Source organism: Typha latifolia, chromosome 5 (assembly GCF_019914945.1).
Source record: "Typha latifolia isolate L0001 chromosome 5, TyphaL0001v2, whole genome shotgun sequence".
In the NCBI taxonomy this organism is placed as follows: Eukaryota; Viridiplantae; Streptophyta; class Magnoliopsida; order Poales; family Typhaceae; genus Typha; species Typha latifolia.
This window is the reverse complement of record NC_133090.1, coordinates 6,138,430-6,210,518: the sequence shown is the minus strand read 5'-3', so window position 1 is coordinate 6,210,518 and position 72,089 is coordinate 6,138,430. Positions and strand designations below refer to the sequence as shown.

At 37.2% G+C, this 72,089-nt stretch overlaps 4 protein-coding genes across 6 annotated transcripts; 2 read left to right on the top strand and 2 right to left on the bottom strand.

Annotated features, from left to right (window-relative positions):
- Positions 1–11,834: 11,834 nt before the first annotated feature.
- LOC140788515 (hypersensitive-induced response protein 4) lies at positions 11,835–17,922 on the bottom strand. Its single transcript, XM_073137781.1, has 5 exons — positions 17,619–17,922; positions 15,914–16,034; positions 15,745–15,836; positions 14,989–15,085; positions 11,835–12,393 (listed from the first exon to the last, which is right to left on the bottom strand). The coding sequence occupies exons 1-5, from the start codon at positions 17,811–17,813 to the stop codon at positions 12,023–12,025; spliced, it is 876 nt and encodes a 291-aa protein (XP_072993882.1). The 5' UTR covers positions 17,814–17,922; the 3' UTR covers positions 11,835–12,022.
- Positions 17,923–22,531: 4,609 nt separating this feature from the next.
- LOC140789227 (pentatricopeptide repeat-containing protein At5g66520-like) lies at positions 22,532–26,047 on the top strand. 2 transcript variants are annotated; one of them, XM_073138832.1, is made up of 3 exons: positions 22,532–24,287; positions 25,042–25,200; positions 25,598–26,047. In XM_073138832.1, exon 1 carries the CDS (start codon positions 22,554–22,556, stop codon positions 24,180–24,182), a length of 1,629 nt encoding a protein of 542 aa, XP_072994933.1. In that variant the 5' UTR covers positions 22,532–22,553; the 3' UTR covers positions 24,183–24,287; positions 25,042–25,200; positions 25,598–26,047. The 2 variants fall into 2 exon arrangements, with proteins under 2 accessions (XP_072994933.1, XP_072994932.1); XM_073138831.1 differs by having other exon boundaries at positions 22,532–24,500.
- An 18,243-nt stretch (positions 26,048–44,290) lies between these two features.
- Positions 44,291–49,129, top strand: LOC140789013 (zinc finger CCCH domain-containing protein 17-like). The gene is made up of 10 exons (XM_073138588.1): positions 44,291–44,371; positions 44,476–44,927; positions 45,011–45,106; positions 45,188–45,277; positions 45,394–45,495; positions 45,618–45,764; positions 47,259–47,378; positions 47,467–47,526; positions 48,674–48,771; positions 48,847–49,129. The coding sequence occupies exons 1-10, from the start codon at positions 44,347–44,349 to the stop codon at positions 48,986–48,988; spliced, it is 1,332 nt and encodes a 443-aa protein (XP_072994689.1). The 5' UTR covers positions 44,291–44,346; the 3' UTR covers positions 48,989–49,129.
- Positions 49,130–51,593: 2,464 nt separating this feature from the next.
- On the bottom strand, positions 51,594–67,419 carry LOC140789651 (protein cornichon homolog 1-like). Of its 2 annotated transcripts, none has more exons than XR_012109228.1 (5): positions 67,148–67,419; positions 64,562–64,743; positions 52,054–52,176; positions 51,891–51,972; positions 51,594–51,821 (listed from the first exon to the last, which is right to left on the bottom strand). XR_012109228.1 is itself a non-coding variant. In XM_073139431.1 (5 exons), the coding sequence occupies exons 1-4, from the start codon at positions 67,211–67,213 to the stop codon at positions 51,942–51,944; spliced, it is 402 nt and encodes a 133-aa protein (XP_072995532.1). In that variant the 5' UTR covers positions 67,214–67,417; the 3' UTR covers positions 51,594–51,821; positions 51,895–51,941. The 2 variants fall into 2 exon arrangements, 1 of the variants encoding a protein (XP_072995532.1); XM_073139431.1 differs by having other exon boundaries at positions 51,895–51,972; positions 67,148–67,417.
- Between the last annotated feature and the right edge of the window lie 4,670 nt (positions 67,420–72,089).

Below are 72,089 nucleotides of genomic sequence, written 5' to 3'. Positions count from 1 at the left end.
AACGGCCCACTCTCTCCCTATTCTTTTTTGCCTTATGTAGCACCTCGTCCTACCTTACACCACCATTATTCTATCTCCACCAAACCTAGCTGAGTTCCACCACACCCATTACTCAACCCCCATTTAGAGGTGGCAACCGGGTCGGGTTAAGCGGGTTTGGGTCGGGTCAAATTCAGGTCGGGTCAACTTTATCTTGACACGAACATGACTCAATTAGTAAACGAGTTGCATTTGGTAAACACGAACACGACCCGATTAATAAACAGGTAACACAACCCGACCCGCCTAACCCGTTTAATAAACGGGTCGGGTTAACACGACACGCTAACACGACCTGTCTAACCCGTATACTTAAACATGTCATGTTAACCCGACACATTAACTCGACCCATCTAACCCGTTTAATATAAATCTTATATAAAATTCAATATTTTCTGATTTATCCTATATAAATAATGTATTATACATACAAATAACTTATTACCACTTAGAACTTATACATAATTAAAATTACAATCCTAACACATATATGTTCATCTCATTAGGCCAAACATGTGTCACATGTCCCACCGAAATATCAATCCATTTCCTTTGCTTGCTCTTCTTCCTAAATTTCAAAATAATAACAATAATAAAATACTTGCTCTTCTTCCTCTACCTTCCCCTTTTTTAGAAGATGATAACCATGAAGAGGAGCTCGGGTATCCGGTGGCGTGAGGAGTTCGGGTGTAGGGGTGTAAATGAGCCGAGCTTGATCGAGCCTGACTCTAATCAAGCTTGGATTGAAATTAATTTCGAGCCTGTCTTTGTGATCAAGCTTGAATTGAAATAATTTCAATCCGAGCCAATTTCGAGCTTAAACGAGCTGCTCAATTATCAATTTCAAGCCTTATTAATTTCAAACCATTTTCGAGCCTAAGCAAGCTTGAATTAATTTAGGCTTGAATCAAGCTTGAAATAAAATATAATTTAACTATAAAGATATAAATATTACAAAAATATAAATTACAAGCAATAAAGATAAATGGGTTAGAAAACTACAAGCAACCAAAATATAAATTACAAGTAATAAAGATAATTGTGTCAAAAAACTACAAGCAACAAAACTATAAATTACAAATAATAAAGATAATTGTGTCAGAAAATAATGGCTGAAACTCTGAATGGGTGAAAGGGTTTTGATCTGATGGTTCATTTTAGTTTGATATTATTCATATTATATATATATATATATATATATATTCAAGCCTTATCGAGTCGACTCGATCGAGCCTGCTCGGGATCAAGCTTGGCTCGAATTTAATTTTGAGCCTAGCTTTAATGATCAAGCTCGACTCAACATATTTTCGAGTTGAGCTTGATCGAGCATTATCGAGCCAAGCTCGAGCCGACTCGATTATTTTGACATCCCTATTCGGGTGTCCGGCGGCGCGAGGAGACTCAACGGCATGAGTGAGGGGGGATCGACTATGTGAGGACCCAATGGAGTGAGGGGGATCGGCGGCGTGAGTGAAGGGGGTGGGCGGTGTGAGGACCCAACGACGTGACTTAGAGGGATCGACGGCATGAGTGAAGGGGATCAGCGGTGTGAGGACCCAATGGAGTGAGGGGGATCGGCGGCGTGAGGACCCAACGGAGTGAGGGGGGATTGGCGGCGTGAGTGAAGGGGATGGGTGGCGTGAGGACCCAACAACATGAGTGAGAGGGGAGATCCGACGTGAGAAGCTTTGGCGTGAGTGAAGGGGGAGATACGGCGTGAGGACCTCGGGCGGCGTGAGAAGCTCGGGCGGCGTGAGAAGCTCGGGCGCCGAGCGATATGAGCGAGAAGCTCCGTTAGCGTGAGGAGGCGATGTTACTCGATGTGAAGAGTGAGGAAGGAAGGGGCGACGACAAAGTGGGCTGCGGGCATGGGTAAGGGAAGGGGCGACGACGCCTCTTTTCTAGTGTGAGGAGTTGAGTTTGGGTCTTAGGGTATTATGGGTATTAGGGTTAGAAATTAGAATATATATATATATATATATATATATATATATATATGTGGCGGGTTGGCGGGTTGACCCGACCCGACCCATTTACTTAAACGAGTTAAACGGGTCAAGCAGGTCAGAGGTATAAAACTCGAGCATGACCCGATTAATAATCGGGTTAGGCAGGTTGACCGCTTATGACCCGAACCTGATTAACCTAAACCCAAACCCGATTAACAGCTGGGTTATCATGTTGGATTATCGGGTCGGGTCAAGTTCATTTTAGATACTTGTATCTCAAATGAACTTTTCTTTATGGTAGACATCAACTTCCACATGGCAATGCCGATTTCAACCATAATTCATTACTATTGTAAATCGCATTACCAAGTAGATCATTAAATACTATATTTCACACATATTTAATGTTAAATTCAATATATATTTTGCTAAATATAATTCGTTATTCATTTAGGAATTTGTTTACTATATTTTATATATGGACATAAGGAATTACCAAAAAGAAAATTAAACAAAAATGCGAATTAGGAACCTCAAATATTTTCTATTTTGATATACATTCTTTCAACTTTGACCCTGATGGCATTAATGGTAAAGGCCAAAAAAAAAAAAAAAAACATAAATGCCTATACTTATATTAGTATTCTGGTATATTGACATTCCTCTCTTTTTTTTTTCCATTACAAAATAAATGTATAAAGATCATAGGAGACAACTTTTGAATGAAAAAAGTAAGGAAGAACTAATGGAAAACTAATAAAATAAGTATTAAGAGATCTTTAATAGTTTATAGGATCTATGTATTAAAAAAACTTTAGCAAAATATATAAAAATGAATGATAGGTCAAAAGATCTAAGTATAATTATCCGTATAATTTATTTATTAAAATCTTATCTAAGATTTAACAATGCTTCTGCCCAAATATTATTGTATAGCATAATTTTGATTCAAGTCAACATGTTTTAAATGAGATTAAATTTGATCCAGCCTGATATAGTTACTATCTGGACACTATATTATATGCAGTTGTTCAAGAACTTTAATATTCGATCTGACCAAATATAATTTGTTATCCATTTGAGAATCTATTTACTATATTTTATATAGGGACAAATTTACTTATACTCTTAACTATTTTCTATTTTCATATACATTCTCTCTAACTTTGACCCAGTTGATGACATTAATGGTAAAGGCAAAAAATAAACATAAACGCCTCTCTACTTATATTAGTATTTTTATTGTTATATTGACATTCTGTTAGGTTTTTATTGTTAGTAATTATGTACAAAATATTCTAAGTATTTTTATATAGTAAATGAGCATTTATACAAGCTTAGAAAGTATTTGTTTTGAAGAATTGCAAGATTAATGGAGAAAAGTTTACAAGTTCACATCGCGTTCACACCGCGTTCACAGCGCGTTCACAGGGCGTTCACACAGACAAAGAGCAGCGTTCTCAAGCGTGTTCGAACGCGAGCGCACGCGTTTGCACAGACAGTAACTAGCGTTCATAAATGCGTTCGAACGCGAGCGCACGCGTTCGCACAGACAATAATTAGCGTTCACAAGCGCGTGTGAACGCGAGCGCAAGCGTTCGCACAGACAAAGAGTGTTGTTTCTACGCGCGTTCGATCACAGTCATGGCCCGTTCGAACGCACCCGGGTCGCGTTTGAACGCACCTACGAAGTTTGCAATTTTTGGACTTTTGTGAGTTTGGATAAGACTTGGATTTGGCTATATCTTGGAGATCTTATATGTGTATTGTGATGCCCTAACTCTACGGTGGTTGGTGAAGCAATTTTGAAGGAAACTTCTTGAGGTTACATTGTTTTTTCAACGAACAAGGTCCGACACTTCTACAAGGTTTAAAACTTTCGTCTTAAGGGCTATCTAGACGAAAGATCAATCTCGAGGGCTACTAAGGTTGGATATTAATCACGAGAAATAGTGAATTGTGGGTTCTAGCGAACAAGACTGAGAAGAACAAAGTCGTGAGGATCGACGGGTTGTTTTGTAAGTCAGTCTTGTAACTACCATTATTCTAGTGATTGATTTTGATCCGAGTTTGGATCCGTGGTTTTTTTCCGTTTGGGTTTTTTCACGTTAAAATCTTGGTGTTCATCTCTGCTTTTGCTTTTTAATATTTCTTTCAATTTTTACTTAAGCAAATGAGTGATATCATTGTCTAGGGTTTAGATACATACTGTGTCTGGGTGTTCTTTCACATTTCTTTTCACGAGAGGCAATTTTTGAACAAGAAAAGTAAGGAAGAATTAACTAAAAACTAATAAAATGAGTATTAAGAGATTTTCAATTGTTTACGAGTCTATGTATAAAATTTTTCTTAGCAAAATATATTAAAATAAATGATAGTTTAGAGGATCCAAGTGGAATTATTTTTTTTTACTTTGTTTATCAAAATCCTACCTAAGATCAACCAATGATTCTGCCGAAATATTATTCTATATTATAACTTTGATTCAATTCAATCTTGAATTTGTATCAAGGTTGTTTCAAATGTGATTAAATTTGATCCCGAATTTAAATTTTATGTCCTACATATATATCACTTGATAGATCTGCGCAAACACAAACAAATTTATAGTCATATGCTAGATTGAAACTAATATTGCCATAGTTATCAAGATTGGACTAGACATTGATACTATCATAGATTGGGTCACCAGATTATTCGATCCAATTGCTAACTTTTAAAAAATATTTAATAATATATATTTTTCTAAATATTATAAAAATTAAAAAATCATCAAAATTAGTGTAATTGTATGTATATCGCTCAAAACCTATATATTTATATAGAGATCGGCATAGTTACTTTTTAGATTAAGTTATTTAATATAAAAAATAAAAGTAAGAGAAATATTTAAAAATTAAAATAATGACATTCTTATCTTTTTTTACGGTTAAATTATTTAAATTTTAATGGTGGTTCTTTCTAAGAGATATTAATGCTAATTCAAGTTTAAATTAAGTTTAATATTGATTTGTAGTATGCATAGATAAACAAGTTTATCTTTATTAAAGTCAAACTCAAACTTATAGAGGTTGAATTAGATCAATGGTCATTTTTTATAGTTGAGTTGTGGTCCCATGTATGAGTGTAGCCGAGCTTGTTCGGTCGTATCTCTAATTAATGAAAATAATTTCAAGCTTAGATTTATAATCAAGCTTGAATCAAATTTATTTTAATTCAAAGCCAGTTGGGAACTAATTTCAAGCAAATTTTAGAATATAACGAAAGTATAGTATAATATAGAAAGTATTACTCATATATTATATATATAATAAAAATAATAATTATTCTAGCCTACTTAATCGAGTCGGCTCATAACCAAGCTTAGCTCAAATATTTTCGAGCCTATTTTGAAGATCAAATTGGTGCAGCTCATTTTCAGATTGAGCTTAATAGAGCGATCCGAGCTCTAGCCAACTTGATTATTTTGATTGCACTCGTCACGTGTGGTGGTAGAAGCATATCAAATATTATTAAATTCATTTTGGTTTTTGTATTTAAGTTTTATTGGATCATGTGAATATTACAATTACTTTTATTATTATTTAATTGTGTATATTCATATGTTAATGCAGATCAGGCGAAGTAGATGAATATGATATTTATTCATAATAGTTAAACTTTTATTCTATGTTTGTGGTTAGACGTATTTAATGTTTGTGATTGGCTAAAGCATATGACCCACATACAAGAACATTCAGAATAGAAGATGATTTCATTCCTATTAATTTGTGGGATATTCATTGCCTTGCTTACCTGCTACAAGCAAGAAGATAGAAATTGTAGAAAAATGACCAAATAAAATTTTGCATAGTCTTTATATGGACTCAACTAAAGGAAATATTATTCTTAGTCATTTGACTAAATGTATTGAAGAAAATAATGTTGCTGATGAACATTTTATTCGTCGATTTATGTTAATAATGATTGGTACAATATTGGCACCAAATGTAAAAAATGAGGTGCGACCTTATTTTTTAAACCTTTTGGAAGATATTTCATGTATTCAAACTCTCAATTGGGGTGATTTTACGCTTGAGTATTTATTTAATAGCTTGACACTGTACAAATCCTAAGGAAGCAAATATTTAAGAGGAAACTTGGCATTACTTCAGGTATTATTTTTGCTTTGATAGTTTTCATATATAATATACTTGACATCTTTTGACTAAATTAAAATTTTTAAATACAGTATTGGTATTTATAACATATAAGAGCTATTGGAGATGAGTTTAAATATAGTAGTCATAAGTATCCACTAATGGCGCATTGGGATGATAATGAAATTCTAAAGAGAGATTGGTATGATGGAAAATATGGGCGAGGCAAAGGAGAGGTATTCAAATTAATTTTTTTTCTTATGATTATCTTCTTTTTTTCTTACTTGTTTTCTCACTTTAGAGCAGATAGTGATACATTTAACACATCAATCTTTTGAGGAAGATATATGACTTAAACATGAGGAACACAAAACTAATCGAGAAGTAAAAAGCTTTACTTATTAGCAAATATGTTTTGTATGCAATTTATGTGGTTAAATTTATTTTATCTAATATTATTTTTCCTAAAATATTATTGTAGGATAAGAACATAATAGATACTTGTGATGGTGATGATATTATAATTGAGATTCTCAATTATGCGACCAACATATCGAAGGCAGATAGTAGTGAAGTTAAAAGGAGCAATTTGGAGAAGAGATGTGCATCCCATGAAGATCGATTCAAGTAAGTAACCAAAATGGAACCGCAGCAACAAAATGATCTTTTGGTATAATTTTCATACTTATGGAATAATTTTTTTTTGATATATCTAATCATTATTGTTAATAAATATTATTTATTTACTATAAAGTGCTCTAGATAATGTTGTAAAATATCTATCAAGCTTAGAGCAGTCTATGCAACAGCATAACATAAATATATATAACAGAATATCTAATATGGAGGAAGATGTAAATGTTAGTATAATATACTCATCACATCAGCATGATTATTCTCTATTTTTATGGTATGAAAATTTATATATTTGAATGTAGGAAATACTTCGAAGATTGAATGCAAAAGAAGAGAAATATATTTGTCAAAAATATGTTCATGAAAAAGATGCAGATAATGTCAATAATAGTTGCGAGCAGGTTATGAAGTTTTCATCACACAACACTGTCACCAAATACTTGATAATCAATTCGAGATTGACAATCACACCACAATAAATTTGTTAAATGATTTTTTGTATCGACTTGGTATTAAAAAAAGAACTTAACATCTTCTTTTTTGTAACGCCCCCACCCGACACGGGCACATGCACGCCCACGCGCCCACACGGCACATGCGACGCACGCGACAGGTCGGGTAGGGCCCGTCATGCACAGATACTCTCTTGTGCCCACACAATCATGACATCATTAAATAGTACTTGCTAACATATCCATGCTCACATAATTCAACATCAAATAAAACATACTATCAACCAAAGAAATCTGTTAACATGTGAATATCCAAGTCCACAATAATATACACTAGACCACTAATTAATCTAGTAGGACCCACATAGGCCACAACAAACCATCAAGGTACAACTAAATAACTGATACAAGAGTACACTATATTCTAACCTGTATTATACCAATTATCGTCTATACAATGAAATACAAATATAAAATAATGGTATAACTCAATATCTGATTAAACTATCTTCTATACCATCTTGCGTCTATAACTCACATCATCTTTCTAAAATATCTTATCGGAATATCTCGAGTCGGTATCACATACCATATTATCCGTGAGGGTTAGAAAAAAAATAAGGAGAGTTATGAGCAAAAGGCTCAGTGAATAGACATTATTCTGAATCAGTAATACCAAACAGAGAGTAAATCATGTACTAGATAATATGAATCAGAAAGCAGCATGATGCCATGTATGAACATGTATATATGTATCCTCAATGACATATATATGAATAAAATCAATTCTCATGAATGAGCATATTATATCCTCAACCAAAAATATATCACATGATGAAATTACTATATAACATCACCGAATATAACAACATATCATGTATATCAATTATGATCGAATGATACTTGTCACATCAATGATGATGCATGATGCATGCCAATCAATAGATATCCATATATGTCATAGCCAAATATAATCCACATATCTCTCACTATCACAATCATCCGTCTCAACTATGAATATCATCCACCATACTGGACTACAGTACCCGGCCCTAAACTCGATACACATCATGTCACAAGCTCAAAATCATACCCTGTCATATGCTAAGGATATCTCTATAGATAAATCATACCCTTCCAGATCTCTCCCTCTCTCTCTCTCCCTTTCCTAGGCCAATACATAGTCTTCCAAGTACAGCAAAGGAGAATAACTCCCATGGATCGAGATCAAAGGGAGGAGAAAGGAGCGGAGAGAGAGAGAGAGAGAGATCTGGAAGGAGTTGATTTGGGAGAGAAATTACTATGACTTTAATAGTGGCATGCTTGATTTGGGGAGAAAACTAAAAACAGAGTATGGGGTAAAGAATAATTAGCATGACACCTAAAGAAATATCTCTCCTTATCAGATTTATGGTGTGAAAGCCAACGAGAAGTTGGCCAACACATAATCAAAAGTTTTGATCTCAAATACTCGTCGATAATTTTCAGAAGTCTAAAAACACAAAAAAGTAGCCTTACCAGAATATTGTGGGATCCGCTTCGACGATGCACCGGCGCCGTGGCTTCGGTTGAGATCGAAAGAAAATGGGAGAGAAAACGACATGCAAAGAGAGGATTTCGAAAGCAGAGAGAGAGAGAGAGAGAGAGAATGGGAGGGAGAGCGAAAAACACACTTAGCAGAGAAACCAACCGTTCATTAAAATTTTATTTTAAAATAAATACCTATTGAACCGGTCATCCTTCTTAATTCGTTTACATTCCCATTATACCATCATAAATTCTGACCGTTGGATCTCCAATTAAGATACCTACTCCTAGAAAATGGAAGAAACGCTCAAAATAATAAGCCAAAATTAATCAAAATTAATTTAACAAAAAATCCAAATTTATCACAAGCCGCAACAAGCCTCTAAAATATATGTACCCAACATATCTGATAGAAGATAAATACCTACGCGGAGGCAACATGACTAAAATATTAAATTAAAATAACAATCTAGCTAGTCTTCGTCTGCTTCTCAATGACCTCGATTACGAAAAAATATTTCACCAAATAGTGGTAAGCATAAAGCCTGGCATGTATACGCCTCTATAATATAAGAATAGTATGATACAAAATACAATAATATAAAGGGTCAAATGCATTTTACCCTCTTTTACTTATTCTGAAAATCACTTTATCCCCTTATACTTTAAAAAGTCTTAAACCAATTTATGCATTTATAATTAAAGTGAGATTGTTAGTTTTTCTATTAAATTTAACCGAGTACCATGACTATTTTGATAATTTTGCTGCATTATATCAAAATATGCATGTGTTTTCAAACAAACACGATAGAAATATTTTCATCATTTTGACACAATTCAGTTAAGTTTAAAGGAGAACCTAAGGTTTCACTTTAGTCATAAGTATAGGGACTAGTTTGAGATATTTTAAAGTACAATGAGGTAAAATAATTTTGAGCATAAATACATGAGAGTAAAATACATTTAACCCTAATATAAATCATGCTTAAATGATAATATATTAAACTTAAATATTTAATAACAAGGATTCATCGATAAAATAAGTTCATAACTTATAGCAACATACTCTCCCGAGAGTCTCAAGTTTATGGCAATTAGCAATATTACATGTTCCCCCAAAGCCTCCATATTATAGTAAATAATAATATCATGCAAAATTTGCATATAACACCTTATCTTTTAATGAAAGTGTGGTTTACACCCTATATTTTTACTATTTACAAATTGAGCCCTATAATTTAGTGAATATGTGCAAAAAATACCATGTTATTAGATCTATTAGTTAAACTTAACCAAACATCTAGGTTAAATTAACTATACATAATTATCCTCAACCAAGTCATAATAAGAGTATTTTAGTCATTTTAGAAATAAGAGAATTTTAGTTATTTTAGAAATAAAAACTTTCTACTTAACGAATAATCTAATGGTGTTAGTTCAGATCTAATTCATGATGTTTTCTACACATATTCTCTAAACTATAAGGCTAGATTGGCAAATTGAAAAAATTTAGTATCGTAAGCCCTCACAAAGCCCCTAATCAATAAGGAGGGATAGACATCTAGTAGTAATGTCGCTCCTACATGCTTAGCAACGCTATATATGACATAATATTTGTGGCTTCAGACTAAGGAACTCGGCTAAGAAAAACATCCTAACACTACATCATCGGGTACTAATAAAGCTATAAACCCTCACAATCATCATTTTAAAATCAGCAAGTGTCTAACCTCCATACTTCGTAGTAAACACGCCTGCTCAAACCCGATATACAATTTACCTAATTGTCCTCCCATGACTAACAATCTCAGGCGTGGACAAATATATATATATATATATAAACACTCTGCCCCTAACCCTAATTGAGTGAGTACAAGGATATTGTCGAAATTGGATCTAACTATTTAGTGATACGTGTACGTGATGTAATGTTCAATACACATGACATGATAATCATAGCTAATGCGCATACAATGTGCAAAGCATTTATTTAGTTCTCATGAAACAGTAAGGCATAAATGCTAATAAATAACGCATGAACATACTACCGTATCAAAATACTAGTATCATCACATTATATTTATATTATCCTTAGATTACAAAGGAGTTACTTATCATAAATCGTTCATAGTTATTTACTTCCCTCTACGTCATGAATACCCTACCCATATAATAATAGATCTAGTCGAGATATTGACTATGACATTCTATTTGCAGGTGGTGATCTTGTCAATTGTGTGAACACCCCTATTTGCCGAAGCTTGAGCTCTACGGAAGGTATTGAAGCGTGCCAAAATTTTGAGAATTTAAAATTTGATTGTTGAGCCTGACTCTCAACATCTCACCCATTCTCTTAACCATTGGAGGTGGCGATTGGAATGTAAGGAATATTCTGAACGATATACATCAACTTAAAGTTACTTTGCTTAGCAACTTCACTCTTAAAACATATTTTTAGAGAAACTAACTTTACTGCCAACTGATTAGCGAATCACACTAGATTAACCTCTTCTCCTTTTTCTGGAATGACTCATGTATCCTTGAGTTTACATCCATTTTATGCCAAGATGCTGTTGGTATAATCGTGGGTTATTACTTTAGACTCCATGCCTTCTGATTAATAAATTCTAATTAACTAGAAAAAAAAAAATGACAGCCTCATTTTCTAGCCAACTTCTCGTTTAGACCAGAACGATGATTTATTAAATATAATTTAAAAATAAAGTATTGATGATGACATTTTTTTTTCAAATATATATGGCTTGGTTACTGAGCTGCCCTAGGTCATATGTTATAAGAACTGTCTCATCTTTCTAGCTAAACTTTGTGTATCTTAGAAAAAGATACTTATTTTCTAACTAAACTTCTTTGTGCATCTTAGGAAAGACACTCATTTTCGAATTAATCTATTTTTGCATCCATTGTTTAGGCAATTGTGGTCTAAATAGTTTGATGACAAAATATATCTGCAAATATTAGAATTCAAACTTATAAGAAATCCTTAATCACCTCAATATTTTGTTGGAACAAATACATTGAGCATCCTTAATCACCTCAGCTCTAAAGAGAATACATTCTTCGAATCTTGAGAATGGAAGGAAACTTTACTATATTATTATTATATATACAGTATCAAGTGTTCCCGTAGTAAGTCTTCCAAGCAAGTATAGCACACAAACAAGCATCAACTTCTCACCAGTACAAACATTATCTCGAAAATCACAAGCTCAGGAGAATGAGCCAATGCAGCATTTACTGATGTAAGAAGAGCTACAAACATTTACTGATCTATCAGATTGCTGCTAGATGCTTCCATCATGCCATTACGGATTTGGTCAGTAATATCCCTTACATGACCAGGGCCGTGAGGGATGAACACAGTGGTATTCTTGGATGAATTGCCAAGTTCTTTGATTGTGTCGAAGTACTGTGTGACCATTATCAAATCCATGACCTCCCTCGATGTGGTGCCAGACACACTGTGAGAGAAGTTCAAGATGTTCTCTTTTAAGCCATCGGTGATTGCCTGGCGCTGCTTGGCCACACCAACACCACCAAGATATTTTGCCTCTGCCTCTGCTTCAGCTTTCTTCACCAGAAGAACCTTCTCTGCTTCTCCTTTGTATACACTGGCAAGCTGAAGCCTCTGGGCTGCGGACAATAAGCAAAGATAGGAAACAGAGAACATACAGAAGTTATATCTCATGGAGTTACATAGAACAACAGTTTCAATTATGGAGTTACATAGAACAACAGTTTCCATTAGACTCTCAACTATTGAATTTATTCTATCAGATGGTTAACTTTTATGCACTTAGTTTACATCTGTGTTTTTTGTTATTCTCATATCTTGTCATAGAAAAATCAATATGTACTTGATGCATTAACTTGAATGGTACTTGAGCTTGATTGTAGTTTTATAAGTAACAATAAAATACGAGAAAAGATCCTTCAATGTGCACAACTCTTTTTTCTTTTAATTAATCTACCTGCCTTTTTTTCCCCACTTGTTTATATTATATTAACTCTGCTATATTTGAATGTAAGCATCTATGCAAACACCTGCTACATATGCGCCACCCAGCAGCACACGTCAAGCACCTACCTCAGATAACATTTTATTATAATGCTCTGTGGTCACTGAAATGCAGGTCTTTACTCTGTTTTCAATATGATTGTATGTAAATATGTAACCGGTTTAGTAACCTTATATATAGTTAGGACACAAACACTCAGAGAGACTGCAGAGTCCAATGCTTTTGTATTAACAAGTCCTAAATCAGAAAACCATTAAGAACATACACGGATTCCGGAAAGAAAATCATATTAGAAATGAATCAATTTGAAAAGCAAGCTACTATGACATATATACATTTTCTTGAGGACCTACTTTAACTTAAAGTTCTTAGAACACATCAACAAAAATTTCCAATCATAAATACGTGCCAATGCATTATACATAGCATCATATAAGGAAACTGAATTTTTACCATTAACCATGTATGCCATTTAGCTCCGTTCACTTGAGGAATAACTTTTTTTTTAATTCTGAAAAATAATTCCTTATTCCGAAAATAACAACTAAATATCATAGTAATCTTCTAAAATAAACACATTATTTATCAAAATTACATCTTATACCACATACTAACCCAATTACTAATTTATTGTTGATATCTATTCCATCAACCTATTTTATATTAAATCAAATGACATTATGATAATTTTATAAAAAATAAATACATTTTTCTCATATATTTTTTTATTTTATATCACATCAAAAATAATTATTACACTCTTATTCCAGAATACAAGTAAATATAATAATAATTATCCTTGAAATAAAGATATCATTTTGATAAAAACAAAGAGGAATACATATTCTAGAAATGATATTATTTCTAAAGTAAACGAGATCTTAAGATACACGATAGACACTTAGGCTTGTTTGTTTGCTTTGAGTTTAGAAACTCTCACTGAACTGGTTCAGAGACCCCTAAACTAGTTCAGTAATTAAACATTTTTCTATTTTTTTCATATCTAATCAAATTTACTCTTCAAAAAATCAAGGATAAGAAATGAGACTAACTAATCGAGTTCAGAACTTAAGTCTCAAACCAAATGAGGCCTTATTTCCTCTTTTATTGCATCTATCACTCGCACACTTTTCTATCAATGTTCAGATTGAATAAATTGAAGTCCCTTCCATTTTTGGTTGACTACTAACAAGGCATGCCAGGATAAACAGACTAAACACTATGTCCCTCATATTTCATATCTTCATTTTTAACTTATATTAGTTTATCTATATTATGACAGGCTCATATCTTTTATCCAACTCCATGCTACATAGTTCACCAAGGAAATCGTCTCCTACATAAGATAGTCCTGGACGAATAAATGGCTATGATGGTTTACTCAGGAAAAGTTGGTCGGTTGCTTCTACCTCCTTAGCTCAATGTTCTCAAACAAATACAATTGAGAACTACCATCTCTTACAGTAATGACCAAAAACGACAAAAAGAAAAGAAAAAAGAAAAAGAAAACCAAGGATATCAAGGAACTAAAAAGCACATATTGTTTTTTAAAATTAAATTTTTCCGACTTTTCCTTTTACCAACAAAATTCTGACTTTTTGCCCTCAAATCGGAAGTCCTTGGGAAGTAAAAATCATTAAACCCTTCTTTTAATGTCCATCCATGAGCCTAACATAACCATAAGGTCATGCCCATGACTGGTCGCAATTAGCATGCCACCTTCCTAAAGCAGGCCAAATACTTGTCTATCAAGCGCGTTAATCAATACAATTGCAACAATGAGATAATTATCTAGAATAAAATTATCTTGCAAACTATTTAATAGCCATGATTAGACCAATGATCTATAGTTAATAAAAGAATAATAGCCAATTTTTAAATTCCATCAAAAGCATGTAGTTACAAAATTTAAATGTATTATAACTTCATAAAGCATATTTATTAGAAAGTATCATATCTCTATTCGGAGATATAATGTTATGCCAATAACGAAGTTGATTTCACAAAATTATCATATGCCTATATGTACATTTGGGTTGTAGAATAAGGGAGGTAGTTTGATAGAAATTGTTGAGGGAGAGAAATTAAAAGATATTGCGAGGAAGAAGAGGTGTAAAATGTTAAACTAAAATGCAAGATAATGCCATGATCGCATCAGAAAATCTATACCACATAAAAATGCCATTAACTTCTCAATGAAGGTACTTACCTGCATTTATCTCATTCATTGCTCTACGCACTGAGGCATCTGGAATTATATCGACCATGAGTATCTGCTCGATGTTATAGCCATATTCTCCCATAACCTAATTCATTGTTTTCCCATTAGATGAAGAACAATGAAGTACTAAACTAATACTGACGCAGCTAATAAATAATTCATAGCTAATATTACAGAGAACAGCAGAAGAAAGAAGTGAACAAAGAGTAACCTATAAGGGGTCACAGAAAGATACTGAGCATATTACCATACAAAGTCTTTTTCTAAAGACAGTAATTTGGTTGATTTATAACAAGCTCATTTGGAGCAGATAACAGATTAACAATCAAAATGCAAAGGAAGAAAGATGATAAATCATAAAACAGTAAGATACTTCCACAAGAAATTAGCAAACAAATCATAGAGACCAGGTCTTTACACAAGCAGAGACTAGTCAACCAAGGTGAGCAATCCAATAGCCAATAGGGATGATCAAACTAAAGTATCTGACAGAAAGAAGAATGCAACTATTAACATCTCTAAAATGTACATCATGCTCCATCATGAAAGATGTATAATGAATAAACATATTCATGAAGAAAACTCATAATCTGTTGAACTGAAAATCCAGCATCTCTACGATCTAAAGGACAGTATTAATAGGGCTACAATAAAATGTTAACATGTTTCATATATTCATTGTACATCGTGCACATCAGTGACACCTTCAAAGCTTCCAGAAAGGATAAGTGCAAACACGAATACCTTTTCAAGTTCCTCAAGAACAGCCTTTGCCACTTCACCTTTCTGCTCGAAGAGATCATCCAGAGTCATTCGTGGAACATGAGCTCGAACCACTAATTTCAGCAAACATGGCAATTGTAAAAAGAACAACATAGTGTCATTAAAAACAGTTTACAATCATGGGAATTACCATCGAATACATATGCCTGAATTTGCTCTTGTGGGTTTTGCAATTCATAGAATGCATCATCAGCATTTTCCTTGACAATCCGATATTGAATTGAGCAAACCAGCTGCACAAACACGTTATCCTGTAGTACTAAAAAGCATCAAAGAGTGAACCTGTTTGACATGTTAGAAAATTATGTGCGAAAAAAAGAATTTAAGTACCTGAAATAATCAAATATTCAAGCATTAAACATGTGCCCTAGAGCCAGAAAAGAGTTTATAAATTCTTACATGTAAAACTTTTTATCATAGATATTATGATTTGCTACACTGGACTCCTTAGTTTTATCGGGTTTTAATTTTTTGTGTAACACCACTGCCAGATGGGCAATATCACCATAATGATGCTAACCTTTTAGTAAGCTCCTACAGTTTCTTAGCTTAGGATTGCCTCCAATTGTTGTAATATTCCTAGACTTGGCCATGGTTGTACAGCACTCAAAGTGCAAAGCCATACTAAGTACTCCAAGAAGCATATCTATCTACTTGTTCCAAACTAAGTTAATCCTCTTAACATGTGGCACCTTGATCCAGAGGCCAGACCATCTCAAACTAGTCAGCCGCAAAATAGGGACCCACCTTGATATTTAAATTTTCTTTGAGGCCCCACAATTGCGAGGTTTATAATGGCTCAAGCTTGTGCAAGCTCCAAGCTGCCGTAACACCATGATCTCAGTAGAATTACAAAAGCCATATATCAAGTAAAGAATGTTACAAGCAAAAGATACTTGGGATCATATCTCTTCAGGGTAAAGTTATAAAAACCACCTGACTGACGAAAAAACAGAAAAGAAAGCCCACCATGGCCACATGGAATCCAACACAAAAGCATTTTTATCAAACTTCAACAATAAATATACATGATTTCAAAAATTTTGTCAGTCCTATAAAAAGAGATGAGAAAACCAAGACCAACCAAAATGAAATCCAAGAGATATGTAGCAAGTACTCTGAGAATTAGTAAATGTTACTGTAGTATTTTTCTGGCTTTCTATTAATAGAGGTACATAGGCATCTCTAATTTATATATAACTCCCCATGATATATCAGTTATCTTATCTGATCTCTCTTCCTATTCTTATTGCTCTAGATTTTATTTTCTTCTTAACTGGATGATAACTTCTGCCCATGGATCCTATCTTGCATAACATACTCTTATTTGATAGTCAACCAGACCACAAACTATAGTGATCTTCATCTATGCAAGGGGCTTACCACAAGCAAGCTCCCTTTCTTGCAATGATCATTCAATGGCATGGCCTATCATCACATACATGCAAAGCAGTTGACATGGATTTGACATATTGTTGGTAGTTGGGTTATTTGTTTGGTTTGCATTCTTTGTAAATAAAGTATAAGAATGGAATGTATCATTAGATGTTGCAACCTATGAACCGAATGTCAAACTTACTCCTAATAAAAGCCCTCTTCTAAGAGACTCATGAAATCGCTCTTGGATTTTTTATGATAAGAAAATAAGTTACGAATTAGGCATCCAGTCATTTGGTCTAATTGAGAACAAACAAACAATTCCAAATCGCACAATAAGATGATAATTCATCACCAAAACAATAAGAGACGAATCATACAACCCTCATACAAGCTACGGATCACGATAAAGAGAAAAGAAATACGAAATGGAGAGGAATGGGTAAAAAAAGAGGGACCTTGGTCTTGGTCTCGACGCGGACATCAAGTGAGGAGACGCGGGTGGAGAGGACGCCGGCGAGGCATTCGCCGGCGAAGGGGTTAAAGAAGTGGAGGCCAGGGGAGGCGAGCCGAAAGAAGCGGCCCCACTGCTCCACCACACCAACGCTCGCCTGGTCGATGCACCCGCAGAAGATGAAGTAGGCGCTCACCATCCCTTTTTTCCCTTCTTCTCAAACGCACTTCTCGATCTATTTCTCTTCTCTGCTGCCGTACAACAAGGGGGAAGAATGACGCGTCCTTCCGTTGAGTTTTCTTATATATATATATATATATATATATATATATATATATGTGAAGCTTATTAATGCTTTATTCTAAAACTTGAGATTTTGACCCTTTCAAGTCTCCATACTAAATAATATTATAGATAAGTGAGTTAACAAATTTATTATAGATAAGTGAGTTACAAATTTATTTATAAAATTATATGACTTCTAATCTATAACGCCTCCGCCCCGTACGGGCATGTGCACGCCCACGCACCCACACGTCACGCGCGGCGCACGTGACAGGTCGGGCAAGGCCCGTCATGCACAGATACTTTCTCGTGCACATATACTTTCTCGTGCACATATAATCATGACATTATCAAATAAAACATGCTAACCTATCTATGATCACATAATACATCACTAAATAAATCATACTATTAATCAAATAAACCTATTAATATATGAATATCCAAATCTATAATAATATACACTAGACCATTACATAATCTGGTAGGACCCACATAGGCCACAACAAACAATCAAGATATAACTAAAACAATTAATACAAGAGTACGTCATGATTCAACCTATATTATACAAATCATCGTCTAATACAAAAGAGTACAAATATCAAATACTGGTACAACTCAATTTTTATATAAACTATCATCTATATCGTCTCGCATCTATAGCTCACCTCATCTTTGCTCTAAAATATCTCATCAAGATATCTCAAGTTGGTATCACGTACCATATTATATGTAGGGGCTAGAAAAGAAATAAGGAGAGTCATGAACAAAAGGCTCAGTGAATAGACCTTACCCCGAATCAGTGATGTCAAACAGAGAGTAAATCATATACTAGATAATATGAATCAGAAAGCAACATGATGACATGTATGAGTATGTATATATGTATCATCAATGACATATATATGAATGAAATCAATTCTCATAAATGAGCATATTATATCCTCAACAAAAAAATATATCATATGATGAAATTATTATATAACATCACCGAATATAACAACATATCATGTGTAACAATTATGATCCAATGATACTATTCACATTAATGATGATGCATGATGCATGCCAACTACTAGATAATCGTATATGTCAGAGCCAGATATAATCTATATATCTCTCACTATCACAATCAGATATCTGTCTCAACTCTGAATATCATCCACCATTCTAGACTACAGTATCCAACCCCAAACTCGATACACATCATGTCACAAGCTCAGAGCATATCCTATCATACGCTAAGAATATCTCTGTAGATAAATCATACCCTGCCATATGCTAAGGGTATCTGTAGATAAATTATACCCTGCCATACGCTAAGGGTATCTCTGTAGATAAATCATACCCTACCATACACTAAGAGTATCTCAAAAAAAAGTAATCATATCCTGTCATATGCTAAAGGTATATTAATGATAGTTGTACCCTGTCATATGCTAAGAGTACAACCATCAGCCATCACCATACTCTATCATGCGCTAAGAGTATGTCTAGTACCAGTCCGGACGAGATACTGTTCCAGCCATCACATCATATCACATTACATACATATGTATTTTTATGATTTCCTATACATGATAAATCATATGCATATATCCAGTACAATAACATATCATGCAACTCAGGAATTTATGTTGTAAAGAAGCTAAAAAAAATGATGCAATGCCGACTCTAACATTGTATCTAACATATATATTTTTACTAGTCTATCACATGTATACTCATGATAGAGATCATCCCGACATAAAATCATAATAGTATAATCATCTCTATATATCACCAATATACTCATATCTTATATCAGCCTAATCAAATGCATGATAAAAATATGTTTGACTGAAATTATCTCTATATAAAGTCATATAATCATGCGTGTGCATAAGATATAATATATCCTAATTTAAGAAAGGTGCATAAGGGATAAGACTATTCACCGTCTGATCAAAAGACACAAACCACTTATCTCTCACGTCCGTCAGTCAAACATCAACTCATCGTTAGGGTCCACAAAGTCTCACATAAGGGGGTTCGGAATCTGAAAATATTTAAGAGTATGATGTTAGCCGTTTATCTAATTAGAATTAATTCAATTAGAATATAAATATTTATTAGGTTTAGAATCACTTCTCTTTATTTTTTATTACATAACTAGGTCTATATTATAAATACGATTCAAATACTATAATTATATTATTATCATAAAATGTTAGTTATAACATAAGAAGAAGAGTTCTAATTCCTTTTATATGAGAGTATTTCTAAATATATAATTATAAAATAAAATAAAAGGCTAAATAACTATAAGTATAGACAAGGTCTAATTATAATAAATTTTATAATTCATTCACTATCTTGATTAATTAGGGACAATGTAGTCTTTACTCGATAAAATAATAAATAAATAACTAAATAAGCTTAGTATTTTATTTGTTGCAGAATAATCATATATAAAAGAATTTAATAGAAATACTTAACATATATATGTGAGGGTATTAGAATATAAATCTAATAATTATAATTTACAAATCTATATATTAATCTAATAGATGTATAAATAAATAAATATAAGTATTACCTATATTTATACCTAATTAATCATTAATTATAAAAATTATCATTAATAAAATTATATTGAAGAATATATGATATTATTAAAATATTTAATGTCTAAATAATCTATTTGCATTAATTAAGAAGAAAAATACCTAAATAAATAAATAAATTAATTAATTCTACCATCAGTGCTGGGCTCGGCCCAGCACTGTGCAAAAAGAAGGAGAAGAAGCAGAGGAAGAAGGAGAAGAAGCAGAGGAAGAAGAAGAAGAAGAAGAAGAAGAAGAAGAAGAAGAAGAAGAGAAGAGGAAGAGAAGAAAGAGAGAAGCTGAGGGAGGAGGTTGCGGACCCGAGCTGGCGGGTTGGTCACTAGCCGCTGCTGGCCAGCCAACGGCCGGCGGCTCGGCTCCGACGAGCCCGAGCTCGGGCAAGAGAGAGAGAAAGAAAGAGAGAGATAGAGAGAGAGAGGAAGAAAAGGAAAGAGAGTGGGAATGAGGGATCTCACCGGCGGCGGTGGCTTCGGGGAGGTGGCGGCGGGCCGACATCAGCAACAAGGAGAGGGAAGAGTGCAAGAGAGAGTAGAGAGAGAGTAGAGTGAGAGAGTGACCGAGAGAGAGATAGAGATAGAGATTTAGAGAGAGAGAGAGGGAAGGCGGTGGAGGAGGGGTTGCGGCGGCGCTGGGGCCCGTCGCGGCCAGCTGGTCGCAGCCGGTTGGTTGCAGCAACGACAGTGGATGCGTGGCACCCCACCACGTAAGCTGCATGAGCAGCTTGCATGGGCACGAGGCTGGCCAAAGTGTGGCCAACCACGTCGTGCCCAAAATTAATTAATAATATTTTTTTAAGGTTGGGTTGTTACATAATCTACCAAAGAGAAGTGTAAATAATATAAATAATGGTTCTCAAAATTGCCATTATCGGTGAGTTGCAATGGTAGTTTCACATCTGCCACTATAAAAGCAGTGGTCATAGGGTAAAATTCTTATAGTGATGTTGAGGTCGTAGTGTATTTATTGTGCTCCTAAACTATTTCTAAAATAATTTAATTTTTATTTATCTATTAAATATTTTATGTAGGTTTATATTTTATTAAATATTTGCGATAGAGCCACGCATAGAGCAGTATATAATATGTGTGTTAGCATATTACAGGTGATTGATTAGTCGTGATGTTTAGATATAGCTGTCACACCATCAGCCTTTATAGTGCATCAACCACGATCATCTTTTATTGTGCACCATCGATCACCACCTCTTCTGGTGCACATGAGGCAGTGCACGATCAAGGTAGACATAGAGGGAGGGCTAGAGGTCGTGAAGTGACTTATAGGGTGCAAAGGAGCATGTTATAAAGAAGATAGGTGCTAATGAATGTGTGAAATTTTCATACATAGTGTTTGATGTAAATACTTATCACTTGGTGGTTTTGTGATTACATGTTAAAATATATATCTTGATATGAATACATATCATTTTAGTGCTTTCATAAATATAATATATTTTAGTGTTTTTTTTATTGTTGTGATATATATATGGTGATTAGTGTAGTGAAAAATTTGTAATTAAAATTTTTTAGACTTTAATTATTTGTGCGTAATGATTTCACAATCCATGGCTAGGGTGCCAAAACATTAGAAATCACAGTTAAATTTAGAATTTTATAGAAAGGAATTGCCGTGAACTTATAAGCATTTTACTAGAAAACCATCCCAAAATTGTGGTACTTCTCATTCAATATAAAGCACCAATAAGTCTAGTTATTTTATGTATCTAGACCAACATTGAATTTTTTAGTGGTTTACTTTCTAAATAATTTAGTATTTACCTGATGGACTTATTACATGATAGCTATATATATATATATATAAACTCCTTTTAATATTAAATTTTGTTGGCGTATCTTTTGATAAATAAGTTTCTAAAAATGCCAGTTTAGTCGAAAACTCCTTCCTCCTCTTCTATTTACCTTGTACTGCTACTAAGCTATATAAACTTCTCTTTTTTGAAAAAAAAAAACTAAAAAAGAAAAGAAAAGAAAAGAAAAATGCTATATAAAGTATGGCCCCCCAACAAACCAAACACCTCCAACGTCTACATGCGTCTTCCTGCCTTGACTAAACGGTTCAAAAGATGCGACTTCCTCACCCTCTCCCTCCTCCACCACCACCCCCACCTCTCCCTTCGCAGCCTAAACCAAATCCACGCCCACCTCCTCGTCTCCGGCGCTATTGCCGACCCCTTCGCCGCTGCGAAGCTCCTTTCTCTTGTCTCCCTCTCCGGCGATCTCGACCACTCTCGCTTCCTATTCTCCCACCTCCCTCGCCGTTCCACCTTCCTCTATAACTCCCTCATCAAGACCCACCTGGAAAAGGACCTGTTTTACGAGTCCCTCTCCCTCTACAAGCAAATGCTCGCCTTGGGGTTCTCGCCCAACAACTACACCTTTTCCTTCCTCCTTCGCGCCTGTGTTGGTGTCTCTTCCCTCTTGGATGGCAAAAAGTTTCATGCCCATATCGTTAGGCTCGGGTGGGAGTCTTACGATTTTGTGCAGAACGGTTTGATCCATATGTACTCGTCTTGCGGGTGCGTGGATTCTGCTAGGAAATTGTTTGATCAGAGTTTGAGCAAAGATGTGATTACTTGGACAGCGATGGTTCATGGGTATGTGAAATCTGGGCACATTAGCTTTGCACGGGCTATGTTTGAACAAATGCCTGAGAGAAATGCAGTTTCATGGAGCACTATGATTACCGCGTATGCGCAGTCTGGGGAGTTCAGAGAAGCATTGAAGCTTTTTAATGAGATGCAAGTTGTAGGCGTTTGCCCAAATCATGCGGGGATTGTCGGAGCTCTGTCAGCTTGTGGGTTTCTTGGGGCTTTGGAGCAGGGTAAGTGGATCCATGCTTTTGTGGAGAGGAATGGGATGGAATTAGACAGGATTTTGGGGACTGCGTTGATAGATATGTATGCGAAATGTGGATATATAGAAACTGCATGGCAAGTTTTTGATGCAATGATTGAGAGGGATGTGTTTGCTTTTACGTCCATGATCTCAGGGTTGTCCAATCATGGTCACAGCAAGAAGGCGGTAGATTTGTTTGATAGGATGCAAGTGGAAGGGGTGAGGCCAAATGAGGTCACTTTTATTTGTGTACTTAGTGCTTGTGGTCGGATGGGTCTAGTAGAACAAGGCCGTGAGATCTTTAAGAGCATGAATGAAATTTATGGGATTGAACCAGGAGTTGAGCATTATGGAAGCTTGGTGGATCTTCTTGGTCGAGCTGGTTTGTTTGAGGAAGCAAAGAGGATCATTAAGGATATGCCCATGGAGCCCGATTCTTATGTTTTGGGAGCTCTGTTAAATGCGTGCACCGTGCATGGCAACATGGAATTGGGTAGGCAAATGGTGGAGAGTCTTGCAGAATTTGGGCTTGATCATAGTGGAGTCCATGTGTTGCTCTCAAACATGTATGCATCGGCTTCTAGGTGGGAAGATGTCATGAAGGTCAGGAAGAGGATGGAGGAGAAAAAGGTAAGGAAGCTGCCTGGTTGTAGCATGATTGAGGTAGATGGTATGGCTTGTGAGTTTGTCGCAGGTGATAGGTCACACTTGCAGATGGAGGAGATTCTGGTAATTGTCAAGGGGATGGACAAACAAATGAAATCTTCTGGTGATGATCCTTACCTTATGGAATTTAACGACTTTCAGATTGGAGTGACGTGAAACTCAATAATCAACTTGGCTGTTGTTAGAGATTGTCATGTTCATTCACACCTGAACTATGTCTGCAGCCTGCAGCCCTTTGTGTAATGAAGATTAATGACCATGGTAATTTACCTTAAATGTTTTGATAATCTCAGGAAGCTGTTACTGAGATGCATGTCAAATAGAATCTACATATTAAAAGCAAATTTTGCTCTTACAAGGCACAGAATGTCTTTTATGATATTGTACTTCTGATAGAAAGAAAAAGTAAGACAACCAAGCCTTGTCAGCTGAAGCTACAAACTGCATGCTGAGAGCATCAAGTTGCTTTTCATGGTAACTTTTTTCATCAAGCAGTTTATTTGGCAATCCATTAAATAAGTTCCTCCCTCATGTTTTCCTTTTTTTGCTACTTTATTTGCTATCTTTATATAACCAAAATTTGTTCCCAGTTATATGATCATAGAAGCTTCAGTTTGTTTTGTTCACATCTCCTACATTGGTTTTCCTCAAAAGGCAATTGCCTGTTGGTTATACCATAGGTAATAACTCTAATTGAGTTCTTAATAGAGAAGAGAGAACATCACTCCTCTAACACTAGGTTTTGATGCAGATTGACTCAACCATATCTTTCTTAATCTTTAGAACCTTCTTTCTTCTAGATTGCATTAACTTTGCCTACCATCAAGTTGATACTTTTTCTTTATTGCATATTTAGGATCACTAATTCCACCATTTGTTGAGATTTACCATGTAAATATCCAGTTTGGTGCTATATATCTGCTGTATGTGTGTTGTCTGTTGCTTGATGCAGATATTGTACCTCCAAATTGTTTTCATCTTTAATCTGCTTTGACTTTTTTTTACTGTGTTTCAGCAAAATCCGGAAGACAAACTATGACAAGTCAAGGATAAATCTCTGGTCTAGCTGGTCTACAGGAGGACAAAAGAAGCTAACTAGCTTATTTCTGAGAGAAGCAGAACATGCTTTGGAGTAGTGTGCAAAAGAACAGTCCTAACTCTTTAAGTCTATACGGTATAAACATGCTATCTTGTTTTATTCAACATTTTTATTTTCTAATCAAACTGAATCATTTATTTTTCAAGAGAAAGCTCCTTAAATTTCTATGAATTATGAATAGCATGCCTACTATTATTCTTCTAGCATCTTTTCCTTTTCCTTTCAATATTGTGTATAATGTTGGACACTTGTACATCATTACCCATATGCTCTCTTTTCTCATTGGTAAAAATTAGTAATGTCCTTTAACTTCTAAATGATTCCTCTAAGCTTATAAGAAAGGGCCAGATTGAACTAGGATGTAATTAATAATGCCATTACCTTGTTATAGTTTTTTCTTTTAGTTTGTTAAATAACATGATAGGTATTCTTGGCTGAATACTGAGGCATTGTTTTTGGTGTTCGATGACAGCTCCTCGAAGGATAACTGAAGTTCAAATCTTCCGGCCCCGTTGAGATCAATGAAGCCCTCTTGACGACAGCAACAGATAACTTCATGAGGCTGTGCCTCGATTCTTCCTTGATCTCTGATTAAGTTTCATCAAAATAATGGGGCCTTTGCACCTCAATTTCTTATTTAGGCATGGCAGAGAATACATTGAGGGATGAGAAATTCTTGTCCAGTTACCAGAATTGGTAGGAGATGACAGCATATGTAACTGACCTATAGATCGTCTATTAAGCATGATTGTTCTTGATTTTTTTCTTAATATTAGACGATGTCTCCCCTTTCAATCATTTGGTCTATGTTTATTTAATCTATTGCTAAGAACAGTAGATGTTAGCTATATTTTCTTTTGATGTGCTATTCTTTTCACGGTGACACAGTGTAGTTGAATAAATTAACAAACTTTTGAACCCAGATATCGCTTTTCTGTGATATACTTTATGTATGCAGACATCTATTTGCTTTCTCAAATTGAGGAAAAGTATCCGAATAATCAATATCTAAGTCTATATGTAATAATATTATAAATATAATGATACTAAAGACTTTATGCTGTTAGATAAATCTTAAATTAACTTTTTGTATATATTTACTAATTGTGGTATAAGTTTCAGTAATATATTTGTTCCTATAGATGCCGGTACATCTGATATCCAATTCATATTTGTGTCTGTAATTAATGGGTATGATAATTAAGTTCACTATTTGAATTCATATCTGTTTATAAAATATGAATACAAATACAATTTTACTATGTATTTGATAATTTTTTGTCTTTGACAATTTATAATCCGATCTCTCATTTTTCTTTATAATTTTCGTTTAACACTTATGACGTTATTTCAACTAATTGATATTGATTAAATTACTAAAATATTTTTACCACTATTTTTTCTCCTCTCTATCCCTCGTCTGAAGAAAATATAGGTAATTTAGGTATTTATCAATTATTTCATATATTATAATGTAATGTTATTTTGCTCGTACCATTTAAATTAACAGAGGGTGTTAAATAAGAATTATAAGGAAAAAGTAGCCGTCAGATTACAAAACCTTAAAGATGGGGTGTGAATTATAAAATAGATAAAATATAGGGTATGATTTATAAAATTTTATTTTATTTAAAAAAAAGTCCATACCCCTATTTATTTATTTGAGAACATATTACAATAGAAATTAGGGAGGGGATATATCCACTCCTTACAAGTATGTTTGACAAATGCAAAAGAAGCAAGAATATTTGCTATATATCATTGTTTCTTCTATTTGTGTGACAAACTCTAAAGGATGGATTTTCTGAGATCAACCGATCGCACTTGCTTACTGAGTGTGCGACAGATCAGTCCAATTTGGTTGAACTTCCAGCACATAGCATGCCTACTAACTTTTGGCTGTTTGAGAATAGCTGAACTTTTCTTCCCTTGGCTCTAATTGCTTTAATTAACTCATGCAATACTATAGCTTCACCGTGAAGAGCACTGCTATAGTGGTTTAAAAAAATTTCTTTCCATGACAAAAGTTAGCGAGAAAGACAGCTAGAGCTAGCCTTACCCCACCTTAGTGCATGCCTAGTCACGTGGCATCCGACCAGCCTACCAAATCTCCCAGCTGAATGTTTCCATCACAAAGCTTAGTGGGGGAAGCCTCAAGGGCCACCTTAGCAAGGAAGTCAAGGAGAAGAGGAGATGAAATGTAACGCCTCCGCTCGGTACGGGCACGTGTACACCCACGCGCCCACACGGCAAGCGCGGCGCACGCGATAGGTCGGGCGAGGTCCGTCACGCACAGATACTCTCCTGTGCGTATACAATCATGACATCATCAAATACTACCTACTAACATATCCATGCTCACATAATCCAACACCAAATAAAATATACTATCAACCAAATAAACCTGTTAACATGTGAATATCCGAGTCCACAATAATATACACTAGACCACTAATTAATCTGGCAGGACCCACACATACCACAACAAATCATCAATGTACAACTAGATAATTGATACAAGAGTACACTATAGTCTAACATGTATTATACCAATTATCGTCTATACAATGAAGTACAGATATAAAATAATGGTATAACTCAATATCTGATTAAACTATCTTCTATACCATCTCGCGTCTATAGCTCACCTCATCTTTCTAAAATATCTCCTTAGAATATCTCGAGTCGGTATCACATACCATATTATCTGTGGGGGCTAGAAAAGAAATAAGGAGTCATGAGTAAAAGGCTCAGTGAATAGACCTTACCCCGAATCATTGATGCCAAGCAGAGAGTAAATCATGTACTAGATAATATGAATTAGAAAACAGCATGATGCCATGTATGAGCATGTATATATGAATCCTTAATGACATATATATGAATAAAATTAATTCTCATGAATGAACATATTATATCCTCAACCAATAATATATCACATGATGAAATTACCATATAACATCACCGAATATAACAACATATCATGTATAACAATTATGATCCAATGATACTAGTCACATCAATGATGATGCATGATGCATGCCAACCACTAGATAATTGTATATGTCAGAGTCAGACATAATCCACATATCTCTCACTATCACAATCATCTGTCTCAACTCTGAATATCATCCACCATGCTGGACTATGGTACCTGACCCCAAACTCGATACACATCATGTCACAAGCTCAGAGCATACGCTAAGGGTATCTCTGTAGATAAATCATACCCTGTCATACGCTAAGGGTATCTCAAAAGAAAGTAATCATACCCTACCATATGCTAAGGGTATATCAATGATAGTTGTACCCTATCATGCGCTAAGAGTATAACCATCGGCCATCACCATACTCTGCCATATGTTAAGAGTATGTTCGGTACCAGTCCGGACTAGATACCGTTCCAGCTATCACATCATATCACATCACATACATATGTATTTTTATGATTTCCTATACATGATAAATCATATGCATATATCCAGTACTACAACAGATCATGCAACTCATGAATTTATGTGGTAAAGAAGCCAAGAGAAAAATGATGCAATGCCGACTCTAATCATGCATCTAACACATGTATACTTTTGCTAGTCTATCACATGCATACTCATGATAGAGATTATCCCAACATAAAACCATAACAGTATAATCATCTCTATATATCACTAATGTACTCATATCTTAGATCAGCCTAATCAAATGCATGATAAAATATGTTTGACTGAAATCATCTCTATATAAAATTATATAATCATGCTGGAGGCCAAAACATGCGTGTGCATAAGATATAATATATCATAATTTGAGAATGGCGTCTAGGGAATAAGACTACTCACAATCTGATCAGAAGACACAAACCACGTATCTCTCACGTCCGTCAGTCAAACATCAACTCATCGTCAGGGTCCACAGGGTCTCACATAAGGGGGTTCGGGATCTGAAAATATTTAAGTAGTATGATGTTAGCCGTTTATCTAATTAGAATTAATTCAATTAGAATATAAATGTTTATTAGGTTTAGAATCACTTTTCTTTATTTTTTATTACATAATTATGTTTATATTATAGATATGATTCAAATACTATAATTATTTTATTATCATAAAATGTTAGTTATAATGTAAGGAGAAGATGTTTGTTTCCTTTTATACGAGAGTATTTCTAAATATATAATTATAAAATAAAATAAAATAAAATAAAAGGCTAAATAACTATAAGTATAGACAAGGTCTAATTATAATTAATTTTATAATTCATACACTATCTTGATTAATTAGGGACAATGCAATTTTTACTCGATAAAATAATAAATAAATAACTAAATAAGCTTAGTATTTTATTAGTTGCAGAATAATCATAAAATTAATAGAAATACTTAAAATATATATGATAAGGGTAATAGAATATAAATCTAATAATTATAATTTACAAATCTATCTATTAATCTAATAGATATATAAATAAATAAATAAATAAAAGTATTACCTATATTTATACCTAATTAATGATTAATTATAAAAATTATCATTAATAAAATTATATTGAAGAATATATAATATTATTAAAATAGTTGATGTCTAAATAATCTATTTACACTAATTAAGAAGAAAATACCTAAATAAATAACATAAATAAATAAAATAAATAATTAATTAATTAAATAAAATCTGCCATCAGTGTTGAGCTTGGCCCAGCATTGCCTGCTACAGTGCTGGCCGAGCCCAACACTGTGCAGAAAGAACGAGAAGAAGCTGAGGAAGAAGAAGAAAAAAAACGAAAGAAAGAAAGAAGAAGAAGAAGAAGAAGAAGAAGAAGAGAAGAGAAGAAGGGAAGGAAGAGGAGGGAGGTGCGGACTCAGGCTGGCGGGGAGGGCACCGGCCACTACTGGCCAGCCAGCGGCCGGCCTCTCGCCAGCGGCTCAGCTCTGACGAGCCCGAGCTCGGGGAAAGAAAGAGAGAGAGAGAGAGAGAGAGAGAGGAAGAAAAGGAAAGAGGGGGGGGGGGGGATAAGGGATCTCACCGGCGGCGGGGACTTTAGGGGAGGTGGTGACGGGCCGACATCGGCAACGAGGAGAGGAAGCAGCGCGAAAGAGAGTGGAGTGAGAGAGAGACCGAGAGAGAGATAGAGAGAGATTTAAAGAGAGAGAGAGGGGAGGCGATGGAGGAGGGGTAGCGGCGGCGCCGGGGCTCGCCAGGGCAGTGGGCGCATGAAGCCCCCACCACGCAAGCTGCATGAGCAGCTTGCATGGGCACGAGGCCGGCCACAGTCGTGCCCAAATTTTTATTTTTTTGGTTTGGGTTGTTATAGGAGAAGAGTTAGTGTCATCGACTAACTCAGCCAACAAAAGAACATTTCTTGGGCAAGACTTTTCTCTTCAAAATATGAGGTTGTTTATGCATTTCCATAGGCTCCATACAATATTGATACAATAAGTTACATCTTCTTGGATAGAAAGGGGTGAGCAAATACTTAGTAGCCATTTATCAAAACTGAGCCCGTTGTGCTCCAACTTGAGACCAACACAACAGCTGAATCAAACTACCCTTGCAAAAGAGCAGTAGATGAGAACATGCTTAATTAAATCCTATTCAAATTTGCAAAAGGGACAAGTGGTGTTGAGCTCCTTTAGTTGGCGATGGAGAGTAGTTTTGGCAGGGAGAGCTCCAACAACACATTTCAAAACGAAAGTTCTAACTTGAGGTGGAGCTACGCTCTTCTAGATGAGTTTCCAAAGCTTTTTCCCATCGAGAGAAGAGGAGTAACCAAGGATCAAAACAAGGGTGAATGGACTTACCACTATCCACTTCCGACATCATATTTTTCATGAGTTCATCTCTAATACTCAATATAGCCATGGCCATGATGACTGGTGTCTAGACTTTGCTTCTCAGAAATAACTATTCGGGAAGGACCTAGCCTAAAGAAGAATAGCTCACAAACTTTTTGGCTCAGAAAATAGTTTCCAGGCTAGCTTGAGGACCAAACTCTTGTTGATTAGCTGAAAATTTTAGAAGCCCAACCCAACCCAACCCACCATGAGAGAGGGGTCTACACAATAGTTCCCAACATCTGAGATAAAAGGATTTAGAATCATGCCCATACGACCACCAAAAGTTTCTAGTCAAGGAGGTGATGTTTTTTTTGTAAGAGCTATGGGAAAGGTTGTTGCAGCCATGAAGAAAATTAGAATAGAGCTTAGAACAGATTTAACCAAAACTATCCTACCATTTTGAGAGTGGATCTGGAACTTCCAACCCTCTAGCTTTGACTGCACCTTTTCAAGAACAAAGTTAAGGGCTTGAGTTTTAGACCGCTGAGCATATAATGGGAAACCCAAATGTTTATCACCCACCCTAAGATCTTAGATAGTGAGAGATTGAGTCACTTCAGATATACTATGGGGGAAGCTTGTTGACTAAGCATGATTGCTGATTTTAAGTTCTTGGTCGGATACCTTTCCATACTTATCAATAATGAATTTCAATTGATCAACCTCCCTAGCTCTTGTTTGCTGAAAATGAGGAGGATGTCTACAAAAAGTAGTTGAGTAATAATTGGTCCTCCTCTTGCTGGTTGGATATCCTTTTAAAATTTGAGCTTGTGAGCCTCAAGAAGTAGGAGGGAAGACATGTTTGAACCAATGACGAATAGGAAAGGAGATAAATGACACCCTTGGCGAAGACCACAAGCCGGGGTGAACTTGCAGTTCAGAGAGCTATTAACAATGACTTCAAAGGTGACGGAGGTGATACATCCCATAATAAGACTGATAAAATGAGTTGGAAAGCCGTGAAACTTTAGGTAGTCGCCCAGAAAAATTCAGTCCATCATATCAAAAGCTTTAAAGAGGTCTTCTTTTAGCATGAAGGAGCCCACTTTGCTTTTGGAGAACTTGAGGTAATTAACCATCTCCTGAGCTACGATTTGATTGTCACTAATTTGCCACTAGGGGATGAAAGCAGCTTGTGCTTGAGAGATGATACCATCGAGGAGTGGTTTCATTCTAGAGGCCAACACGTTTGCAATGGCTTTGTAGATAACATTATAAATGCTTATCGGACAGTAGTCTCTCACCGTAGTATCTCATGCCTTTTTTGGAATAAGAATAATAATAGAGTGATTAATTCCTTGCTCCATAATGCCTGAGCTGAATAAGTCTTTGATTGTGGCATGACTATCATGCTTTAAAAGATCCTAGTAGGACTGAAAAAATCTAGCATTAAAGCCATCTGGGATCGGGGCTTTATTCGGCCTCAAACTTTTGATTGTAGCTTCTCTCGGTGAGAGCATCATAAGATGAAACCAAAGTTTGAGGAATATCATAAGGAGGGCATAGAAAGGCACTATGCAACTGAGAAGTATTTGAGGAGGTGAAAATCTGTTTGAAGTGATCAATGAATAAGTTGCGAATAACATCTGAGTTATGAACCCACTCGCTTGAGCCTAGCTTGATACCAGCTATAGAGTTACTACGTTTCCTGGCCGAGGCGAACGTGTGGAAGAATTTAGAGTTTTTGTCTCCCTATTTAAGCTAATCATTTCACGATCTTTGTTTCCAGTAGATCTCTTCCTTTAGGTAAAGGTCTTTTAGCTGGCAACAAATGAATCTTTCTTTGTAAAGATTTTTCTTAGAAGCAGCTTCAGCTTAAATCTTCATGATCATCCTCTCTAGACCTCTGATATAAAATGAGAGTGAACCAGCTTCCTTTTTTGCCCAACCTATAATACAAGTCGCTAATGCCGCCAGGTTACCTATAAAAGGAGAGTTAGTAATAATGACTTCCTACAAGCTTGACGACAGAACCCCGAATATGAGTGGATTGTGAACCACTAATTCTTAATTCTAAATCTCTTTGTATAGGTCTGAAAAATGATACTGTGTTGAGAAGGGGGGGATTGTGGTCTAATGAAACTGCCGAAAGATGCAAAATTTGGGCTGTCGGAAAGAGATTGTACCACTGAGGGGATACTAATGTTCAATCAAGACATTCATGGATGAGACTATTGAATGCTCTCCTATTTAACTAGGTGTACGCTGACCTGAGAAATCCAAGTCCAATAGGCTCGCCTTCTTGATGCATTCAGCGAACCTTTTTACTTGAGAGAAAGAGCTGGGGAAGCCACCCTCTTTCTCTGATCGATTGCTTGATGTGGTTGAAGTCACCAATACAACACAGAGGTGTGATGCCATTAGTGAAAAACTCAATCCTTTGCCATAGCAGAGGGTTGGACTTACAAGAGGGTCATCATAGATACCTGCAAGGACACGACGTGTGGCCGGCCTTGTGCAGCTTGCGCGGGGGGTTGCCACGCGCCCCAGCTGCTGTTGCCGTAGCTAACTGACTGCGGCCAACTGGCGCGGTGGGCCTCGCCACTGCCGCCGTAGCCTCCCTCCTCCACCGCCTTCTCTCTCTCTATCTCTCTCTTGGTCACTCTCTCACTCTACTCTCTCTCTACTCTCTCTCACACTCCTTCCTCTCCTCGTTGCCGACGTCGGTCCGCCGCCACCTCCCCGAAGCTGCTGCTGCCGGTGAGATCCCTCATTCTCTCTCTCTCTCTCTCTCTCTCTCTCTCTCTCTCTCTCTCTCTCTCTCTCGCGCCCTAAGCTCGGGCTCATCGAAGCCAAGCCGCCGGCTGGCTAGTAGCGGCTGGTGCCCTCCCCGCCAACCCGGGTCCGCAACCCCCTCCCTCACCTTCTCTCTTTCTTCTCTTCCTCTTCTCCTCCTCCTCTTCTTCTTCTTCTTCTTCTTCTTCTTCTTTCTTTCTTTTTCTTCTTCTTCCTTGGCTTCTTCTCCTTCTTTCTGCACAGTGCTGGGCTCAGCCCAGCACTAATGGCAGAATTAATTAATTAATTATTTTATTTATGTTATTTATTTAGGTAATTTTCTTCTTAATTAATGCAAATAGATTATTTAGACATTAACTATTTTAATAATATTATATATTCTTCCATATAATTTTATTAATGATAATTTTTATAATTAATGCTTAATTAGGTATAAATATAGGTAATACTTATATTTATTTATTTATTTATATGTCTATTAGATTAATAGATATATTTGTAAATTATAATTATTAGATTTATATTCTAATACCCTCATCATATATATTTTAAGTAATTCTATTAATTTATTATATATGATTATTCTATAACAAATAAAATACTAGGCTTATTTAGTAATTTATTTATTATTTTATCGAGTAAAGACTGCATTGTCCCTAATTAATCAAGATAGTATATGAATTATAAAATTAATTATAATTAGACCTTGTCTATACTTATAGTTATTTAGCCTTTTATTTTATTTTATTTTATAATTATATATTTAGAAATACTCTCATATAAAAGGAAACAGACATCTTCTCCTTACATTATAACTAACATTTTATGATAATAATATAATTATAGTATTTGAATCGTATCTATAATATAGACTTAGTTATGTAATCAAAAATAAAGAGAAGTGATTTTAAACCTAATAAACATTTATATTCTAATTGAATTAATTCTAATTAGATAAACGGCTAACATCATACTACTTAAATATTTTCAGATCCCGAACCCCCTTATGTGAGAACCTGTGGACCCTGACGATGAGTTGATGTTTGACTGACGGACGTGAGAGATACGTGGTTTGTGTCTTCTTATCAGAGAGCATGTTTTGGCCTCCAGCATAATTATATAATTTTATCTAGAGATGATTACAATCGAGCATATTTTATCATACATTTGATTATGCTGATCTAGGATATGAGTACATTAGTGATATATATAGAGATAATTGGAGATAATTTTACTATTATGATTATATACCGAGTTGATCTGTAGCATGAGTATGCATGTAATAGATTAGTATGAGTATGCATGTGTTGACTACATAGTGGAGACTATATGGTATCATTTTTCTCTTGATTCTTATTCCACCTAAATTTCTGTTATGCAGTGACTTATTATCGTAATGGATATATGCATATGATCTGTCATTTAGAAGGAAAGTATGAAATATGATTAATATGATAGTTAATAGAAAGCATGAGTATACCCGAGTGGGCGCGAGGGTTAGGATGCGCTTGGTGGATGATTGATCGCTCGACATAGTCGCGATCCTATTGGCCTTACGTCTGAGGTCGTTAGTCTGTGTGCGCAGCAGATATTTAGACACATGCCGTTTGCTTGGGCATATGTGGCGAGTTATCCTCATGAGGTTTCTATTAGCTAGGAAGGGTGCCCGGTCTGGATGGATGTTGATACCTTAGTGGGTGGCGGGGTATGGTTATATTTGAGATACTCTTGCGGGTGGCGGAGTATGCCCTGAGCCTTCGAACATGATGTTGAGACCGGGTACCGAGTGTTGACTGTGCATAGTGGTCTAGTATGATGATATTATACCAAGATGTCGGTGATGATCGTGATGTTGAGAAATACATATCATTTCATTATCATCTGTTATACCTGATTATCGATGGTCAATATGCATCATAGGTGATTGCATTTGATATCATAGCATGATCGTGATCGGCATGCATCATATGTGTTGTATATGAGAGAGTTATGATGATGGTATGATATGGAGATTTATTTATACATTGTCGAAGATTATATATTTTATTAGTTATGACATGATATGTTATCTATTTTTTATTTATGTATTATTGAGGAACATTCATATAACATGATGCTCTTTCTGATTCATATTATTTAGTACATGATTTATTCTCTGTTTGGCATCACTAATTCGGGGTAAGGTCTATTCACTGAGCCTTTTACTCATGACTTTCTTTATTTATTTCTTTTTAACCCCCACAGATATTATGGTACGTGATACCCCCTTGAGATATACTGATGAGATATTTTAGAGCAAAGATGATGTGAGCTATAGATGCGAGACGGTATAGATGATAGTTTATATAGAAATTGAGTTGTACTAGTATTTGATATTTGTACTCTTTTATATTAGACGATTATTTATATAATACAGGTCGAATCATGGTGTAGTCTTGTATTAGTTGTTTTAGTTGTATCGTGATGGTTTGTTGTGGCCTGTGTAGGTCCTGCAAGATTATATAGTGGTCTAGTATATATTATTATGGACTTTGATACTCATATATTAACATGTTTATTTGGTTAATAGTATGATTTATTTGGTGATGGATTATGTGATCATGGATAGGTTAGCAGGTAATTTTTGATGATGTCATGATTATATGTGCATAGGAGAGCATCTGTGCATGACGGGCCCCGCCCATACTATCGCGTGCGCCGCGCGTGCCGTGTGGGCGCGTGGGCATGCACGTGCCCGTGCCGGGCGGGGGCGTTACAGGTTAGATGCCTCAAGGATCTTGAGCGAGATGTTGTTCGAAAGGAGCCAAAGCCAACCAAATCTTCCTCTGAGAGCTAACAAGGTGGTGATTACGAAGATGGAGAGAAGAGATTATTTTTTCTGATTTCTTCTGTCTGCACTTTGTCTGAGACAAAAAAGCAATTGAAGCACACGAACTGTGGAGGATGGCTTTGAGATTTCGAATCGTCGAGGAGCCTCCACACCCTCCACACCCTTGACAATTCCAAACAATTAGTTTCATGATAGGTTTCGCGGTGAGTCTAGCTTAGCCATGAGACAATAGATTGGGAGAGCATTTAATATCAGCCTTTTGGACACCATAGTGTTTGGGTCTAAATTCACTAGGAGGGGTGTCGAGGTAGAGGAATGGGGTCTTTTGGGGGGAGGATAGAATAAGATTGAGTAGGGAGGTTTTTCTTTTCTCGAGAGGTGTGAGCGAGGATGGAAGGAACGGTCAGGATAAGGGGAAAGTGGGCAACTTTCTACGTGGAAGGGACTTTGCATACAATTTTGGATTTGTTGCATGGGAGGGAGAGGGAGAGCCTACACTCGAATATGTAAGAGACTAGTACATATTGATTGGTAAGAGGGATTGAGTGGAGGGGATTTGGTCACTAGCATGTGTAATAATGAAAGGAAGAGTGGAGGTGAGGTTGACAGGCCGGAGATTAGTGATAGGTTGGGTATTGGTGAATTTAACGAGATGAGAAGTAACGTCCCCAAGCAGAATTGGAACCGAGATTAAACTACCCGGGCTCTCTTTAGAAACCAAGCTTGAACTGTTGTTGATGGAGACAACGAGAATTTTTTAGGAGGGGGACAAGGCCTGATATTGACAACAACTACTTTTAGAAATGTTTTCCCAATTGAAGAACCACTATAGCCGACACCTAGGTCTTGAGTGATAGCGACTTCAAAGAGGCCATCCTTGCCGATTGACTCATCCATCCTTAGTGATTAGACCGGGAGCTGGTGATACTAACTTGCATGAAACGAGGAACGTTGTGTTGTTGGGCACTACTCCGCCCTGTGTTATGAACCAGATCTGAACCGATTCATACATAAAAAAATTATGAAAACTTAGTTAATGGTAGCCTCATGAGTTAGGGTTTTAATGGCTCTGGTTTCACCTAAATCAAAGGTCTGGATGAAAATGTATAAATAAAATAGTGGAGGAAAGTCGAAATAGTGCAGAACGGTAAATATTCAATATTATGGTGATCGTTGGAGGGTGGTGTATGGCCAACGGTGGTGGTGGATGGCCGTATAGTAGGGTGGCAGCTAGAAGAATGTAGTGGATAGGGTTTGGATACTTAGAAGAGTTCTATGGTTATAATTTACTTCTATGGAGATAAAAACGATCTAATCGGTACAATAAAAATGGTAAATGCGATAATAAGAAAATAACTAAAGTCAATTAATTCTGAATGCTTGGATACTTAGATTAATAAACAAAAAAGCCCACCTCGTTATATATAGAGGTCAGGTATAATGAGTCTTACTCAGACTTATTCCTAAAAGCTTATTTGACTCGAACTAAGACTTACCTTAAATACTTATATGACTTGATTGAACTTGCTTTAGTAGCTTACATGACTTAATTGAACTTGTCTTAGTGGCTTATATGACTTAACTAGACTTTCTTTAAAAACTTACATAAGCAAAAATCAATTAAAAGATAAATAGGCTCAATCTATCGAGCCCAATATTCTCATGAAATAATCTAATCTGATCTTGTTTGCATCAATCCACCATGCTTCCTACCACCTTATCCTCAAGGTGTCCATGGTGATTTTCATACCTTATGTCACTCTTGAATTACATATCCTCAATCTCCATGTGGGTCTCATTTGCCACAAGGAGCAGGGCCCCACGATGGGTTCTTCTCAAGGGCAAACTTGTTCGAGCCATAGTTTACCCTAGCTACGGGTGGCTCGGGCTAAATCTTAGCCACAAGTAGTTTGAGCCAAGTAATAGTGCATAATGTTTAGACCATAGCTCGGACGTTGCTGGTCCAAGGAAGTGAACAATCATGATAGTTTGGGCCAGTAGGGCCTAGTTCGTTGCTAGTGAAAAGCTAGGTTTTCGGGCCTAGCTTTCATTGCATAAGAGGAAGATGTCCTCGGCCCTTGCACTGGTGGCATCTCCAACACGATAGAGGTGGTAGTGAGTTTCTGTGGTGGTGGAGGGGCCTCCACCGAGGCCGGAGGAGGAGCGGTTGTGGTAGTTTGGAGCTCTCCTCCATCTCCTTCAAGGTTGGAGCTTGTCTTGTCATGGGTGGCTGATTCAGGTGTGGCCAGTAGTTCTGGTTGCGTAGAGGGGTGGTGTCGACCTAGGATAATTGCCATCAAAGCTTGGACAGCCTTCTCGATCCTCTCGGAGCTCTCCTTGGCTCTCTTCGATGATTCTCGCAACGAGTCCATAGGCTCTACCCATGCCTTTGCCCACGTCGATGGCTCTTCACTGACAATCGCTAGAGATGGTGGTGGCATCAGGGAAACACCCATAGGAACAAAGATGAGTTCCTGGTCCTCCATGAATGCTTCCATGAGGAATGCCGACTCTTTCTCTCAACCAATCGATCAGAGAAAGAGGGTGGCTTTTGACTTTTGACTTAGGGTTCTAATGGCTTTGGTTTCGCTTATATCAGAGGTCTAAATGAAAACTCAGTAGTAGCCTTTTAACTTAGGGTTCTAATGGCTTTGGTTTTACTTAAATTATGAAAACTTGTGGTAGCCTTTTGACTTAGGATTCTAATAGCTTTGGTTTCACTTAAATCAGGGGTCTGAATGAAAAGATAGAAATAAAATAGTGGAGAGAGATTTAAACATGGCATAACGGTAAATATCTAATATTGCGGCGGCCGTCGGAGGGTGAAGGACGGCCAAGAGTGGTGGTGGACAGCCGTATAGTAGGATGGCTGCTGAAGGAAGATGGTCGTTAGGGTTTGGGTGCTTAGAAAAGTTTTATAGTTATAATTTACTTCTATGAAGTTAAAGATGATCTAATGACTACGATAAGAATATTAAATGGGATAATAAGAAAATAACTAAACTCAATTAATTCTCAAAACTTGGATACTTGGATTAATAAATAAAGAAGCCCAGCCCTTCTATATATAAAGGTCGGGTATAATGAATCTTACTTGGACTTAGTTCTCAAGGCTTTTATAACTCGAACTAGGACTTATCATAGAGACTTACATGACTTAATTAAATTTACCTTAGTAGCTTACATGACTTAATTAAACTTATTTTAGTGGCTTACATGACTTAAGTAGACTTGTCTTAAAGACTTGTGTAAACATGAATTAATTAAAAGATAAATATGGTCAATCCATCGAGCCCAATGTTCTCATGATACGATCCAACTTGATTTGCATCACCTTGGTCGCCACCGTGTGCTATTTTTGCATCGATAAGAATCTAGTGGCAAGGCTTGTGTTTATCTCACCACTAATAGATAAATGACCTAAAGACCTAGCTGAAGCATTCAGATCACTAAATTTTGGCTTGAGAAGATTGATGAGCTTTGGGTGGAGACGAGGGGGAAAGTCTTGTTTAATATTTTTTTTCTCCTAGCACGCTCTGATGGATGCAACTCAAGCTTTTGTGCCCTATCTTGGCATAGAAAAATAGAACCTTAGACGTTAAAACTTCACTTTGATCTCGTAGCACCCCCGTTTGGTGGCAAGACCGTAAGTGAGCTTGGCAAGGGATCCATTATATATCAACAAGGATTCTCATGCAGACGAACTTTGTCCACTTCAAGGGGTCCGTGGCGCTTGATTCTACTAGCTCACTTATGCACATTGCTAGAGGAATAGCGATCTTCATGAACATGAACAAGAGAGGGATGCCATGGAATTGGACCCACATTTTTGACTTTGAGAAATCCCATTCATTCACAGGTAAGCTTGGCTATAAAGGTGCGAGGACAAACATGTCCCAATTGAAGAACCAAGAGCTCTAAACCAGCTTTTCATTCATCATGTTCGAGTTCAAACACAAGCAAAAAAGTGTTCTTCCCAACTTTGACGAAATCGAGAGATCCCTCCATGTACTAGGCTTTGGAGAGTGCATCTGATACACTTAGTTAGGATCTTTTCTTATTGCATTAGGTGTTTATTTTCATCAAAATAAAATTCCTGTAGATCGTGTTCGAACGCAGGTGAGGTCGCGTTCGAACGCCCTTGAGAACGCCTACATCAAGTTCGCAAATACAGAGAACGCATATTGTGCATTCGAACGCAGTTGGGCGAGTTCAAACGCTTGCGTTCGAACGCCTACATCGCGTTTGCACATACAGAGAACGTCTTTTGGTGTGTTCGAACGTGATCGGGTGCGTTCGAACGCGATCGACGGGAAAGTTCTAGAATTAGAGTTTCATATTATTTTAGGACTTGTTGACTAGCCTCTATATATATGTGGATGGCAGCCAACTTCATTATGCTATTGGATTATTGATTTTTTGCCTCCTATCTTCTCTTTAGACTTCTCCCTCCTTCCTCTTTACCATCCTTCCACTTCTACCGTTGGCAAGGTTTCTCCTAACTTCTAATCTCCCTCGACTATCGAGCCACCCCTCTTATTTGGGATCTTGACCACTTTGTTCTTTTCGTCTATATCCCTTAATAACATCCATCATCTATCTTCATCTCCATATCCATCCATAAACCTAACATCCAATCCACCTATCACCACCACCATCACCCACGTTATTTCGTATTTTCGTCCCAGTTGTAGTTTGAATCCGTGAAGGGCGTAAATATAAAAGTTGTATATTAGGGAGTTATGAATCTAATATACTTGGTTTTGTAATTTTATGACTATCAAAGAATATTTGAAAAATATTTTCCCACGGTTGTGCGGATTGATTCCTGTAATACATCCAGATCTTAAAAGAATCGTTGCGTAGCCTATCTTTAGTTCCAGATCTTAACAATTTTGTATCAAAGCTTATCAATTGGTATCAGAGCTTATCAAAGTGGTATCAAAGCTTATTAGCATCTTTCAAGCCCGACTGGTTGAAGTGTTTGGAGGTAAGTAACTTCTCCACCAAATAGATGGAGAAGTCATCCGCTAGAGGTATAATCTCCTCTACCCCATTTTCACTAGAGAGCTGAGAACCTACTGACAAACTCATCATTTGCAGCATCCATAGCAGTGAGCTAGCATCAAGATGGAGGAAAGGAAGAGGCAGAAATGACCACCTAGAGGAGGGGAGAGGATAGTGGAGTGGAAGAAGAGAAGGGGAGAAAGGAGCTAGAATGGAGAAGGTGGAGAGAACGGCCCGGACGGGAAGAGGAAAACTAGAGACTCGCTTAGGAATATGCAAAATTGCACTACAAGATGCTTTTAGATAGGGGTGGCAAAAATTAATCCGACCTGATAACTCGACATAATAACTCGGCTATTAATCAGGTTTGGATTTATTCTAATCGGGTTCGGGTCATAAACAAGTCAACCCGCCTAACCTGATTATTAATCGGGTTATGTTCATATTTATACTACTGAACCACTTGACCCCTTTAACTCATTTAAGTATACGAGTCGGGTTGATTCAGGTTGGGTCAACCTGCCAACCATTATATATATATATTCTAACCCTAAGACCTAACTACACACTCTCCAAGAGGCCAATACTAAAGATGTGCCATCGTTGCCCTTAGCCCCTTACCCATGTCCGATCTCTTCACGTTGCCAGACTCTTCACACTACCAGATCTCCTCACGCCTGTCCGATCTCCTCACTCTCGCCGTCGGATCTCCTCACCCACCGAGTAATATTGTCGAATCTCCTCACTCATGTTGCCGGATCTCCTCCTCACTCATGCCATCAGGTCTTCTCACTCCTCTACTGATCACCTGTCAAATATCCCCCTCACTCATGCCGTCGAATCTCCCCCTTACTCACACTGCCAGATCTCCTCACGCCACCAAGTAACATCGCTGAACGACAACGTGGTCACCCTCACCCATCGACGTGCAAGTGTGGTGGCGACTCCCTAGCTTTACCACTCTTCGACGATGCTGCTCCACGATAAGTGTTCGCTCGTCAACGGAGGCAACCCTTATGTGACTACAACTCCTTTGGCATCGAGTACCCAATCCCACCAATTGAGCTTAGCCTCGAGGTGTTCTCGCCTCACCACCACAAGAGCTAGAGATGGGACTCCATCGCCATGGAGGTCCACTCCTAGAGCCTCGTCGTCACTGACACTTTGATCTCCACCGCCGCTTCGCCAACTCCGACAACACCTCCACAGCTAGAAGTCGGTATAGATTTATTACTAAATATTGTCAATAATTCTTCTAGATTTGTGTTATGTGTTATATAATTTTTATTAGTTTGATTTTTGTTATGTGTTATATATTCTAAATCTTGTTGTATTAAGTTTTTATAGTAATCTTGTTTTGTAAATGGATTAATCTTGTTCTATAAATGGGTTAATTTGTTTTGTAAATGGGTTAATCGTGTTGTGTAAACGAGTTGACTATGTTGTATAAGGAATACAACACATTTATTAAATTGGTAAACGGGTCCTGTTATGTTACCCGTTTAATAAATGGGCCGTGTTCGTATCTAGAAATTTGACCTATTTAATAAACGGGTCATGTTCGTGTTTGCATTATCTTGACCCAACCCAAACCTGACTAACCCGACCCAATTGCCACCGCTACTTTTAGATGGGCAAAGTGTTACGATCTGATCTTCCCTCAAAAAGCTTAATCGTCTCACAACTAGTTTTGGATGAATTTGCACAGAAATTTCGAAGGTTGTTATGGTTGATCTAACCGTTGGATCCTACTGAAATTTGGATATGTTGATTCTCTTAAAGAGAGATTTCTAACAAATCCAAGATCTCAAGATTTGAATGACTAGATCTCGAGATAACGAGCAAATAGTGATCGAAAGTCGGAAGAATTCTTGCTTATTAGCCTTTCAATGGCTAGATAGAAGCTATGAAAATTCTTCATTTAGAGTGAAGGGGGAGAAGTTACAGCAAAAGAGGCGGGGGGATTAAGAGTTAGAGAAGGCTGTCCAAGGACTTGGGCGGTGGAAGGAAGGAGGTGGGAGAGGGCGTTGATGGCTAGAGCAAGGAGGAGGGGAAAATGGTAGCAATGTCAATGCAATTACTAGATTAAGATCAAATTGGAGTTTCCTCCATATATTTGTAGAGGCTAACCCTAGACTGACCTAGATAAGGACTCAATCAACCAATACCACTCAACCAACTTGAGTCGAACTTGAGTCGAACTCGAGTTCACAATACATCTCATGACTCGACTAAAACAATTAATTGACTTGACTATACTCAATTAACTAATTAACAAGCTGAGTCAATATTTAGCATGTACTTGAGTTTATGACTTAACTAACAAGGCAGCTGCTAAAAAGAAATACAAGAAATCAAACTAGATAAATAGGCTTATCCCAATGAACCCAATGTGCCACGAATAAATCCAATCTGACTGGGTCGTATCACAAAGCTCAACTTAGGTATGATGTTCACCATTTGAATCATATCTATTTATAAAATATGGATACAGAATTTTACCATTGTTTGATCACCTCTGTCTGTGCAGACATTTCCGCTAACTCAATCTCACTAGGTTTTGATAGAAAATTTATTACTATTAGCCATTAGCCATAAGTATTCATCAACTACTATAATTGTGGAAGTAAGTGCCACGTCAGCAAATTGGGGGGGGGGGTTTTCTTGGTCACGATATTTGTCAAACTAGGCGAGTTTTTAAACCCGCCAGGGCGCTCCCGCACGGACGTTATAAATGCGGGTTTTACACGAGCATTACTACTTATTTAAAATTTAAACCCGATGCCGATAGAGATTACGAAGAAAATCGGAGACGATGACGATGACGGCGACGCTCTCAGGTTTGTCGCCAAATCTTTCTATTCTAGGGTTTCGATCTTAATTTCGTTGTGCTTTCTTCTTGTTTTGATTTTTCTTCTCTTCGATTTTGTTGGGTTGATCTTAGAACCTCCGAGATCTGCGAACAAGAAGCGGTTCCGTAGGCCAAACGGCACCACCACCTCCAGGGTTTGCTATTATTGGAAGTCCGGCCGCTGCACTCGCCGAGGATGCCCTTTCCTTCACGGGGAGCCACCCACCGATGCGTTTGCGGCAACCCCTTCTTTTATGAAGCGGAAGAACGTGTGGAAGAGGAACCCGGAAACCAAGAACTCCTCTCCGGCTCCCAAAGAAGGATCGTCTAAGGGGGAGAACCCAAGAAACAACACAAAGAACCCCAACTCTCCTCCCAAAGGCGGATACAAGAGAAAGAGAAGAGAAAGTTCCGAGCCTAATGACATTGTATGTCGAGACTTCATCGCTGGGAGTTGCACTGATGGGGAGAGCTGCGGGAATCGGCATGTCTACAGTATAAGCGACGGCTTCTCCCTTTTGGCCCGTCTTGAGGGTCACAGCCAGGTAGATACCGAGGACCTCAATCTTGATTTCTTTATTTTGTATGATATTGTTTTGGCATCTGATGAGAAAGTGCTATTGTGCAGGCTGTTACGGGAATTGCATTGCCGTCATGGTCGAATATGATGTTCTCAGGAAGCAAAGATAAGACAGTGAAAGTATGGGACTGTGGGACAGGGCAGGTTGGTTTGATCATGGACTTTTAGTCAATTGATTTCTTGTGTGTTTGACCTGTTCATTAACAATTATGTGTTTGATAATAGTGTGCCCAAGTCATTACTATGGAAGGTGAAGTCGGTTGCCTCATCACTGAGGGCCCATGGGTTTTTGTTGGAATCCCCAATGCTGTTAAAGTACGACTAGTATAACTTTTTTTTGTCCTTTATTTGTCTGTTTCATTGTTTTTTTTATCAAGAATGTTCTATTTGGTGTACTTGGTTAAGATTAACTTCGTCATTTGACTTTGCAGGCATGGAACTTGCAAACAGGCTTAGATTTAAGCCTTGAAGGACCCAAAGGGCACGTCTATGTTTTAATGATTGGCAACGAGACACTTTTTGCTGGAGCACAGGTGATCTACTTCTATTTCCTTACCAATCTTAAATGCATGCTTCTGCTTCCCTACTTAACAGTTTTTCCATATGATGATCACATAGACCTAAATGAATTCTTTTCTAAATCTTATTGCTGCAGGATGGAAGTGTATCAGCTTGGAGACCTAATGCAGATGGGAAAAACTTTGAATTAGCTGCTACCCTTGGTGGCCATAAAAAATCTGTAGTCTCACTAATTGTAGGCGCAATGAAGCTCTACTCTGGTTCGATGGACGGTACCATTAGGGTAAGTTAATATACTTCTGAAAAAAACCTTGATCTGTTCAGTTTTTGCATGGTGTAAATGGCGTGCAATTGCTTGCTAAGAATAGTCAGTACCTGTTTCATTTTTTTTTTGTCTGTTTAATTCCTCTAGTAAGAATATGTTAAATATAATTTTTTGTGAATGCTTATAAATTTATTAAATGTATGTTTTTTCTTTTCTTGTTCTAATTCATTGATATGTCTCTGAGCACCTTTTAAATATTACAAAAATTATTGTGATTCATAACTCTTTTAACATTTTTAAGAGTAGATAATACAATCATAAGACCAGATATCCTTTGCAAAAAGTGGGACAAAATCCCTGCAATCAAGGGGTATTGGAGATGTACATCCGTCTCCATTAGATGGCGATTATAGAGAGGCATCCTTGATCGTCATTTCCAGTATGAGTATGAATAATTGGAAGCTAGAGAGTAGCTAGCCACCTATCTACAAACTCTTGCAACTTGAATTTTGTGATTCATATCATATCTTCAAACAGAAATTAATTAGGTCTTAGGAGCACCATGAAAATACGGGAGGAAGTATATAAACAGGGGATAAGCTAGAAGAAAGAACAGACTTAATCTTTGGACAGGAAAACAAATTCCAGATGACATCTTCCTGTTCTGAGATTTGGATAGCTTAATGGCAAGGGATGATTTACTTTATTAGAGTGAATTTGAAGATGATTTCTATCTACAAAAGGATCTAGCTCTATTCTTTGCTCAACTCAAGATCTTGACAAGTAGATGGTGATTAAATTTATAAGCCTGAAATTTGTGGTGATTCTTATCTACAGAAGATGTGTAAAAATTGAAAAGGAGTCATCACACAGTCTTTTGTATTTTCTCTGGGTAGTTTGAATGTAATTCTTTACTATTTTATGGATTGTTTTCGTACGCAATTGTTATAAAGGAAATTGGATTGCTTTTACTTTTACGAATTGTGGGAACTATCAGGTATATTAGAACTGTATAAAGTGAGCAAATGTAAATATGCTAATTGCTGAACAACTTTGAAGTATGACTAATGTTTATGCCTTTGCCAGATTCTGGTAGGAAGTTTTCTCCATGTGAATCTTTGTCATGATGTGCACAACAAGAGGATCTTTTACGTACTTGTTGGTTCATGAATCTTGAGGTTTAGCGTGATCTTCTCAATAATTGATGACAGTGTGCAGTTGCTTTCTTTCTTTATCAACTTGTCTTGAGCAAGTATAGTAAGTATTCTCTTTAAGTCTGGTCTGCTCAATTTACTTACAGATTTCATATTGATCTTCTGTCTTCCAAATGAAACATCGTACATCTAATTGAAACAGGAGGATTTATTTTTTTCCTCTTTGTTGCTATGGTTTTAATTTCTATTGAAGAGATTCTTTGAGATCAAACGTAGGTTTGAATGCACATCTAGTTTCCATTGTTTTAAATTTATTTCCATTTGAGTGCACTGGTCTAATTTCTCGAATTCCTTTCAGGTTTGGGACCTTGAAACTTTGCAGTGTACGCATACCTTTACAGCCCACCAATCAGTTGTTACATCCTTAATATGTTGGGAAGATTTTCTGCTTTCTTGTTCACTGGACCAAACGATAAAGGTTAGAGATCTCCATAGCCAAGTATAAATTTTATGAACACCCATACTTTGGTTTTTTTTTTATATTCTGAATGCTTGTTTGATTACAGGCTTGGCGGGCTACAGAAACTGAGGTCCTAGAAGTAACATATACTCATACAGAAGAACATGTTAGTCCTGCACATTGTTATATCATAATATCATATATTTTTTGACTAGCTTGCACTTCTTGCATTTCAGTGTGTTGTTTAAAACTATATGCTTCCTTTTTCAATCTCTTTATGTCTACTGTTTTTGTAGAATATAGACATCAAACTATTTTGGGTGAGGAGTGGAGAAGTCAACAGTTCCTTGGGTGTGTGGTCAAGCATTTATTGCTGCGTACTAGTGACAAGCTAAAATTAGAAGATTTAGGAGAAACTGTGGGCACTCAAAAGTTGAAAGTTGTTCAATTTTACATCAGTGCACTATTATTTGATTCTAATAGCCGGTAAACATACCTTTAATTGATCCAAACTGCATCACTCGTGCTAGTTGTAACATTGAATTGTTCAAAATTTCCTGCAACTTGTAAAGAAAAGAAATGATATCTTTAGATAGGAGGCAGGTGGCAGGACCCATAGGAATCCCGCTGTATAAACCTTTAATTTACTTTCTATCTAATTAGATTAAATGGATGCATTCCAGCTGTTTCATCATATTTTTAGATTCCTCAATTACCGGTCATATTTTTGAACTGCGTACCTAGTTGACCTCATTTGGATTTAATAATAATGTGGTAAGTGAATTTTGGATATGAGAACAGGAGCTCACAAATCCACATTAATGTTTATCACTACATCCGGCTTGATATATAGATTGCCTATTGCATGTAATATTTATTGGGTCTTCAAACCTTGGCCATGTGCCTTTATGAAAATATTCACATTATATATATATTTTTTCTTGTATCTCAAATCCTCAATCAGTTTGTAATTTTCATGATCTATATTAGATTAGTTTTGTTTCTTCGACAAGTTCGACTGTAATTTTAGTTAGAAAAAATTGCTTTGTACTTTCTTTGCCCTAACAAATTTAAGAGCTCTAGGAGTATAAAAATTGCAAAAGAGGAAAATGTACTTGTTGCTATCCTTGCATTATCACTATAAGCTGTGTTGAAATGTGACTTGTGCCTCCGTATTGATGTAATCTTATTCTATGCAACTATAAGATGTGCTGCTCACTTGTCAGCATTTCTATAATGCTCTTTTAAGCGCTAATAGAATTTCATAGTAGATGTATTTCAATTGATTATTTTTGTATATTACTTTGTTGTAGGGAGTGCTTGCACTACGTGGGGTGTACGATAACCAGGGCAGACCGGTCTTACTATGCTCATGCAACGACAATAGCGTCCATGCCTATGACCTACCATCGTAAGTATCTTGCCACTGTATATAAGCATAAGAATTATGTTTGTCGGCTTAACAAATATTTCGTGTGATTTTTAGTTTCAAGGACAGAGGCAGGATTTTCTCCAAGGAAGAAGTGAGAGCCATACAAATTGGTCCCAATGGTCTCTTCTTCACAGGAGATGGAACCGGTGATCTTAAAGTCTGGAAGTGGTTGAGCAATGGGAAATCAGCTTCTTGATTTATTGTTGTCTATGTACATCTAGTCTTTTGTTGTAACCTAAGGATATTATATCATATGGATGATGTATATATATAAATATATATTTGTATATATATTTTCTTAATAAAAAAAGTGTTAATATTTCCTTGTTGATGTACATATTTACATAACCATGAGCTCTTTTTTTTTTTTAACCAAATAATTCGTCCTTATACTTATGGACATGCACACAAGAAAGTTTAATATTTGTGTGGTAGGAATATTAAGCATAAGCATCCACTATTTAGGAAAGTCTTTTTTGAAATTGTTGATCAATTTAGATTTGAAATCCATATATTATACTATTAGTTTTACATCCACTAGGTGCCGATAGATTTAGTTTTGCGCCTACATTGGCTATTTGGAGTAGTTTGAAGTTTCTTCCCGAACCTTTATTATCTCACTTAGGGTTCTTGATTGTCAAAGTTGGATTTGTTTGTCATTACTGTTCAAAATATCAAATAATAAGCTTTATAAATTTTTGCTAGGTTCTATCACGTAAAGAGGTGCATGGTTGTCTAAACTTTTAGTTGTTTTTTCTTTTATATCATTTTACTAGGTAGGTAGTGGATTTATGATTCTATCTATAGTTGTCTTCCCTCCTTACTCGATTTCTTCCTTTGTTTTGTTTCTCCTCCATGTTTCCTCTTCTCGTTTTTCGTTTTAGTTTTTACACTTTGTTATTTTTGTATCTTTACCCATTCTCTCTCATCTTTTTATATGATTGTTCATCCCAAATGCTTATATATATTATGTGTGTGTGGGTGTAAAATTTGAAGGATAAGTAAGTCCAATCATAAATTAAGGAACTTCCTTAGAAGGCTAATGATCCAAGGCAATTTTATTGGTTTTAGTAAAGCAAGTAGCGTTGTAAGAAATATTATATAAGAATAAATTCTCAAGTTTGCGTTTCAGATAAGGTAGAACCAAGTGATCGAGATGATTTGATCATTCCCACTAAGATGTCTATCTTAGATGTTTTCAAGTTTTAAACCTTGTTCATTTTAGGAATAATTTTTTTTTAAAATACAACTCTTTATTAGAATAATAACTAAACATCATAATATCTCCATTCTAAAATTTAAATATTATTTTATTAATTTTAGTAAAACAAAGAGTGTTGTAAAAATATTATACAAGAATAAAACTTAAGTGGGATGATTTAGTCATTTCCAATAAGATGTTCTTTCTTAGGTCCATTGTTGATGTTTCCAAGTTTTAGAGTAAGACTGTGAATAGTAGGAGATGGTGAGTAGATCCTTAATGCGAATTTATGCTACATCTAATAAAACTATAGAGAGTTTCTACAGGAACACATGAATAGAAGGAGATGGTGAGTAGATCCTTAATGCGAATTTATGCTACATCTAATAAAACTATAGAGAGTTTCTATAGGAACACTTGGCAAGTAGCTATCCATTATGGTCCAAAGTAGATACTGCAAGTCTTCTTAGGTTGATAAACAGACTTTGTAGTTGTTGTATATTTTCATGTTCAGATTGCATTCATAAGATGAGTCTAGTGACAAAGGATTGTAGAGCGTGGTGTGATACTCCATTAAAATTTTGGTCAAAACTAAAGTTCCATGGCAGTTCAAAAGTCTAAGTTATGCAATAGCAAAGCCTGACTCGAAGGATATTATAGTAATTAGGCTAGATTTGAGCTTATTTGGACAAGCGTTGGGTTTATCCATTGGACGGATAGATAAGGATAAGGGATAGTCTCTTGTTCTTATCATTAGCCTTCTATAAAACTTAGTAACTAAATTTTGTTTTGCTTATATAAAGATATGAACTTTTTACTTGTAAGATATCTAAACTTTAGTGAATGAAAAGAAGTGAGAACTTTATTAAGAAATCTCGTCTTTGAAGTGCTATTGAAAATTTTCTTTTCTTTTCTTTCTTCTACATTATTTCTGTCAACCGGTCGAAAAGATTAAGTCCGTAAAAGTAGGCACCTAGGGCATACCACTGGCTCATCAGCACACCCTAAAATAATGACTTGGATTTTATTTTTTAGTGTACATAGTTTCAATGGCTAAATTGAAGACAGTTAATCATATAGATATTTGGTGTAACAAATGCATTTCGTGTGGAAACATGAGGCTCCGCTTAGAAGGTGATCAACGACTGGCCAAAGGGTGGCCTTGGATAGAGGCACGCCTCCAAAATAACTAGTAAGCAAGGAGAGACAACGGCAGAGAAGACCAGCCCAAAGCTTGAAGGAAAGAGTCCCAAAAGGGTCTAAGAAAATTGCGACCAAATAATATAAGGTTGCATGGCCCTTTCAGACAATCAAGCCCACAAAAGCTATGAAGAAGAAGAGTTCAAGGAGCAGGTAGAGAAGGTCTTGGAATCGAAGATCATATAGATGGATCAAATGAGCAGAGTCGGACGACGCAGCGATGTTATCCTGGTCGAGAATAGAACATTTTCATCAACCATAGTTTTGTGAGGTGAGTAGTAATGATCATTCAGCAACATGCTAATTAGTTTCTTTATCATCTATAAATTACAGGGTAAATACAGTACTAAGAAACCCGCATCCCACATTGGAAGGAAATTAAATGATCTACAAGGCTCAATAAACAACTTTCACAGCTTATATAAATATGATTTTAAAATGCCAATGTATTGACAGAAAAAGATACGAGATGCCCCTTTTCAGTTTCTGCACAATCCAATAAATTACAAGAGCAACATCATCAGTTCATGTTACAATGTGGGCGGTGTCGCGAAATCAGAGATGGCAAACCACGTAGATCTTCGTGTGACCACTTTAGACGGTTGCTGAATGATCAGATGGAAATGCCCTGCAATAAAGAGAGAGTTTTCAAATTAGTAGTCCAGTAGAAGCAAGCAGCAAGTAATGGAATTCATACCTACAGATGAAACAAGCATGGAAGTAACAGAAGCACAGCAGCTCTGTCTACTCAGTCATCCTCCAGCACACTCCAAATCATCCTATAGATATAAAAGAAGGCAGAACAATTAAAATTCTCCTGCTTAAGCGTACACAATCTGGTAGATTCGCAACCCATTTACCAGAATAAAGACAGAAAGAGGAGGACAACAAGACTGATGAGTTTGATGAGGCGCCGCTTCTTCTCCTTGCTCAGATGATTAAAGATCTCCGTCACATCTACCAAATGCTGACGCTTTTGATACCTGAAAGGACAGTAACTGTTCACTTCCAAAACTATAAAGCATATGTCGCTGATTCTAAATTAGCAATTCCAGCCCTAAGAAGGGTAACTTGTAAATTAGAGAAAGGCAGCAGTGCAAAAAGAACCTAACTCATTACAGAAAATTAAGCACAATAAGGATAAGAGAAGCACACATCCTCTTTACAACAAAATAGGGTTTAACTGGCTTTAAGGAATGGACATACGTTCAAAATAGACAAATTTTCAGTGTCTGAAAAAAGGGGCAATAGTAAACCCTTGATAATCATCCAACGGAAGAAAAGAAAGGACTAGGGGATGAATATAGATATTGTAAAAGTGAAACAAAAACAATGAGGTACATCCTCAAGCTTTTGGTTCCAACAGAAAGAAAAGGGGGATTGGAGGAAAATTCCAAGTAAATAGAGAAAGAAAAGAAGATAAAATAACTTTTAACGGAAAGAGAGTACAGAGAATGTAACAGAGGAAGAGCCAAGCAGCAAAAACAGGAGGAAGAAGTGACAGCGTATCCGTTTCTACAAAAAGGCTCTTACAGAAAAAGATAAATAACGCCTGACCTAAAATGTTCCCAAAATTTACAGTATCATGGATGTTGTTAAAGTAGGAATGGGCCTAGATGATTTGTCAACCCTATGAAGCTTGAATCAATTTAACCCAACAAATATTATATTTTTCCCTATTTCTGGTATCCTTTTAAGATATTTAAGGAAAGATACTGAGAATTCTTGTCTCATTATCAAAGTCCATGACATGGCCTGCTGCCCACAATACCTTGAAATTTGACTGGCACAATATAGTGCAACTTGATAGGGGTTTCATAATGCACTATGAACCTAAAATTATGAAATAGAACTCGTAAACATATTTCATCCTTCGGATACACAATCAATTGATGTTATTGCACACATTTCAAGATTATGCCCATTGTTCTATCATAATACAACTGATTAGGAAAAATCATTTTCTCCAATATGACCCAAGACTTCACATCAAATCTGTAAAAACCTATGTAACATGACCTATGAAGGGTAGAAATGCATGATCTACCTTATACAGTTTTCAAATGTTTTTGCTAATTCATATCAAATTTGGATTAATTGTCTTAAAATTTTAGTTCAAATCAAGTTTCACTTGTGTAAAATTGGTGCCAAAATAACTTTAGGGGCAAAAACAAGATGACCTAAGGAGAGCTAATGCCAATCACGAGTTTAGCTAAAAACTATGAGACCATGCTAGACCCCGGCTCAACTTCGAGATGAGGAATGCACAAGTGGCTTCAACGACATAAAAGCATGTGGGGGCAACTTTATTACTTGGGCATTTCAATTAGAGACTTGAAGTGCCAGCTTTTCAGTCACTTAGATATTATATGATATGAAGTAACTATACAAAACAATTCGCTTTAACAAAGATTGCCTTGCCTGTGACACAGGGCAAGATCCTCAAAAAACTGAACAAGAAAATCTAAACAGTGACAAACTGGATAAAGCAAAAGTTAAAATTGTTGGAGATTTCCAGACTATGGGAAGTTTGGAACATAATAACAGAAGCATGAACTTGTTGAAAATGATGAAAAGGTCTTAGAATTGAAGGTTTCATTGAGATTCATTTAAATTTTTTAGGAAGATGCTACAGAGAGTTCTTTTATAGCTATTAAGTCAGTGGGTTGAAGATTAAGGATTCCTTTGCCACAACTCAAGGATGAGCTTCACATGGCAAAGCTTTTATCAATTTATTCTTGAAGATCATATTGACATATTCTGCCATAAGTCCCTCTGTATTACTTTCGAGTAGATCTAACAATGGGCTTGAGTTCAGTGGTTCAAAACCAACTTTCCTCAACCTCAATCTTGATTCAGAAACAATACTTTAAATTGAAAATATCCAAATTCCCACATTAAGGGACATCACCTGATCCAAATTCCCACATTGGAAATAGCCAAACTCATTTTGTAGTTTATATAGTACACGAGTAGGGACAAGCATGAGGGAGCCATCGTACCATAATCAGATGGGATGAAAGCCTCAAGAGGCCATGAAACCATACTAGCAGCCGTGCTATTAACTTCACTTATGGCTATAGTATGTCAAATACAAACTTTTAATTACTTTTGGCAATTTTATAGGTATAATATGGTCGGAAAAGTTCCAATTCACTAGTCATTACAATTTAGTCTCCAAAATTTTAAGTGCCTTTCTTTTCCTTTTTCAGTTTATCCTGGATTCTAAATTTTTATCAGGAGAGGATGATGACAGCAAAGAGCACTGGTGCCTTATTCATGTAAGTTAAGGTTGATGTCAGATAATAATAAGTGCCTGATACGATTCGGACTTCACCGACGTCGTCTCGAGTTTGGATTTACCTTAGGATAAGATTGAGTTTTAGGATAAGATTGAGTTTTAGGATAAGATTGTGTTTTAGGATAAGATTGAGTTTTAGGATAAGATTGTGTTTTAGGATAAGATTGAGTTGTTGGTTAGCCTATAAAAGTATGTGTAGGGCAACCAAAATTAGGAATTGAATATTGAGAATTGAGTTTGCCTTGCCTCCTTCGTCTTCTTCGCTCCCGTTCCCTCAATCTCCCCGGCGACGCCGCTTCTAATCTCCCTCGACGGGCCAATCACCCTAGTCCCTTAGGAGTGGCCCTCTTCTCCCCTTCTTCCAATTTATCCATCGCTATCCCTAACCTTTCCATCATCCATAACCCTTCCACCATCACTTTTACACCGGTGCCACCCCATCAACACCGGCTCTCCACAATCCACCATTACCCAGGATTTCGTGCCTTCATCCACGGAATCCAAAAACAGAAGTATCCTGACGTTCGTCTACTAAACGAACGATATCTCGAGATCCCCAACTCCGATTCGCCCGAAACTAGATCCGTTGGAAAGCTCTTTTCCGGGCCTACAACATATCAAAATTTCACGGTGATCCAACGGCGGGATATTTCGGGATCTTATCTTAAAGTTCCGTGCAAGATCGTAACAATGCGGTATCGAGCCATAGCACAAAAAGAGGGTTCGTATCAGGCGGTATCGAGCCACCGTTCCTCGGACAAGCGCTTCCAATGACGACCACGAGATCCATGGCTGCACGGCGTGATGATGAAGAAGAGATTCTCCCAATAGAGGAGGAAGAGACGATTGCGGGGACTTCCACCGCGGAACCATCCGATCTAATCGGAATACGGAAGAGCCTAGCGTTCTATCCATGTTGGGGTCTATTTCGGAGCGAGATGGCCATCAACCACCGGATGATGATGGAGATGATGCGGGAACTACGGGCGCCAAGGAAGCAATGTCTAACGGGAAGGCACCATCGACCCCACGACGCGAGTCCACCCCCTTGAATCAATCCTCACCGGTTCGGCCTTTGCAACCACAAGAGAGCATTGCTACCACCACCCATGGGCGAGAGGCAAGCAAGGATGGTTACACCGGGACCGGTTGCGGGTGAACCCATCCGACGAGCGAATCACCATGGAGACCACATTGGAGATCAAGATCCATAGGCGGGCCGATACGATCGGAACCACGGCGAGTTGATCTAAACCGAAGGAGGGATCATCAACCCTTCATGGTGCATCCTCCGCCGGTTAGACAAGGAGTTGGGCATGATCCGGAACGAGACAACGGCATTCGTGGACAAGTCGTGCGTCTCGAATTCCCCAAGTTCAAAGGTGGCGATCCAATTGATTGGTTGTATAGGGCGGAGCAATTCTTTGCATACCAAGGTACGGCGGAAGAATACAAGGTGACGCTTGCAAGCTTCCACCTTGAGGATGCGGCGCTTCATTGGTTTCGATCAGCCAATGCCATTGAGGCCATCGAAACTTGGGCTGAATTTTGCGCCGATATCACACGGCGATTTGGAGTATCGGGCTATGAAGACTTTGATGCTCTCCTCTCAAAGACGGTTCGAAGACCACGGTTGGGTCATACCAAGAAGAATTTGAGAGGATTAGTAGCCGATGTCATCCACCATGGACGGATCGGCAACTTCGCGGCACCTTCATCTCCGGGCTGCGGGGTGACATACAAGCCGATGTGAGGGCTTTAAGGCCTAGAACCTTAAAAGGAGGCCTTCCAAGATGCGGTGCTTATGGAAGACAAGCATAGAGCCATGAAGATACACTTGGAAGCGAGTTGGACAAGCCAAGGAAGCCGCACTCAAGCTCTACCAAACATAGCGGCGGGAAACACTAGCGGAGTACCAAGAGCTGCTACGGCATTGATACCTCTCGAGCACCCTTGAAGCCATCCCAAGATGTGAAGTACGCACCTAGAGGTCGGGCGAGCACTCACACTGCCCAAGTAGAAGAAAGAAGAGCCAAGGGCTTATGCTTCCGTTGTGATGAGAAGTTTGTACCGGGGCATCGTTGTGCTAAACCGATGGGATCGGTGATGCTCATCGATGGATTGGAGGAAGCGGAGGATGAGCTTGCGGCTGAAAGCGCAGATGTGGCTGGACATCGAGGAGAAGAAGTTGAGGAGCAAAACGTGGAGGACGTTATAGCTGAAATCTCCCTCCACGCCTATTCGGGGACGGCGGCGCCAAAGACATTGCGGGTGAACGGAGTAGTCAAGAAGACCACGGTGAGAATCTTGATTGACACCGGGTCCACCCACAACTTCATTGACATGAGGCTCCTTAGGAAGATTGGGCTCGAGTCGGAACCCACGGAAAGGGTTCGATGTGACGATTGGAGATGGCACCACCTTGCGAGCGAGATTCTATTTGTGGAGGTGCAGAATTGAAGGTGCAAGGCCAAACTTTCACATTGGATCTTTATCCATTGGCCTTGCAAGGTGCCGATATTGTTTTAGGGACCCAATGGCCGGAGCTTGGGGCCCGTGACCTTTGATTTTATAAGCCTCACATTGACCTTTTGGAGAGATGGTCGAGAGTGTTGTTGGATGGAAGTAAACCGCCGCTTGAACTTTCAAAAGAAAGGGAGCTCGCTTCTTTCTCGGCACCCACTTTTCCTTTCTTTTCAGATCTACGAAGAGCCGGTGCGAGAGGATAGTGATCTGGTCCGACTCATGGAGGAGTTGAGAGCGAACCCCTCAAGCAACCCCGAGCACGAGGAGCGCAATGGGTTAGTACTAGAGCACGGGCGAATCAAGGTACCCCGAAACGAAGAGCTACGGAGGCTATTGATGGCACACTTCCATGATACTCCTATAGCAGGTCATGAAAGGGTATTACGTACTTACAAGCGGCTGGCCCAAAAGCGTACTTGGACCGGGATGAAGACGGACGTGAAGAAGTATGTGCGTGAATGTCAAATCGCCAACGAGCCAAATCGGAGGCGGTTTATGGGCGCACTCCCCTGTCTTGCGTGCCTACGATAGACTCGCGGCGACGGATAGGACCGAGCTTGACTTGGAGCTTGCCGATCGAGATGAAACATTGAGACGGCTCAAGACTCACCTAGCCACTGACACAAAACCGCATGAAGCAAACGCATGACAAAGGCGGACGTGAGCGAGAATTTGAGGTGGATCAATTGGTGTTCGTTCGAGCTCAACCGTATCGACAATCCACATTGAGGCCAATTTTGAACCAAAAGTTGGGATACAAGTACTATGGTCCGTACCGAGTGCTACAACGAATCGGTCCGGTAGCTTACCGATTGGACCTACTGAAGGAACCGGGATACATCCCGTCTTCCATGTCTCGGCATTGAAGGCCCAGATCGGGCCTAACCATGTAGTGGGTTCGACCTACCCGAACCAATGGAGGAAGATGGCTCCAATGAGCCGGTTCGAGTCCTAAGTCGTAGGAGAAGACGCCAAGGATCCAGATTAGAGGCGAAGTGCTGATTGAGTGGGTGGGCAAACCTGCGACGAGTCTACATGGGAGCTAGAGACGGACATCATGGATCGCTTCCCAAATTTCAAACCTTGAGGACAAGGTTGCGGAAGCGTGGTGGATTGATACGATTCGGACTTCACCGACGTCGTCTCGAGTTTGGATTTACCTTAGGATAAGATTGAGTTTTAGGATAAGATTGAGTTTTAGGATAAGATTGTGTTTTAGGATAAGATTGAGTTGTTGGTTAGCCTATAAAAGTATGTGTAGGGCAACCAAAATTAGGAATTGAATATTGAGAATTGAGTTTGCCTTGCCTCCTTCGTCTTCTTCGCTCCCGTTCCCTCAATCTCCCGGCGACGCCGCTTCTAATCTCCTCGACAGGCCAATCACCCTAGTCCCTTAGGAGTGGCCCTCTTCTCCCCCTTCTTCCAATTTATCCATCGCTATCCCTAACCTTTCCATCATCCATAACCCTTCCACCATCACTTTTACACCGGTGCCACCCCATCAACACCGGCCCTCCACAATCCACCATTACCCAGATTTCGTGCCTTCATCCACGGAATCCAAAAACAGAGTATCCCGACGTTCGTCTACTAAACGAACGATATCTCGAGATCCCCAACTCCGATTCGCCTGAAACTAGATTCGTTGGAAAGCTCTTTTCCGGGCCTACAACATATCAAAATTTCACAGTGATCCAACGGCGGGATATTTCGGGATCTTATCTTAAAGTTCCGTGCAAGATCGTAACAATCTGGTATCAGAGCCATAGCACCAAAAGAGGGTTCGTATCAGTGCCTTAATGTCAAACTCTGTTGCAGGTTCTTTCACTCATACTAAAACCAATTTAAGCACAAAATCTTAGGGGTACAAGATTAAACTCAGATCAGGAATCAGCTTTGAAAATGATTCAGAATTAAGAACATATAGACCAAGACCCAAGGAGTTCATCACAAGTTAAAAGATGAAAGAAGAACGGATCCGTCAAACTTATAAAAGTGCGTGAGAAATGCATATGTAGTTCATAAATAGAACTCAAATAGGTACTGATTTGAAAAAGAAACATTTAAAGTACGATGGAAAATTTGACCAAATTGGAATACTTAAGTTTAAGGGTGATTGGAATACCTTAAGGTATTACTAGAAAGTAAAGTGTAATTAGGATATTAAAGTTTGAACTTCCGATTACTAATTTAACTTTGATCTTGAAATGGTCTCAGGTCATTCAATTTTGATAGGCAGTTTGAGGAGTCAAGCAGAAAAATGAGGAATACAGTAACCAACTATTCCACATTGAGAGTCCGAGACTATACTAGCAGTATCTTGTCTCATCTCTTGAACTAGCTGAATATTATAAATGTCAGAGAAGAACAGTTGGGAAGAGTGGTGACTAGAAAACATCTCAATAAGATACAGAACAGGGTGGGACATTGGTGTACTTTGGTGGAGGACATGGCAATAAAGGAACAAAATGATCTTTACCAAACAATCAGTGAATGTCACAGGTTTTGACCAGGATTTGCCAGTAATTTGGAGACATTTAACTTTAGGCATGTTATATCCTCCATAGTTTTATGAAATAAAATATAGGAATCATAAAAAAACAGGAATTTGGTAAAAAGCCATTGGAAATAACAAATGGGATCTTTCCCATATTCCCCCAAGGAAACATAGGAAACATATAATTCGCAACATTAGATGCATAAATGGGTATTATTGTATTTTGACTATGTTCCTTCTGATTTTGGCTGAAGATTGTCAAAGACTATAAGTACAACAATCAATAAAATAGATAAAGGATTAAGGGAATATGTTCACCATCATACAATGCATTATCTAGACTGTATAATATAACATGTGAAATTGACTAAGTATGATGTTTGTATTAGGGCTGTCAAAAAAAGCCCGTGGGCTCGGCTCGGTGAGAGCCCGGCTCGAGCTCTAAATGAGCCGAGCTGATTTTTTAAGCTCAAATGTATTATCGAGCCAAGCCAAGTTGGAGCTAGCTCGCTCGAGCTCAGCTTGATTAGGCTCGATACTATAGCATATATATATAATATCAGATGCGGGATGCCCTCTCTCTCTCAATTCTTATTTCGTAGCCCTAGATCGCGTCCTCACCAAGCATCCTCACAGGTCACCAAAGCCACACTGAGCATCCTCACTGGTCACTAGAGCCACACCGAGCATTCACATTGGAGCCGCTCTTGTCATCATCGAGCGTCTTCTCTTCTCTCCTTCCGTTGGGGTTCCGGTTGGGCCTTTGCGGTGCCGCAGTAGAAGCTGGCGTGCGTGACCAGTGCGGTCAAGGATGGAGACTCCTAGGCTTTTGGCACTTGTTGAGTTCAACAACAACGTTTCCAATCATCACCTTCATCGTCATGGAAGTCACCACTTTGTGAGAGTTCTACTCTAGCCGCTGGTGTGAGAGACCTAGGAAGACTCTGCTCTCCGGCGAGCTCTCCCCGCCACTGGTGAGGGCTTCTTTCGACGATGCCAAAATGAAGACGGTGGACCTTCATACTCTAGCCCTAAAAGGAATTGGAAATGCTACTGGCCTCTCTGTAACATCCCTTGGCCCTCTCCCTTTTTCGCCACCTCATCAATGCTCGGCCCCCAAATCCTCCCATCGAGTTATCGAGCTGAGCTAAACTTTTCTACCTCTTGAACCGAGCAAGCTCGATTTGTTTACACTCCTTAGTTTGTATGTATACCTATGATACTAAGTATTAGATTGTAAAGCCATCATGTTAAACACTAGGATGAAATTTAGAAGACTTTTCTACTGAACCCATCCGAGATTAACTTAAAAAGAAAAAGGAAATGACCAAACAATAAAGAAGCCCCTAAGAGAAAATATATGAGAACACTGGAAAGTAAGGAAGAAATACAAAATACCTAATTAATCATAATTGACTAAAAAATTTATGAAAGGAAACTGCTGTAAAAATGCCATGGGAGTCAGATTTTCTTTATATTTGTGATTCTCGTTTTCTTCCCTTTTTTCGGTCTAAAACTAGGATCTCAAAATCTTAGTTATGATTGGAAGTTTAATAAAACAAAATATCTAATTAATCACAATCTAATCAACTACAAAATATATCAATAATGCCATATGAAAGCCACTTTTTTCTTGTATATTTTGCCTAAAACAAGGATCCTAAAATCTTGGTTAAGATTGGAAGTTTTAACATGAACAGCATATAACATTGCAGAAGTGTAATAATCTTGATCTTTTTCCCACAAACTTACACACTGCCAAACTGTCCAAAACTAAGATTACAATCTTATGTCAAAAGATGGCAGGTTTAATATATTAAGCATACCATCATTATGTCAGGAAAAGAATAATAATGTCAAAACAAGACCAATGAAGTTTGCAACTCATAGATCCTCCCTAAATTAATAGAATATCAAAACTTACTTTAATTTAGGCAGTTTTACATTAGTTTGGCTAGAAGAAAATTCATTTGCACTAAAATTTCTAACCTCCATTTCACATGTTAAAAGTCAAGTCAATGATAGTTGCTACTACCATTTTTTTATCATTGTCAACTTCACATGTTTTCAGCTGCTGAATAAATATACTAATAGCTTGTAACCAACCTAGCATCTCACTATCTTAGTTAGACCAACAGATTAAATCAAAATCTCAGTAACTAGTCTCCAATTACGTAAAAATGGCAATAAGCAAGTAATTGTTTCATACCTGCTTATACTTCCAGCGGAATTACATAAATAGAAAATGGGGATCATCTAAACAAGGTATGCCGATGCTCCATCTGTAAGTCATTTTACCTTGCAGGCACATGATGTTGCCAGGATTTCCAATATAAGAGGATTTGCCAATGGTCCTATTGGGAAGTCATACTTCTAATGCAGCTATTTCATCTTCCTTTGGCAACTTGTTGCAAAGTACTAACGTGATTCAGTTACAATATGAACACATCAAAGAGCCAAGAGTGTTCATGCATAGCAATAGATGTAATTATGGAATTAAACTCAATGTTTGAAAGCAAATAAATATCAAAGATAAGACGAAGGATTTAAAGAACAGATGAAAATTGAATAAAGGTATTATGGTTTTTAAAAAGAAATTCTAATCACTTGGAACTTTAGAGCAGAATTAAATGAAGGTCAAATGCTTTATTTTTAGATGATTCCACACTAGTTCTGGGAAGATACAGTATCAACTGTTTAGACATTCCACTGAGCCTTTGTCTTTATTTTAGGCAATCAATTGGACTTGATTGTCGACTCATCCAAGGTTGCCATATATCGGCAACAATAGTAAATAGAGTAATAAAGAAAGGAAAGGATAAGAGAAGAGAGGATAGAAGTAGCAGGGATAAAATAGAACAGCAGCAGGAGGGACAAAGATAGGGGAAAGAGCATAACTAGATGGACAACAGAAGCAGCAATAAGAAAAGAAAGAATAAGAGCAATAAAAACTAAACATAGTAAGAAGAAAAGAGAGTGTAGGTTGTTTCACCACTTTCTCAGTAGTCTTTTCTCTTACAAAGCTTGGTTTAGTTTTGATCTAAGATTCTAATGTTATAGATCTAAGGCTTAGTTTCAATAATGCCAAATCCCCACACAGAAAGATTTTAAGTTGGCTGGTTATTATTGTGAAAATTTCTCTCGGGTCTCATTCAACTGTAGGTCATTTTAACTTTCACCCCTTCATCTTTCCTTTCCCTATAATTTGACATCTCAACTCATCAAAATAATCAACTAATCCTTTCTGTTAGACTGAAGTTAGCGTATTTAACAAAAAAAAAAAAAAAGGACAAGTTACTGGCAGATGACTCCATTACAGACCAAAACAACATCCTCTTCAACTGCTTCTCATCCACCTCTAAAACCCTAACCCTAAATCCCCCCCCCCACCCACAACCACCAACATCCTCTTCAACTGCTTCTCATCCAATCTTTGATTTCTCACTTTCATGACCCCCTCCATTGCCACTAGTGTGGGAGAGGAACTCATCATCTTCTTCCTCATATCATATATCCATCATTTGCCCTATTGCAAGCTTTGTGGCTTTGTGTATCCCACCTTATGTTCATGCCCTCTTCCTCTTTTGGGGCCTTGTTTGGTTAAAAAATAAGATAATCTATGAATAGTATTATACTCATTTTTTATCCATGATTTATAGGAGAGTTAATGTTAATTATGTTTTGTGTGTTTGATTGCCATACTAGAATACTAGAATAAATGTTGTCATGAATAAGAGGTATTTAATTGTTAAAAGATAAAACAAGTCTTGATGCTTTTAAAAGAGTAGTTGTTCTTTGTTTTTAGGGGTATTTTGGTAAATATTTATTTTAATCTTAAACATGGTCAAGCCTTCTCTCCCTTATGCCTAACTCCAAGTTGGAACAGAGAAAACAGGAATAAAAGGTATGGTATCCATCGTATTAGTAATACTATGAGGATGTAATCATAGTATTAGTTATATTAGATTTAGATGGTGTTTGGCTACAAGCCATAAATAAGGGATTCCTAATTCAAAAGTAGGGCTCCTTGATCTTCAACCAAACGGGCTCCTAGTGTCTATCTTTCTTCAATTTAGTCTCCCTCTAAACCCTAATTTAAAGAGGAAAACATTGGAATCATTTGATGAGATTCCTTTGAAATCACATTCTTCTAAAATTGAGAGAAAAGAATAGCATTACAATAAAAAATTAGCTTCTCTCTTTTCCTATAAATCAACCAAAAGGAGATGATAAGGGTTTGGGAAATGAGTAGGGTTTGGCAAAAAGCGAAAGGGTTCAGGAGATCAGAAGGGGATGAAAAAAAGAATGGCCATTTTGCAACTTCTTTTATATCTGCATCATCAGGGAGTTTGATAAATTTGAACTTGAAGAGTTAAGGGGATCAAGTTGTAGGGATAAAGAAGTGCAAGTGAAAATGACTTATATGTTTAGGGTATCAAAAACTAATCTTCCCTAGTATTTATCTCGAAGTAGTAATTTCTGCAAAACTTCCTAAGTATGACCCGAGTCAAAGGGGAATAACGGCAAGTTACATTAGGACCCTTACATTTTCTTATCTATAACCTATTTTGGTTAAAGTCCTAATCTAATGGATGTCCTATTGAGTACGTTAACCGAGATGGACAATTCCACACCTTGAGTGTAATCAACAATTGATTGATCTAACTAGATCAAAATTGAACCAAATTATCATAGTAAGTCCAACTAACAAATAGAAAAGGAAAGATAGAATGACGTTGATGTGAAAATTATATTAATGATGAAGGCATTTCAGATGGCCAGTCATTATTTTCCACCCTAAAACTTAAAAAGTACTATCTTGATATTCTAGCAACTAGTTTAGACAGTATGGACAATTCCACACCTAATTTTACCCTAATTGCAAGTCAACTAGTCCAACAAACTCATACTGAACCAAAACTAATCAAGATCAAGTCCATTTCACAGACTGAAAATAGAAGACCAGTAACAGACACTAAACAGCACTAGTAAACCAATGACGCAAAATGAATATTCTGATACAAGGTACCAAGAAAGCACTTACAATTTCACATTGTAGTAAATAATTGGAGCACAAAACAAGCACATCAACCAATGCCCAGACAAAAGAAAGAGTAGGCATAAGGCTGCTTGCAAAGCAAATTCTGGAAGAACCACTTTATTTATCCGTGAAGCTGAATCATATGGATTGATATAATCAAACTCTAGGTCTGCCAAACACATAAGCTGCAAAAGAATATTGCAAAGTCAAAATATAAATTGGACAACACATATAAACATGAATTCAAAAAACTTGTACGAAAACATTCATGAGTTGACAAGAACAGAATATATAATCATCTTTCCAAGGCTAAATTTGTCATGGAGAAGATGATCACCTTTATTAAAATCAAAATGCTTCATGTAAACTTCATTATCTCTCTAAAAGATTTTGAATGCATAATGGTGTTTACTGCTCAAAGGTACAATGTAATAAATGTTGCCTATCTATATACATATATGTCTGGCTAGCCACTTGATTACACCAGAAAGGGCCCAGATGGAGTGTTAATGCAGTTGAAGAATACTATAGATACCAAAAAGTGAGCTGCTTATGACCTACCAAAGCTACCATGTCATAACTAGATGTAAGTGCATTAAGAATTCAATATAGAAAACTAATTACTTAAACACCATATTTTATGTCATTTGTTACCCTTAAAGCTTTTGTTAAGACTATTCGTGTGCATTAAGAATGCAGTATAGAAAGCTAACTACTTGAACACTATATTTAATGTCTGTTTCCCTTGAAGCTTTTATTAAGACTATTCGCATTTTCCTAATCTTGTAATCAATACATATGTTTCACTATCTAATTTAATTTAATGCTTTAGAATTATTTTTCATGTTAGTATAATAATATACACTATAAAGTTGAGTCTTAAATAGTTCTCAAGTCTTACAAATACAAGACATAAAAAAGTGCATATTCTATTCACTACTAAAAAGGTGATTCTCATATCATAAAGAAAAGGAACATTGAGGCGATAACCAATTCCGATCCCACCCTAGTGGGGTATTAGCCCCGGTCCGGATCAATCGAAATAAACCAGTACGAAACTCACCCCATCTCTTGAAATACCCCAACGAAATAGAAGTTCGGCAAGCTCCTCCTCCAATGAATCTAGCAGCAACTCCAACGACCTCAGGTAAATCTTTTTTCTCTCTTTTAAATTTTTTTTTGGTTCTACATGTCTCCTCTCTTCTCTCTCTCTCTCCCTCATTGTTTAGCAAGATAGAGAGAGCAAAGGGGGAGAGAGAGTGACACATGAGAGAGAAACTGGAAGATAGTAAGGGATTCTTTTTAACTCCTCTCTGACTGAGTGTCAAGGAGATAGAAAGTGAAAGAGTTTTTCTTTATTTAACTTTTAGACTTCAAATCTGAGCAATTTTTATTTTATTTTTCTATCATTTAAAAAAATCAAGATTTTTTCTGTATTTTAAACTGATTTTTTTAATTTTTACATAATTAAAAGTTAGTCTAATACATATTCGATATTGGCGACCGAAACGGCCGATATATATCAATTTTTTTTTTACAGCCCATCCGGATATTTGGAACCTTGGGTATAATGTCTTAATGCATCCATAAAATGCATTATGCAAGGTTTGAAATTTTGTGAGTAATAGTTCAGTCCCAACCTAGAATTACCCAAACATCTCTCGTTGCACAACTTTCAATGTTGTATGAAACTGGTACAGAAGTCAATCTTGGTCATTGACTCATGTTTGGCCAAAAGTAATAACTTTCAGCCTACACTTTGAAGTTTTATGGTTTTCTCATCTTTTTCTCTTTATAGGTGTTATGCTTGTTTTACATTTTGCTGTTTCTTCCAAATTATAATCTATTTTATAACAAAACTGATCATGCAATTTGGCATGACAACACTGGACGAATTTCTAAGAAAATCATACATAATCTGACACTTCCCTTGCAAAAGATAAGTGTAGACCCTTACAAAACAGAACAGGGTTTTCTAAACCTGGAATGGGTCTTCCGTGTGAACTTAGAGATTACTTTCAATTCTAATATAGATTTCTAACCTAAAATAGGACATCACAACCAAAATATAAGAGAAATTCTACAAGAAACTCTAGTGTAGATTACTAACTCCTTAATGAACAAATGATTGACTTACCTTAGGTATTGACATTGTGGAAACATCGACAAATGTTCAATCACCTATACACAATTCTAACATGTCCAGTGAAGGGAGTAATTGTAGGGTGAAGGATACTGCAGTGAGATGATTTAGAGTACACCATCTGATTGGTTCGACCACTTCAACCTGGCTTTCCTAGATCTGTTTTGGATACTCCTACCAGAGCCATTTCTCAGCAATTTCTTAATAGATTTGGAACTTCTTAACTGCAAAGAAGCTGGCAAAGCCTTCTTTTTGACAAACATAAACAGAATCAGAAACCCAATAACTCAACTACGAAAACAACAATTGGTCAAAGAAAATAAGACCTTCGAACAATAGCCCATCAAAATTTGAACTTTTCCCTCTCCAAGAGTTGGTGTAACAGAAAGTTGCAATTTTCCGGAAGGATTTCGAGTGGAATCAGAACTTGAGGGAGAAAAAGATACCTGATAGATGACAAGAACGATAAGGGCGATAAGGAGGAAGAAGGCGCCGAGCCAGACGAAAACCATCGCCGTCTCCGACAGGGCACCCAAATCACACGCCGATGTCTATATATATCGCCCTCCGATGGGTTCGACAACAACTCCGACGAGCTCGGGTAAATCTTTTTCTCTCTTTTAAATTAATTTTTGGGGTTCTACATGTCTCCTCTCGAGAGCAAAGGGGGAAAGAGAGTAAGGGATTTTTATTTTTAACTCCTCTGACTGAGTGCCAAGGAGGGGAGAGTACGTGGGCGAGAGATAGAAAGTGAGAGAATTTTTCATTTTTTAACTTTTAGACTTAAAACTGAGCAAATTTTATTTTTAATTTTCTATTATCTAAAAAATCAAGATTTTTCTGTACTTTAAACTGATTTTTTTAATTTTTATATAATTAAAAATTAGTATAAGGTCTCAATGTATCAATAAAATGCATTATGCAAGGTTTGAAATTTTGTGAGTATACATTTTTTTTTTGATATATTCAGTTGTTAACTAGCTAAAAATGACACCATAGTGATCAGATACCAGCAATGTCATGCCGGAGGATCTTTCTAGTTCTTCTCACAATTGGGAGTTACAGTCACATACAACCCTATTAGCCACCCTCCTACCATATTTAATTAACTAGTCTTGCTATCTTTTTGGCTCTACCCACGTGACAAAATTTGATATCTCTAAAGGAGGAAATCAAGGTATGGAAGATAAAAAAGTATCGTTAATTTCTTCATGCTTATTCTAAGTTTGAAGTACCATTTGTACAAATAAGAATCCCCTTCCTTACATGATTTCTTTTTCATATAAATAGATATAGGATCTATTAGGCAATAACTTAGAAGTACATTTTGTGCAATAGCCCTTCCTATCTGATAGAAAAGGATCCCATGATCCTGAACCGATCGCTCATGCACAATTCCACGGATGCACCAAGGGACATTGCGCCTGCCCTGTAGGATTTAGATTACACCATCTATGTCTGCTTCCGCTATCACATTACAGCTTCTTCCTCTAGCTTCCAAGATACCTTTTGAATGATCATTGTCCTAGATACCTTTTGAAGGATTATTGTCCCACACCTTTGTAATCCAATTTGCATCTAGATGTTCTTTGAATTCTTCATCAGCATCAAGTATTTCTGCCATGCTATCCCAAACCTTTTTGCAAACCGGCATTCAAAGAATAGGTGGACTCCTATCTCCTGAAATCTATAGTCATAGAAGTTCGCAGTCCTACAGTTGATATTGAAAAGAAAAGCCCAGGTCAATATCCTTCCCCACAAAGTCTTCCAGATCAAAATTCTCACTCTTGGCACCAATGGGAGGTGCTAGAGAGTGGCCCAACCCGGCCAGTTCTCACACCCAGGCTTCTTTAGATAAGTTTATATTGATCTTGGCATGGCTTCACCATCTTCCGTATGCATCCACACTCACAGGTCCTCCATGTCTTCTCCTCCCCTATACATGGCACAAATCTAGAAAGCAATGTCGTTACCAAAGGCTTCTATTAGCTTCTCCACATCCCATGTATACCAATAAAGAAGTTCTGCCACCTTAGTCTCCATGTTGAACTCTGAGCTTGCTAACATGCATGGCCAGCAAATTAGCAGTACCTTCGAGATCCAAGGATCTTGTAGCACCCTTGTATCATGACTGTTGCTGACGTAGTGTCGGAAACCACCTCTTAAGAACTTTGTTGTTCGCTTTAGAGCCCTCCAAAGCTAAGCGACATTTTTATCTTTCTCCTCCAACCACAAAGATAACTCCTCCATATTTATGTCATACTATCTCCACCCAAGGCCTTTATCTGCGTCGCAGCATTCTGAGGACGTGCTTCCCGAACATAGCCCTCTTCATCATGTAGAGATATCTCAGGCTAAGGCCACCTTCCATTTTCAATAGGGTGATTAAGTCCCAATCCACAGGATGGATGCCTCACTAGTTTGTTGGCTTCTCCCAAAGGAAAGATCTAGCTATCTTGGTGATGACGTTGAGGATGGAATCAAGTATCCACGTCAATCCTAACTAATAGTAGGGGATAGTGGTTAGCACTGCATACACCAAGATAAACTGACTTGCCATTGATAGGGTGCTCCACTTCCAACTCGAGAGTTTTTGCTTGAGTCACTCTACCAGATCTTGATGACCACTAACCAAAATTCAATGGCCTAAGATCTTCATCCCTAGATAAGTGAAAGGTATAGATGCAAGTTTTAGTTCAAGCATATTGCTCAACCTGGCTTTTAGCTAGGCATCTACCTAAGGAGGAAGAAAAAGCTCTGATTTGTTTAGATTAATCTTCTGATTAGTGAGATGAGCATACGCTGCCAAGGCTTCCATAATGGTCATAGTATTTTCCTTGTCTGCCCTAGCCACTACAAGCAAGTCATCGACATATAAGTGTGAAACTTGCCTTGTACCATAATTGAAGCCCACTAACTGACCTCTTTTTTACTTGCCTATTTGAGTAAGGATGTGAGAATTTGAGAGCCAAGGATGAATAAATATGGCAAAAGCGGATCTCCTTGTCGCAAACCCTTATGCAACCTCATCAACCCCATTGGCATGTCGTTCATGAGAATCTCAAATTGTAGGGAGCTAATGCAAACTCAGATCCATTCTTGCCAAAGACTTGGAAAATCCATAAGTTTTATTACCTGCATAACAACCTCCCAAGACATCCTGTCATAAGACTTCTCCATATTGGGCTTTGCCATCAACATTGGAGGGGCTCATTTATCGTTGAACAAGGAATGAACGATTTATTGCGCTGCTAGAGTATTATCGTGGATCAAACCCCCTTTGATAAAGGCTGCCTATTCAACACTAAGTTCTGCCCCAGCTTGAACACTTGTAGAACAAGCAATTGGTATATAGTCTTGAACAGTTGTTGGGTGGTCCTTCTTTGAAATGAAGGTGAGGTAAGTGCTGCCCCAGCTTGCTGGAATTTTTCCAAAGGTGAAGAAGTGGGGAGACGGCGGTGCGAGATCATCACCAAGAATATCCCAGTAGTTGATGAAGAACTCGGCATGAAACCTATCCAGTCCCGACGCTTTACCTCTAAGGCGGCTCCATATCGCAGCCTGAATCTCCTTCTTGGAGACTCGAGTAACCAACAACGCTGCATCCAACTTATCTAACATCGAGAGCCTTAAGAGGGCACTCCAAAGATCCTGGTTAGTTTATGCAGAGTCTTGATGTAACACCCCCGCTTGGCACGGGCACATGCATGCCCATGCGCACACATGGCACGCGCGGCTCACGCGACAGGACGAGCGGGGCTCGCCATGCACAGATACATTCATGTGCACATATAATCATGACATCATCAAATACTACCTGTTAACATATAAATATCCAAGTCCACAATAATATACACTAGACCATTCATAATCTAACATGACCCACACAGGCCACGACAAACCATCAAGATACAACTAAACAACTGATACACAAGTACACTATAATTTGATATGTACTATACAAATCATCGTCTAATACAATAAATTACAAATATAATAAACAATGATACAACCCAATTTCTATACAAACTATCCTCTATACCGTCTCACATATAACTCACCTTATCAATCTACAATATCTTCTCGGGATATCTCAAGTCGCTATCACGTACCACATATCTGAGGGGGTTAGAAAAGAAATAAAGATAGTCATAAGCAAAAGGCTCAATGAATAGACCTTACCCCGAATCAATGATGCCAAACAGAAAATAAATTATGTACTAGATAATATGAATCAGAAAGAGCATCATGTCATGAATGAGTATATGAATGTATCATCAATAATATATAAATGAAAAGTAGATAATATGTCATAACTAATAAAAGTATATAATCATCAACAACAAATAAACAAATTATCATATCATACTATCATCATAATTTTCTCTCAAATATGACACATGATGCATACCGACCTAAACCATACTATTGTACCAAATGCAATCATTTATGATGTATATTGAACACTCGATAATTAGGTAATCAGATGATAATGAAATCATAAGTATTTCTCAATATCTCAGTTATCAATGTCATCTCTAAAATATCATCATCATACTAGACCACTGTGCACAGTCAACACTCGGTATCCGATCTCAACATCCTGCCTATAGGCTCAAAACATACCCTACCATATGCTAATGGTATCTCAGTAATAATCATACCCTACTAAACGCTAATGTATATCAAAATTCATCCAGATCGGGTACTCCACCAGTTAATAGAAATCACATGAGAGTAACTCGCCACACGCATGCTCTAGCGAACAGCAAGTGTCCGATTGTCTGTGCGCACAGACTCAACTAACCTCGGACATGGGCCACAAGATATCGCATATCAGCGACCATAATCATCACTCTAGGCACTCCTAACCCTAGCGCCTACTCAGGTACCATCATGCTTTTTCTATCAACTTTTCTATCAATAAGATTTATGTATTTCCTTCTATATGATAGATCACATGTATATATCCAGTACTATAATAAGTCATGCATATTAGGAATTTAGGTGGCAAAGAAGTCAAGAGAAAAATAATGCATGCAGTCTCCAACCATATAACTAACATATGTATATCCCTGCTAGTTTATTACATACATACTCATGCTAGAGATCATCCTGACACAAAGTCAGAATAGTATAATCATCTCCAATCATCTCTATATATCACCAATGTACTCATATCTCATATCAGTCTAATCAAATGCATAATAAAATATGCTTAATTGAAATCATCTCTAGATAAAGTCATATAATTATGCTCGAGGCCAAAACATACATGTACATAATATATAATATATTCTAATTTGAGAAAGGCGTCTAGGAGATAAGACTACTCATCTCTGATCAGAAGACCCAACACACGTATCCCTCACGTCCATCAATCAATCA

Excerpts from the sequence above, each read along its gene's own strand:
- LOC140788515 (XM_073137781.1), bottom strand. The coding sequence starts at position 17,813 with ATGGTGAGCGCCTACTTCATCTTCTGCGGGTGCATCGACCAGGCGAGC. Across the intron at positions 15,086-15,744 it reads TTCTTGAGGAACTTGAAAAG|GTTATGGGAGAATATGGCTA; the intron begins GTATTCGTGTTT and ends ACAATGAATTAG. Across the intron at positions 12,394-14,988 it reads AATGAATGAGATAAATGCAG|CCCAGAGGCTTCAGCTTGCC; the intron begins GTAAGTACCTTC and ends TATTGTCCGCAG.
- LOC140789227 (XM_073138832.1), top strand. The coding sequence starts at position 22,554 with ATGCGTCTTCCTGCCTTGACTAAACGGTTCAAAAGATGCGACTTCCTC.
- LOC140789013 (XM_073138588.1), top strand. The coding sequence starts at position 44,347 with ATGACGATGACGGCGACGCTCTCAG. Across the intron at positions 44,928-45,010 it reads GTCTTGAGGGTCACAGCCAG|GCTGTTACGGGAATTGCATT; the intron begins GTAGATACCGAG and ends GCTATTGTGCAG. Across the intron at positions 47,527-48,673 it reads ATACTCATACAGAAGAACAT|GGAGTGCTTGCACTACGTGG; the intron begins GTTAGTCCTGCA and ends ACTTTGTTGTAG.
- LOC140789651 (XM_073139431.1), bottom strand. The coding sequence starts at position 67,213 with ATGGTTTTCGTCTGGCTCGGCGCCTTCTTCCTCCTTATCGCCCTTATC. Across the intron at positions 64,744-67,147 it reads TCGTTCTTGTCATCTATCAG|CTTATGTGTTTGGCAGACCT; the intron begins GTATCTTTTTCT and ends ATTCTTTTGCAG. Across the intron at positions 52,177-64,561 it reads ATTTACTACAATGTGAAATT|GTATCAAAAGCGTCAGCATT; the intron begins GTAAGTGCTTTC and ends CTGTCCTTTCAG.